This window comes from Carex rostrata, chromosome 15, assembly GCF_964058835.1.
Source record: "Carex rostrata chromosome 15, lpCarRost1.2, whole genome shotgun sequence".
In the NCBI taxonomy this organism is placed as follows: domain Eukaryota; kingdom Viridiplantae; phylum Streptophyta; class Magnoliopsida; order Poales; family Cyperaceae; genus Carex; species Carex rostrata.
Window position 1 is genome coordinate 5,148,725 of NC_135932.1, and position 60,948 is coordinate 5,209,672.

The following is a 60,948-nucleotide window of genomic DNA, read 5'->3' on the forward strand; positions in this document are numbered from 1 at the left end:
CCCCCTCTAAAGTTTGAAATTACGTATTTCCCTCTCTAAACTTCAAAAATTCACAAATTTATCCATTTTATTGTATTTTATATTAAAACTCATTCTAAAATCTTAAAATACCCATTTTACCCTTTATTAAAAGCATATAAAGCCCATCAAATTCAAATTTAAATCTAAAGGGTTCCTCTACCGTTTGATACGTATGCATCGCATTAAGATCTGTGCATAGTGCTTCAATTTCGTGTTGATCTAGCATGCACGGATCTTAAAGTAATATTGATTGGTGCGCATCGCATTAAGATTTGTGCACATCACATCAATATACGTGCGTGTTCACATCAAGATTCGTGCTGATCTTGCACACGCATATTTAAAAGCAGTTTGGACGGTAGAAAAAATTTTCAGATTCAATTTTGAGTTTGATGGACTTTATATGCTTTTAATAAAGGGTAAAATGGGTATTTTAAGATTTTAGAATGAGTTTTAATATAAAATACAATAAAATGGGTAAATTTGTGAGTTTTTAAAGTTTAGAGGGGGAAATACATAATTTCAAACTTTAGAGGGGGAAATACGTAATTTTGAAGTTTTTGAGGGGTATACGTGAAATTCCCCATATATTTATAGGCCTTGTTATTGAGCTACAAAGATGTGATAGCAAGGTTTATTCCTTTCAAATTCGAAATCAATCAACGCAAAAATTATAAGCATCCAACTAAAATCACCAAAAGAATTCCTCTTCTCCTAGCATTTCTTCATTAAAAATTGAAGAATTCGTGCATCAGCTTTTCTCGGGAAAATACCCTTGCCCGTCTGAACTGCTGGATCGAAGATAAAATATGAATCTTGAAAGTATTCGACGGTTTTGGAAACAATCTTGGTGAATTGTGATCAGACGGTGCATAAACTTTTAATTTCTTCAGTAATGGCTTCGTAATTACTATATATTTTTAATTTATAACTTGTGCCTCAAAATGCTTTGTGGAGATAATGAGATTGACCTTGTTATACCCTAAATCAGAAATTATGAATTAAGGTATGATCGTGCCTCGCTTCATGTTTATTAATCAATAAACACGGAAGGCTAATAAACACAAACAATAACAAATAAAGCGGAAGCGTAATAATCATACAAGCATTAGTCATACAACAATAAATAAACATACACATAGTATCAGTACAATCCAAGTCATATCAAATAGAACATAATATAAGGAAGAGGAATACATGATTTAGCGAGTTCCATGTATAATACAAGAACACAGAATCTCGTAAACCTAATCAAAAGGGTCCTAACCACATAGTCAAACGGGGGGCCATCGGGGACAGCTCCTGGTGACTTCTGCTGCGGACCGCCATTCTCTGTACCTAAAAACCCATGAAACAACTTGTGGGTAAGCGACTAATCGCCCAGTATGTGACCCAGAATTATCATTTCAAGGATTCTCTATGGTCAAAGCACTTTTAATCGTAACTTACGTACAGTTTATAATGGTAGTTATTATGCACATGTGTTAACCTATCTCAATATCTTATAAAAAGAAAATATTTTTAATCAGTGCCATGATGCGGTTCTTCTATTATGCCAACATGAGAAATGTTTCCAAAATAAAATACAAGAGTGTGTTATATTCATAGTCAAAATGAAATATAGTAGGAAAGTACTGTGTGTACAAATATAATAATAATACGGATATTAAATCACCCTGTGCCGTGCCGATAGGATCGATAGATCTAATACAATATAATTCAAGTGCTGCGATCATAGGCACAATGATACACGTTGCCTAGTGACATCGAGCATTGCCCACAAGTTATGAGCACACTAGCAGATGGTTATATCTAAATTCTGAGTATCATCTTACCTAAACGATTATTCAACCAAATATCTAAAATAAGAGAAATCATATGCAAGCATGACGTAAAATAAGTTAATCTCACCTCTCATGAGCAGGAGAGAACTCCACCATCTGGCTAGACCAATGGGACCAAGGGCTCGAGTCTGGCCCTGTGCACCTCATCAAATGTGTCACCACATATCGTGGAAGCCGATCTAGGCATGTAACTCGTAATGTAGGGGGGAATCACTCCCGAATAATTTCCGTGCCTCTGGGCTCGAGTCCGACCCGCACGTAATGGTAAAATGATTGAAAAGAATATATAATCAAAGTATACATATAATATAAATCCTAGAAGACCTCTTGAGGGATCAAGTGACCTCCCAGCTCAATGGCTATCGGGCCGGCTCGTATCCCATACTACGAGACGGAATGAATATGAATACTTTTTGAAGAGTTTTAATATAAAAGACAGTAAAATGGGTAAATATGTGAGTTTTTGAAGTTTAGAGAGGAAAATAGATAATTTCAAAATTTAGAGAGAAAATACGTAATTTTGAATTTTTTGAGGGGTATACGTGAAATTCCCCCCTAATTAATTTATCCGAGTGTTAGTCTGAGATTTCAGCGATTCCATTGTGCCAAAATCCAAAACCAGGGAGAGAAAATTGTCAAGAAAAACAACAGTTCAAGGGGCCCGGGTAAGCCCATGATGGGTTTGGACTTGGGATGAAAAATATCATTTGTTATCTGCCTCATTATATATTTATAGGCCTCGTTATTAATTGAGCTACAAAGATGTGATAGCAAGGTTTATTCAATTATTCCTCTCAAATTCGAAATCAATCAACACAAAAATTATAAGAATTTAACTAAAATCACCAAAAAAAGTTTCTCTTCTCCTAGCATTTTTTAATTAAAAGTTGAAGAATTCGTGCACCAGCTTTTGTCGGGAAAATACCCTTGCCCGTCCGAACTGCTGGATTGAAGATAAAATATGAATCTTGAAAGTATTCGACGGTTTTGGAAAAAAAATCTTTGGTGAATTGTGATCAGACGGTTCATAAATCTTTTAATTTCTTCAGTAATGGCTTCGTAATAACTATATATTTTTAATTTATAACTTGCGCCTCAGAATGCTTTGTGGAGATAATGAGATTGACCTGAACCGTTGGATCGAAGAGAAAATATAAATCTTGAAGGAATTCGACGGTTTTGGAAATATCTTCAACAATTAGCATATTTTTTTTTTCAAGGGAATGGGGGCGTTTTGATGAGCACCGGATCAAATTTAGTTTGATGGCTGGTTGGAACTGTTCGAACAGCGTTAAGATTCGTGTGTCTGTTTAGATTGATGAGGTGAATTTTAAATTAATTGTTGGCATGAATCGTAAAGTAAATCAAACGGCTTGATGAACTGCTGAAATGAAATTTACCCCACATGATGAGATCATCCAATGTTTCATGCGTGCAAGATATAGGTTAAAAATTCAGCTACGGGTGGAGTTTATAAAAAAAAAATTGCACCAAAATTAACACTAAACAATTAAAATAACAAGAAGAAGAGTAGAGTTAAAAGGCACCATAAGTTGTGTTCTAATCATACTCCACAGCCTGTTTTTCATACTAAAATATGCTTAGAGACCAAATTTTATATATTTTTAATTTTTTTTACTATCTTCTTAGATTGGTACGTAATCATTGTTTTCACGAGATTATGGACCAATCTAAAACAATGATTTTGTACCTATTTTAAAAAAATAGTAACAAAATTTCAAAAAATATAAACTTTGGTCTTCAAGCACATTTTAATATGAAGTTATGTTGAGCAATTTAAATTAATTGTTCGAATTTTGAAAACGAAGAAAAGAAGATGGAGTATGATTGGAGTGCAATATCAATAATCCCAAGAAGAAATACACTCACTAAGAATATTATTACAAAAATTAGTAGGAGATCAACTACATCCAGAAGAGTATATCACATCACTATCAATACAGTAAAAGTACAGTACACAAAAAAAAAGAATAAAATACATTTAATACAAATAGCAAAAATGCCATGTCAACCGGCCGGAACCTCTAATCTCAGTCATCTCTTGTCATCCAATACCGAATCTCGAGCAACGCAGCGATGAGAACCCAAACTCCAAGAAAAACACCATAACCAATGAACCATGACTTGCTCTCCTCCGCAATCGACAGGCCCAAGAAGATGTTGCCGATTGCAAATGAGAGCGCGAATCTGCCGATGTTGTGGTGGTACCAGTTCCAGTACTTCCTCACCTTGGATGTCTTGTTAGGTCGAGCGAGGAATGCCGTCAGCTGCAAGTAATGAATGCATTAATTGCTGGTGTTTCAATACCTATATTAACTGGTTTAATTGAATTAGTACTGGAGTTAGATATGTTTATTTGCTTGGATTGATTTTTTTTATTGAGTTTATTTGTTTTCAGTTATAGGTCAGAGGATTTTTCTGTAGATATCACTTGTTTTATTTTTAGTAAGAAACAGGAGTCGTGCTATTTTATTAACTGCAATTGGTTACATAGATTCGAAGGGCTGTAGATATCACTTGTTGCTTGTTGGCATCAAATTAATTATATTAATTACAATCTGATCGGCACTTTAGTAGTATTTGGCTATTTGCCTACCAATTGAAGCAACAAACGATATCTATACAATATCAGTGATATCATCAAATCTTCTTGGCTTAATTAAATCAAGATGCATTGTTAGATCTCTCCTAATTGTACTTGTGGGATATATATTTAATCTGCCGACGTTACATCTTATTACAGAAAACTATACCATCCTTATAAATTTTTCTTTAAAAAAGTTATCTTTTTTTAGAGAAATTAAGAGTAGTGAACACATTTGCTTCAAGCTCGCTGAGAGATAGAACCATGAAAACTAAAAAAAAAAGAGAGAAAAAAAAGAGAGAGAGATGAGGTCCATCGTTTATAATAGAGCACATTTGGGTCAGTCAGGTCCCTTGCAAGTTATCAAATATCACCAATTGACCTCAACTTGATTAATTAATCTATCCATTGCGTAAACCAATTGAATACATCATGGTCCAATTAATGCAATGCAATGCAATTAAGGCATGATTTTTGTAAAAGGTGGCCAGCACATGTCATGCTTCCACCCCCACATGCTCTCCAACGTTACTGTGGAGGTGCTTAAACAAGCTAAGATAAGACCTAATTAAACAAATTCAAATTTTCTGACCAAACATGGTTTATATAAATCCACACATTTCAATGTAGCCACTTGTTTTGTATACATATATAATCATGTAAACTAGGGTGAATTTTTTCAAGTGTAACAAGTGCAGCATTAATTGTATATGACTTGTTTTGTTTAGTTTTTTTTAACAAATGCATTAATTTCCAGCTTTTCTTCATAAGTTTCAGAATTTTCTTATCATGGGATAGGTATTTTCTGTATGACCTGAAAATTTATAGATACCAAAGCAGAGATTTTAAAGCTTCATAAAACAAAATAAGAAATGAATCACATATAGTATATAAACATTCTTGCAAAATATCTAATCTTAAGAGATGTAGAGAAAACAATTTGCTCACCTGGAGACAACCCAAGACCAAGACAACAATCCCGAGAGCCTTGTGCGTGTCGTAATTGTCGATTTCATCTTCGTCCAAGTCGAACCCCATGATGATCCCGGCTAGGCCGAGCCCAAATCCAATGGTCTGAATTGAAATGTGACCGTAAAACCAGTGCGGGTCATAGCTCTTGAAGTACCTAGCGGCCAATATGCCGATCGGTACCAGCACACCCCAACCGAGTATCACTAGCAAAGCGTGCTGCTTCTCCTTGCCAAATCCGCTGCTACCCTCAGCATCACTAAACACACCTGAAATTTAAGAAACAAATAAAATCATAAACTCGAAAATAACAAATAAAGAAAAGAAGTATTGAACAAGAAATAGTTTATTATTTAAAAAAGGACGAATGATGTTAATTTTTAACCCAATCTTTTAGAAAAATGAGGAATTTTAGTTACTTGAACAAAGGTAGTTCAGTAAGAAATGTACTTCTATTCTCTATTTAAAATTTTTAATCAATAGTGAACACTGAATTTAGGATGGACTAAGCAAAGGAAGTTCAAGTGTTTTCATAATGAAAAAAAGAAGCTAAAATACTAATAATAATTTTCATTTTAATTCCAATAAATTTATGCATATGAAGTACCTAATGCTTCTCAATAATAATGGCTTAAAGAGATTGTGCTAAAATGTTATAAGAAATAAAAGATTTCTTTGAAGTAGAATAAATAAAAGAGTAGGCCTAATTCCAATAATTTAATAGATAAGTTTTCCAACTTGGCCATCATGCTATAATAATATACATAATAATAAAGGCTGAGAGTGTGAACAGAGCTCGCCTAGTTGCCTGTTTTTATAATAGAAAGCTTTGAATATTGTACCTCCAAATGGTACAGACCTCTCTATTCACAGAGTCACAGACGGCTTTCAAATTAAAATTGTAATTCTTTTTCGGTTGAAATTTGATTTTCAGTGTCCCTAATAGAAGACTATACTACTACTACTTCAGGTTATAATCTCAGTGGGAAACGGTGACAATTTCTCTGAGCCAAGTTTGCATTTACTGCTTTAGAATCTGAATTGTTTGATAAATCCAATCTGTTTTTATTTTCATAAAGGGCTGATATTTAAATTTGATTTGATTTTGGAATTGTAACAATAGCAGCAATCCATTCAAACTCTGTCCATTTCTCTGAATATCTTCATTTTTAAATGTTATCAGTAACTCAGTAAGTAGGTTGTTAATTAGACGACTATATTTATCAATTATACATCATTCCAAATTTGCAAAAATTCACAATTAAAAAAGTGATTGTTGTGTTGTACGAACTTCATATGTTTGGTCATCATTAATCTTAACCAACTATGATAACAAAATAATTTATATCTGCTATATGTCATATTTATGAGGATTTTTTATTATTATTAAAATATAACTAAGTTTGATTAACAAACATAAATTACCTGTAAATATATAGCTATTTTCTATTAACAACATTTTTTTTTAACCCGTATAAGTTATAAAATTATAATTTTAAGTTGTTATGCAGTATAATTTTAAATATTTAACAACGGAGAAGAACCATACCGGTGTTGGCATCGAAGGATGCGTGCGACATATCCCGATGCTCTGACAAGTAACCACTCGACGAGGGCAGGCTCCCTCTAGGCCCAACGGCATAAACCAAGTAAGGCGTAGTCTGCTCGGCCGTTATCTGAAAAGCCAAGTACAACACAGACGACTGTGACACAATTACAGTGCTGTTCTTTACTACATTCAAGTTGCCTTTGCCGGGCGGGCAGGTGCTGGAGCTTTCCCCACCCAAGTAATACTGGTTGACCGTGCCCTTGCCCGAGCTGACCCAGCCTGCCATGGCGCTACTGCCAACCATTTTGCCATTGCTCGAGAAACCAATTGAGATGTATGCATTGGTGTCCGGGGCTGACAACACAAAGCTCCATGTGTTGTTGCTGGCCTTTGCATACTGAAGAAAATATTATATTACTAGTAAGTTTCTAGGATTTGGTTGAAATTGGTCTTCTTTAAGTGTTGATTAATCTATTACAAGTTAATTTCAAGCAATCTGTTTTTTTTTATCAGAATTTTGTATAAATGAATTAGGATTTACTAAAGATGCCTTTTTTGCTTGTTAGTTGGTTTCTACTTTCTATAAAAAAAAAAAGGATGGAAGGAAAAAGTAAATAGCAACCAAAAGCAACCTCACGTGCAACAAATAGATGGAAGGAAGCGTTAGATTCATTTTATGTTATTAGATAATTGATAATTATTTTCCTCTTTTTTTTTTCTAAAACAAATCCCAGGTGCAACAAATAGTTTACATCATGATTATTGACAATGGCCACTCAAATTGTGTTTAGTAACAAACTAATAATTAATGGTACAAGAAACCCAATGAGCAAACAAAGAACAAATATCTATGAAACAATCTTAGAGAGAGAGAGACAGACCCTTAAGGTGAAGCTTTGAGAGCTCCAAGCAGAGAGGCAATGGAAAGAGGAGCTATAGAAGGGGATGAGACTTGACACTGCCAGATTTGAGCTGCATGAATCTGATGAAGTTTGTGATCTCACTAGAGAAACAGAGAAGGCAAAGAAGGAAAGAAACAGGAGGGAGAAAACAGAGAGCTCCATTTTAGAAAACAGAGGAGGAATAAATTTGGGGTTGGGCCCTTGGGGTTTGTTTTTCTGTGGGCTGTGAAGTATACTATTTATAGGTTATAATTGGGTTTTTTTTTTTTTTTTTTTAACCTGACTTGTTTTAAGGAGGTTTCACATGGCGCATGTGGCTTGAAACTGGTATATAATCTGGATTTTTTTTAAATATATTTCCATATTTTGTTTTAGTTTAGTCAGTATTAATATCAAGGTTGCTCATCATGTGCTATATCATGCAACAAGATAAACAAACAGAAACAGTGAAATAAATATTTCTGTACAACGGTTTCCTGACCCAATACAAAAAAAATAATTTGGATATTAATTTTTTTTTTCATATTATATTGTAGTTCTTTATCTAGTGCATAAAGCGCATGATTTTAATTCATTTTTAGGTAAATATTTTAATTGTACCTTGTCTAAAATAACTAATAAACCGTGTAATTTCAATTTATGTTGAGATTAGTTAGCTGCAATACAATAACTTGAACAGAGCAGGTTTGATGGGTCTCAGAATCGTCCGATATGCTTTAAGATTTATGTTGTGTGAAAATTGACACGAACAAATAGCAATGTGCACAGATCTTAAACCAAATCGGACGGTCCTAGAGACGATCAGATCTACTCCGCATACATCAACACGTAACTTGGGGTAATAATATTGACACATTAGTTTCTTGCTTCGTGAAGCGCACACACAGTAAAGCCAAAAACAGTGCTGCCGCATTTTATTAGGGTCCTGTATAAAACAAAACTTGTTCCGTCAATATCGTACCGTAGAATCCGTACATTGTGTACTTTGCGGTAATTGTTTCATTTATTTTTCAAACACGCAAGACCGAAGTTTCCTGATTAAAAACTCAAGCTTCCAGAAAGCACAATTAAAAATTTGTTGGCCAATCAAATTGATGCATGATGGTTCAGTGGATTTGGACAAAGGTCTCTCGCTTTCTTGTATCTAGCCAGATAATTATATATTTATATCTATTTTGTGAATTTCCACCTGTCTAGCACTGCTTTTAAAAAAAATGTCAATTATGTTTAGGACCATAAACGAGCTGACTTTGAGCGAGATGATAATAACGAGCTATAGAGCTAACTCAAACTCAGTTCGTTATCAAATCGAGTTGACTCGCAACTCGTTTATAACTCATTTAACCAATCAAGTTCTTAGATATTGTTATACACTAAATATGTGTTTATCTATACAAAAACAATTGAAATGACCTAGTAATAGTTTATCTAAATACAAACAATCTAACACAAAGATAATATGTCAACTCAAAGCAAATAACAACGTAATATCCAATAATTTTTCATACAATTTAGTACACAAGTTGAGTTATAAATGAGTTATGTAACTCGAGTTATAAATGAGCGAGTTGGGCTTAGCTCAAACTTAACTCATTTATTAAATGAGTCAGCTAACTCGAGTTGTAAATGAGCGAGTTGCGAGTTCGAGTAATTTTGTACAACCCTAATTATGTCCGATCTAAAAAGTTTTACAAAATTATGCCTGATTTTTTTATCAGAAGCAAATTTGTGTGCCACCGTGTTAACCCATTTTTAAAAAAAAAATTAACTAGTTTTTTTTTATAAATCTCTCAAATATTCTTGACTTGCTAACTAGAATATTTTAGTTTTTGTACCTCTGAATATTTTTTATACTTGCTAACTAAACATCTTAATTTATATACCTCAAAATTACAGATGTAGACTAGAGGGAGCCAAATTTTCTATTTTTTCTGATACTCTTATGACTTGTTAAATATCTATACGATATTAATGTATGTAAGTTTCTAAACTGTTTAAAAAAGAGAGAGAGATGAAGATCAAGCTTTTAAATTATATATCATTATTATTACAACAAATGATTTATATTTTTTTAGGCATTGCGAGAACACTGTCAAATAACTATGTCATAAAAACTCATCCTCTAAATATCCTTAGGTGGTTTTGCTCGCAATTTATAATTCATACTAGGCTATGGTAGAATTTTTTTTTTTTTTAATAGAACTTCTTTTAATTTTTTCAATGGAATAAGCACGCTGTGCAGTTTTTTTTTATAAAAGTAGCCTCCACTGATCATAGGAATCGCTGGAGCAAGAAAATCATTTTCTCCACCGATTCTAGGGATCCGTGGAGCCATTTTCGAACTCAGTGAGTTGTCGGCCACAGAGGATCCCATATCATACCTCCACCGATCCTAGGTTTGATTTCCAATTTTTTTTTGTTTTTTCCAATATATTACGAAAAAAAATTATAAAATTTATTTGCTGTTGGGACTTGAAAAGGTTTAGATTATAAAAAATTATAAAAAATAATAAAACTAATAAAAAAGTTTAGATTATCTTTTGACGTTGAGACTTTAAAAAACAATAAAATTCGGGTGAAAATTAGGAAATCAAGCCTCCACCTATCCCTAGGATCGATGGAGGTATGGTATGGGATCTTCTATGGTCAGCAGCTCCCCGTGTTCGAAAATAGCTTTACTGATTCCTAGAATTGGTGGAGAAAATGGTGTTTTTGCTCCACCGATCTCTAGAATCAGTGGAGGCTATTTTTATAAAAAAAAACTCACAAAGCGTGCTTGTTCTGATGAAAGAATTAAAAGGTGTTATATTTTAAAAAATCAGTAGAATGCATAAGCATTTAGGCTAGAATGCACAAGCATTTGAATAAAAATGAATATCCGTAATAATTTTTTTTTTAAAAATAAAAGTTGCAAGGTCAAACTATTCACTTTCTTTAATATCTATAAAAAAAAAAATCATTCAGATTTCAATCCTATGACCTTTCACACAGAGTGCATTACATTTGTCACTATATCAAAAACTAATTTTCAGTAGTCACTTCTAAATTCATCATCAACATCTTTAAAATATACCCTTGTCCGATCAAAAATATATTCGTCCGAAACAAAATACACATTTATTATTTTGAACTTTAAAATTAGTTCTTCAAACTATTATAAAATGAACACTCTTTTGAAACAAAAATAATATTTGTCTAATCAGTGGCGGAAGGCAAGGTGGTCTAGAAGTGGCTAAGCCACCCGCAACATTTTCAGAATTTTTTATTAAGTATATAGAAATTAAATTGAAACTCGTATTTTATGTAAAATGTAAAATGACATGTAGGTCTAAATTTATAAAAAATAATATGAATATGTTATGTTTTTTTTATGTCATTTTATTAGTGTTAGTTTTTTATTGTGTTTTTTTTATGAAATCAAATACTGAATGTTTTGTGTTATACAGGTTTTGACTTTTCTATTAAAATACTTTTTTTAAATATGATATTTATTCGTTAGCCACCTCTATATTTAAAATTGAGTTCCGTCCCTGTGTCTAATTAAGCTGAAATAAACAAATACATTTATGCATGAAAATAAATATTTTTCCGTTCATTGTTCTTTTTAAAAGTTAATTAGTTAATAGCACGCGTAAAAATAATTATTTTATTTCTTTTGATCCCATAACAACGTGGCTAATTGCATAATATGTGATTCCATAAAGTGTAAAAATAAATTCGGTATAATTTTGCAAAATCTTTTAGAAATGGTCACACATCTGAGCAGCTTAAAAAAAAAAAAAAATACAAGCATAGACAGGTTAGAGTTGATCTATTCGATCTTCTCGTGAGGCGTGAGCAATGCGCAAGGTGGACACGCGCCTTGCAGCCCTTGCTTATCTGTTCTTTCGTTGGATGTGCTGATGTGACCTTTTCCCTTCTTTCTAAATATTGCTGTTTATTTTTTGCTTTCTATATATCTGTTTGTATACTAATTCAACCGAATCGAACTTATTTTAATTTGAGTTTAGTTTGAATTAATTTTAAATTGATTTTTTTACGAACTCAATTTCGAATTTTTTACGACAAGAAAGAGTGATCGTAGTCGCCGAAAGCGAGAGGTGAAAGTTGTCTAGGATTTTATAACTGAGAGCGAGTATTATGACTTACGAGTTATGACTTATGGCTGGACGCCCTTATGTTTTAACTTTTAAGTCATCAGTGGAAATCAACGATTCACGTTACTTTGAATTTCGAACTAGAATAGTTCGCGAACCTATTTCGAACGAACCAGATCCAGTTTGAATTTGGTTTGAATTAATTTCGAACTATTTCGAATCGAATTTTTTACGAACCTTTTCAAATCAAACTCGAATTGAATCACGAACTACGAATTTTTTGTGCAGCCCTAGTACTAACGGATATTTTGCTGATTATGTTTCATGAAAATATTGAGTTGGAATTTATTTATAACAAATTATATTAATAATTTTAGTAATAATAATAAATAACTTTAATTTAAATTTAAGGTTTGAAATATAATATGAGGATAGTTTAAATGCTTTATGTTTTTCATACCTCAACCTACTTTTTTTATATATATATATTTTTCGTATTCAAAATTCAAACAATCGATCATAATTGGTTAATGTGATATTCATACTAAATATGCTTATATACCAAATTTTATATATTTTCATTTTCTTTTTACTATTTCTTACTTTAAACAAGACCTTTATTTTTTTTACTGCTAATATGATGCACATTTTAAGTGTGAATATATACTTTTGGAACTTAATTTGTTTAAGAGTGCAAAATATAAAGTCCAATAATATTTTTTTCATGTTATATTGAATTAATATTTTTTAACTATCTAAATCAATCAACAAGATTCAAAAACATTTAAATTATTCTGCATAACAGCCTCCACAAAGTAATTAATGATCAACCTTCACCGCACACAACAACCTCCACAAAGTGATTGTAATATGTTAATTGGCCTTAACATTTTTTTCCAAGTGTAATGATTTTCCGATTTTTTTTATTTATATTCAAAAAAATAATTAAATTTCAAAAAATAACCAAAGCTGAATATGATTTCGAAATCTACCTAAACCGAAATTTTTTCCGGTAATTTGTATTGAAATATTAGAAATATTTAATATATTTCTTTAAAAAATAGATGGAATACTATATAATTTGATTTATTAGAAAGACTGCTACAAATAACCCGGATCAATATTTTTCATGCTGGATTTTTTGTGGTTGTAAGAAAAATTAATATATTTCTTTATGAGTTATTGGAAAAAAATAAAAATACTTAGATTCTGAGTTATTGATCCTGATTTAAAAGTCACTTCCAGGTAATATATAAAATATTGTTATCCTTCTAGTACATTTAATTTATAAAAAGTTGTATCTATTTTGAGAATTCTTTTTAATAACAATCATTAAATAACTTAAATTTTTTATTTTTTTTCAAAAATAGATATCACTTTTTAGAAATTAAATGTACTAGAAAGATGACAATATTTTATGTATTTATTTAGAAGTGACTTTTGAACCGGTATCAATAACTGAGAATCCAAACATTTTTATTTTATTTCCAATAACACATAAATAAATATATTAATTTTTCTTACAACCGCAAAAAATCCGGCATGAAAAATGTTAATCCGGATTATTTGTAGCAGTCTTTCTAGTAAATCAAATTATATAGTATTCCATCTATTTTCAAAAAGATATATTAAATATTTCTAATATTTCAATATAAAAAATAAATAAATTATAAATATTTATATTTAAATAAAAAAAAAATCTGAAAAAAGAAAAAAAAAGTTGAAACCGGAAAATTTTTTTATGGTCTCTCTCTTCTTTTTTTTTTAGCCGCTGTTTTGGAATTCTAAAACAGGAGAAATTTTTTTCGGTTTTGGACTGAATTACCGGAAAATAATTTCCGGTTTGGATAGATTTCAAAATTCTGTTTAGCTTTGATTATTTTTTGAAATTTAATTATTTTTTTGGATATAAATAAAAAAATCGGAATGATTTTGCTCGTCCGAAAAAAATTGCTCAGATTTTGTCCAATATATGATTCAAATTTGTTTTTACAATCCAGAAGAGAGAAAAACAATTATATATTTAAAGGGTGAACTATGCAAGGACTATATAAAAAAATTATGTGAATTCTAAATGGCAAAAAAATAAACGAAAGATTTGAATCGATAGTTAACTGATCAAATAGAACATTCTAGACATTCATTAGAAAAATATAGGAGATGATACTAACACAATCAATTCTTTTATTAAAACAACAAATTCAAAGTTTTTTACTTTTTACACGTATGGACAAATTTGCCCTGATTTAAATGCACTTTCTTTATAGTAACGATCATTAATTATTTATTTTATTTCCATAACTAAAACGTCTAATAATATTTTCAAAAACTTGTTGGAAATGCTTTATTTTTTTCAAGTTTGAAATGTACATGTATAAAAGTTTCAAGTAATAATATCTTGCAACAAAAAATGAATAGCGGAAAACAAGTTTACTTTTTGATGACTTTAATCAATTTAGTTGGATTTTTAATGTTAAACACATTATTTCTTGCATCATATGTCGTTTTATTTTTTTTATTTTTACTTTTACTGATTGTGCATTAGGTGGTTTGTACATTTTTTTATTGATGAATGTTAGAAAAAAAAAGTACAATTGCATTCAAAATTATATCAGAATTCAATAAAAACACACTAAAAACTCTATTAATTGAAAATAAACTTCTCGTACTGAATAAAATATTATCAGTTAAAAGAGTTGTTTGATAGAAAATTTTTTTATCTGTAAATAATGAGTTAGTTTTCTTATTTCGTGCTTTGAAAATGAAATGTTATAAGAGCTTCCATAATTGATTTTCCATCTATAAGCGCACTTTTATTTTGCTTTTGTTCTTTCAAATTGATAAAGATCTAACAATGAAAAATAATAAAATATATATTAACCTAATAAATGATTCTTATACTAGAAAACTGCAAAATCAACCGGAACAAAATTGACAATTGAAATAAATATGTAGAGGGGGCAAAATTGTCAATAAAATTTGAAAATTCAATATTATTGTGTTAATATCAGCAGTGTGAACCAAGATGGCAGCTTGAGAGGCCGAATCATTAACAAATCTGAAGGATTTCATTTCTGACAGCGGGCTCTGACCGCGAGCATATTGACTTAAATATGTAACGCAACTAAGCATGCATCATGATTCATGCATGACATAGAAGAACCTTTTCCAAGTTGCTAACTACCAATTCCTAATTTATGTTTCTCTTTGTTCTTGACTTGTCCTTGGAATTTTTTGTAGATTTTTTGAAAATATATACTGTCGGGGGCGGGGCCACTACAACAAAGTAGACACTTTTCGCGAGAGAAAAAACGCATTTATGACGGTCGTCCGTCGCAAAAATAAAAAACTGAAAAATGAGAGTAGTCCGTCGCAAAAAGTTATTTTTTTATCCTCGCGAAAGGTGTCTCATTCTTGTTGTGGGCGGAACTACAGTGTCACAGGGATAGACTGTCTACTTCTAGAATTTTTTTTTTGGGACTAAATTCTGTAATAAATCTTGTTTACTCCTGAATTTGATTATGTCTATTTTTGGATTCAATTCAGAGTAGTAATTGTTAGTACAAACTTCAAATATGAATGTGTGAGTCGTTTAATTTAATTAGAGGAAAAATGTATTTTTAAAACTTTGTTCAATTCAGAGTAGCGATTCCCCTCCGTCCAATTGATATCGATTGTTTTAGAAATTACAAGTGATTGTTTTAGTAATTTTGGTATCAATTAGTAATTTATAAATTACAACCGATTCGATAAGTAGAGATGCAATTTGGTAAGCAGGCGGATGCGAGAAGAGAATTATAGAGGCGATTCGAATTCGATCATGTTCAGATAAAAAAAAAATCCGAATCCAATTTCTGCCTACCTCTGACTCAAATTTAACTACACCAGTGTATACTGTTTTTTTTTTTTGAAAACTTGGTAGGTGCTACTAAGATTATATTAATAAACTTGATTACAACAACTATTCCTATTACAACACAACTACATCAATAATTTTTTGTTTACATCACTAAGTATACCCTTTCAGCTATTCTGATTCACAACACTACAACCCATCTTTCTGACCTTCCCACAGTAACGAACCCAAAGAGTTGCATCCTCATTTGCCCGAGTTGCCACCAGCCAAACCGGTTGTAGTAACTTAAAAATTAATTATTTACATAGTATGCTTATTTCCGTTTTAGTACTTTTAATAGAATGTATTAAGATATCTTTGCCTCATAGTATATTTTCCAACATTAGTAACTTAAACATTATTCCTCAATCTATTTAATATGATTGTAATTTCAGTTGTAGGTGTAATCTTGCAATTTAAGTTTCATATTCTTATAGTTGCTAGTTGCAAATCAATTATAGATATATACATATTATATTGTAATTTAGCAATATTGTAAAATTGATAATTGTCTGTAACCCTGCAACTGAAATTAATTGAAATTGCCATCATAAAATTTGCAATTGCTTAGCAATGAAATGGGAATATTACTCTAATAGAAAATTTATAGCATATAACTTGTATTTTTATTTGTTTTCTTGAATCCCTATTTTTTAATTTATTTTTATAGGATTAGTTAGGAGTTCTGACAGGTTATTTATTTTTTTATTTTTTTTAAGAAGCTTGGCAGGTGCTGCCAAGTTGGTATTAATTAAAAATAATTTCATCATGCCAGTATACATTCTGAGTTCCTGACTGTACCGAGAGACCAAAATTTACCACTGATTCACACAATCAACTGGTTTTTCTTTCCATCTAACTACCTACCTGTAATTCCTTGCCAAAAACATAAACAAAATCCAATAAAACAAAACCATCTCTCTCAGCAAATTTTTTTCCAGAGTTGAACCTCCTGTTCTATTCTGTCAGTTAACTGGTACGCCGGTACCAACTTCCTCCTGATTGATAGCAGGGTGTTGAAAAACATCTATTTTAATATCCGATCCATATTCACCTATAGTTGCAATTTAGAAAAAGTTAGATTCGACCCTTCTAAACTCGATTCTTTGTCAGTCCCAAGCTGTCTAAAATTTCGCAAGAATCGGATCAAACAAGGATAAACCCACGATCGAATGTGGATCTTCTGGAGCCAAATTTTGGATTTAAATTCGGGACTGTTCGATCAGAATCTGAATCAATTCGGATCTGTTTGAAAATTCACAAATATTTTTAGAATTTGTGTTAATTTATAATGAATGGTTCGGATTCACTCAAATTTTATCTGAACGGATTTGAAGGCACGCAATCTTGGGCAGATCTAAATCAATATTCATAGATTTTGAAATATGAAATTGTATGCATATATAGTTATATACTCATCAATTAGATTGACCGAGTATTAAATTAGTGCAATTATCTATACTGATAGAAATAAGCTACCAAATTTTTTCAAATAACTCAACATTTTGACAACCAATCGGTTTTAACAAATTATATCAAATATGAAACGCCGTGATATGTAGATTCTTAAATTTGTTTTATTTTGAATGAACAGGTAATTTACACCTCCCTACGTCAATGAAAATAAAGAATACCAAACACATAACACACAGAATGAATATTTCCTTTTGGAACCATTTCATTGCATACTTCATATAAACATATATAGTAATAATCATTATTATCAAATTAGTTTAATTGTTGTTGATATAACATTTTTTTTTTAAATGCCGATTTTTTTTCCTCAGAAATAAATATGCAGATTCAAGTTAATAATGTTGTAAGAAGCAGCTTTAGTTTAATGGTGAACAATAATGTTCTCTGTATCACAGAAGATGCGGACAGGCAAACCCAAGTGAGCATAAGAAGAGAAGGGCCAACTGTCTTCCTGAATTTTAAAATTTTATTGAAGGTATAAATGTCCGCAACCAACCCCCCCCCCCTCCCAAGGGGTGTTCATTGGGTCCGGTTTATTCAGTTTTGAACCGAACCGAATTAATTTGGACTAAACGGTTCGGTTTTCTTGGTTTAATGGTTCGGTTTGATTTTTAAAACCAAATTATAACTTCGGTTCGGTTTGGTTGGAAAATTTTCAAAACCGAAATAACCAAACCAACTGAACTTTTATATATTATGAATTTTGTCCGGAACATCCCAATTTATTTCTTAATACCCTAATTTATTTCTTAATTAATTGCTTTAAATACTTTGGTTTATTTCTTAATATACTATAGTTTATTATAAATCAATTGTTTTAAACAAAATAATTAATATATTTTGGTTTGAACCAAATAAACCGAACAAACCGAAATAAAACTTTGATTCGGTTCTATTTTTGAAACCGAATTATAACTTCGGTTTCAACCGAACCGAACCGATGAACACCCCTCTGTGAGTATTAGAATTTAAAAGGTCAGATTTCAATCTGTCTTATAGAAAATTAATAATGTTGTTCAATGTTTCAAGGATTCAAGCACACAGTTTTGGCTGACCCCCTTTGAACAATTTACCTAAAAGTTATAATTTATCCCTTCTACGTGACCTGTCAAGGTAGACTATTTAAATATATAGAGTACACAAGTACACAAGTACATAATTATGTTATAGTTGAATGATTTAGTCAACACATTAGGTGAAATAAATCCCCCAATCGTCGTACAATTTGCAATTTTGTACTAGATAACTTTTTCTGACCTCCGAATTTTCAACTTGGGTATTGTGATGTAGACATAATAGATGCCTCATAGATAGGGGTGAGTAAATTACTCATAGGCAGGGGTGACAACGAGCTCGTTTTTTAACAGCTCGTTGTCACCCCTAGCTATGATCAATTGAAGTGTAGAGATCAATTGAACCCGTTCGTATTGAAGTGTGTTATGAATTTCTCTGAAGTACTATACCTGATGTGAACCCGCTATGAGCAATAGTTTTAGGAAGCAGCTAACAGTCTTCCAACTCCAGTCTCTCAAAAATCTCCGGAGATTTTCAACTAATTCTGTAAACATCAATACTAAATCCTGTAAACTAATTCAACAAATCCTGTAAACATAAAAACGCGTGAAAGCTGTTAAAAACGCGTGAAAGTTGTTGAAAACGCGTGACAGCTGTTGAAAACGCGTGACAGCTGTTGGGGACCACCTTCTGTGAACATACACATAATATCCTGTAAACATACACATATTATTCTGTAAACATACACATGTTATCCTATAAACATACACATATAATTCTGTAAACATTACCTTTTATTTCTGTGAACATACACATAATATCCTGTAAACATACACATATTATCCTGTAAACATACACATATTATCCTATAAACATACACATATAATTCTGTAAACATACATAGTGTACTTGAAATTATAGCAGTTGAAATTATGGCAGTTGTGGCAGTTAAAAACGCATCAGAACTAAGCTAAAAAAGGAAGGCTTTTATACACGGGGATTTTTGGGGGACTGTAGCCCGGGGGACATTACCTTTTCTCATAGTTTTAGGTCAGGATCTAAAATTCAAACTCGTTCGCTCAACTTGATACACCAACAAGCCGAATACAAATGGGTGTTATGATCAATTGAAGTGTAGAGAAATTTAATAGCTCGCTCTTTAACATTATAGCTATACCTGATGTGAACCCGAATGGGTGTTATGATCAATTGAAGTGTAGAGAAATAATTGCTAAGTTGATCATAGCTCGCGAGTTACCTTTTACATTTGTTGAGTATCAATGGTTCAACATCTTAATGAAGTACATCAATCTGCTTTACATTTGTTGAGTATCATTATTGAAGTATTGATGATACTGTTGATTTTTGTAATATAATTCTATTTCTGTTGGATTTTTATTCTATTTTATTTAAATGAATTATGACAATTTATTAAATTTTAGTACTAATAATTCGTGAGCCGCTCATAACTCGCTCATTTATCAACTCGTTTAAACTTGCTCATTTACCAACTCGTTCATTTACTAAATGAGCGAGCATGAGCATACCCTAACTCGCTCATTAATCACCCCTACTCATAAATATGAGACCGAATCCTCTGCCCTCTGTGGGCAGAAAATTTTTGCCTCCAAAGTCACTGTCGGTAGACCTCCAGTTTAAAAATTAACAGTGACCGGCCCCACTCGACAGTGACTGAGGGGGAAAAATTTTCCTGCACCCCGGAGGACAGGTGATCTCCTTCCCATAAATATATATAGAATAGAGCAGCACTACAGCAGAATTTAGAAATGCTCTACATATCTATGGGATTAATGAGTGTAAGTTTCTCAACTAAAAAGTTGCATCATCTTGTTTTAATAAACTCGAAATGAGTAGAACTAGGGTGTTCTTAAGTTCATCAAGTTTTTTGGTGAACTCAAGTTTAAAATCCGTCAAATCGACTTCAAATGATGAATCCGAACCGTTGAAACATGTCTATCTTACGAGTTATGCGTCTACATGTAAAAAAAAAATTGAAATTAATTTTGCATAGAGTCAAGTGGTCAAAAAACGTTCAAAAAATGAATGCATTAAAATTAATTTATTAACCTTCTAATTTTGACCGCTTGACTTTATACTAAATTAATTCAAATATTTAAAATTTTCACATTTAGACGCATCACTCGTAAGGTAGGCGGGTTTCAACGGTTCATATTCGTCATTTGAAGCCGATTTGATGAGTTTTAGACTTGAGTTCACTAAAGAACTTGGTGAACTTAAGAACACCCTAGTTCTACTCAACTTGAAATATCAATAATCATTCATCTAATAGAAAAAAAAACTTTAGTAACAAAAATATATCATATATAAAGGCAGATGGCAGTGATAGGAAAATGGATTAAGTCCCTTATAAATAAATAAAAATATAATTTTGTTTATTAATTTTTGTAATTTTTGCAGTAATATTTTTCAACTTTACACTAGATTTCTTATTCTTCCCAACTTTAGTTTTCTAGTTCCGTGTAGGTGGTCCCTCGAGTGAGTAACTTTTTATGGATATTGAAATTTTAAATTTTAAACCTAGATCTTTCTTTTAAAAGAAAAAAAAAATCATTCATCCAACACTCCCGAAATTTTCTTAGTTAGCACCATAATAATTCGAAATTAAACAATCACTATTTAAAATTTAAAATTTCAAATCTTACCACCCACGCACTTTAAGGACACACCAAATTTTTCAATGCGTCGGCTAGAGATACACACCAAATTTTTTTAGTTTTTTTTAGTTTTTTATTTTTTTGTGTGCATTCTCAGGAAGCGCACCAAATATATATATTTTTTTAGTTCTGTTATGTTCTTTTGTGTTTGAAATTTTTGGACTAATTTTTTTTTTGTTCTATTCTATTTTGTTCTGTGGTGTTTAGAATTATTTGTACATATCAAATTTGACAGTGGAATTGTAGAAAATAAAACGCACTTGTTTAACAAAAATTTGTACTAAATTTAAACTAAAAATTACTACAACAAATTATACACATAATCTGAGCAGCGTTTTGTACTAAGTAAATTGGTGCGCAAGTTAATACAAATTATAGATGATAAGCTGAAATTGTATCTATTGAAACCTAGGGTTTGTTATGTAGATTAAACCAAGTTTTGATTAAATTAGGTTTAATTAGGTTAGAAATGTCCAAAAGTTCAAGTTACTGCCCTAGTTATGTTTGTTCTATAGGTAATCAAGTGTTTGGAGCATAACGAAGCAAAACGGGTGAATTAGCACGAAGATTGGAGCTTCTGCCAACATTCATTGCGGTCCGAAATGGATCCATTACGGCCCGCAACCAAGCAAGCCAGAGCATTTCAGGACTCTTATTGCGTCCCGCAAGGACCTTTATTGCGGCCCGCAAGGACTTTTATTGTGGCCCGCAATGACTCTTCAGTTTTTTTTCTGCGCAGTCTGTTAACTTCCACCATGCATTGCGGCCCGCAATTAGGTCGGTTCAGAGCCCGAATTTGCTATTTTTGGTTAGTTATTTCTAGGTTTTTGAGTTGAGTATAAATAGGGACCTGTAGAACAGATGGAGCACGTTTTTAGAGGCAGAATTTCTAGATTTAACAAGGAAAAGCAAAAGGAAAAGCAAAAGGAAAAGCAAGAAGAGAGAAGAAGGAACAAGAGATCATTGATCATTTGGTTTTATTATTTTCTTTCCTTTGGAACTCTTTTATTCTTTTGATTTGATTTGTATCTTAGCCATGGCTGGCTAAGGGCTTTTCTAGGGTTAATTAGGGTTGTACTTGAAACTTTTGTTATGATTTAGTTGGTTTTACTTGATATATGCTTGTTCTTTCATTATGATCTATTCTTTATTTTAATTGATTGTGAGGACTTAATTGAAATCACATGAAACCCTAGGATTTGATATTTGCAATTGAGAAATTGAATATTAGGTCCAGACCATAAGGAATAGGGTATTTGATAGGCTAAGTACCGAGAGGTGACACTTGTCTTATACGGGCTTTACCTAATAGTTTAGAAAATTGTGCCAAGTACCGAGAGGTGAAAGATAGTTTTCTAGATCAATTGGGACAGTAAGAACTTAATGACTTTATATTAGAGTAGCCAAGTACCGAGATGTGACGTTTATTCTAATTTAAAGATGGTATTAATATAGAGATATCACTTTGTACCTACAATACCCAACTGTGCCTTCATAAATATAAGAACAAAATTTACAAACCAATTAGTCGTAACACTAGTGGATAGGAACCCTAAGAAACCCTAATTTCTCATTCTTGATAAAAATCAAATTTTGCTTTAAAGACTTAGTTTAATTCAACTTAATCACAATCAAACCAATCTTTGAACAAACAAATTCCTTTTTACTTTCTTTTACTAAATTAAATTGTTAGGTTAGATTTTGATATTCCAACTTGTCCCTGTGGAGACGATCCCTAAGTACTACTTGACAAGGTTGTACACTTGCAACCGAATTGAGTGTAAATTAGGATTTATTACTTGTATTGTAATAATCTACATCAATAGACACAATCTGATCAACGTTTTATACTACAAATTATATGCATAATAGAACAAAACAAAAATAAAAAAATAAAAATTTGGTGTGCTTTCTGAGGGTGCACAAAAAAAATAAATAAATAAAAGAAATACAAATAAATTGATTTGGTGTGCATCCCCACCTGACACATCAAAAAATTTAGTACGCATTTTGGAGGTGAGTGGTAGGAATTAAAATTTGGAGATATTAGTGGTGATTAGGGGTGTCAACGGGTACAATACGACTCGGGTGGAGGCATTTTCATACCCATATCCGTTATGATAACCAAAAAAGATATGTACCCTTATCCGTCTTTTCAAATACGGTACGAATCGGATAAATAGATAAAAAAAGTGCCCTTGACATCCTGATTTTGGATTTAGAGTTTAGGGTTTAAGGTTTAGGGTTTAGGGTTTAGGGGCCTAACAATATTTTTTTGCGCATACAATTTTTTTTTAAGTTTCTACTATTTACTTTTTTTATGCGCGGGCGCTACTATTGATAACATTTTTTTATTATAAATTGTCTAGTTTAATCGGTAGAAATTAAAAAAAAAATCAGAAATAATTATTTTAAAATTATACATTTTGTTTCAAACTAAAAGTGAAATTATTTCTCAAAATATTATTTGAAGAAATAATTATTTTTAAATCAAAATGTTATTTGTGAATTATTAGTGAATGATAAAAATTTGCGTGGACATTCACTCGTAAATATAAACAAAGTCAATTTTAATTCAATATTTTTGTATTTCAAGTTCTGATTAAAGATAATAAAAATGAGATTTTGATAATTTTGTGACATAAAAACTTAATACCAAACCCACCTCTTTAATTCTATATTAATATTAATACATTTTTTTCTTAAAAATAATGTACATTGAGGTCAGGTTTTGCTAGACGTCTTTTTAAAATATTCACATTTAAAAATTTATTTGTTCGAAACACAATTTATGCATAGCCGATCAAATTATAAATCTGCAATTTTTCAAGTCAGACTGATTGAATTGGTCAGATCAATTGGGTTAACATGTGCTGATGTGCATCAGTATCTTTTATAATTTGTTATTTTGATAGATAGGAGCATAATATCCTAAATTGGAGGCGTTTAATCGAAAAAAACCGTGGAATATTCGGTTACATGTGAATCACATTTCTGACGTGCATGTTATCTTAATCTTAACTCTTCAGATACTTCAAGCTCCTAAGCTTATCACTGACATACGGGACCCACGCATTAGGGGACCCACATGTCTGTTACAATCTTGTCAAAGAACTGGCCTAGCCAATGATTCGCTTCCTAGTCAACATCCCTTTTGAGTTCCTGACTTCCTGTAAAGTCCCCATTTTTGAGAGAGATTGTGATTGCGAGCTAATTGAGCACCGAAGCAAGGGAAGAGATGAGTTACGAGCACCACCCGCCACACCACCATCACCAACAACAACACCACAACCCCCCACCACACCACCACCCGCCGCATCAATATCCCTCTCCGCCCCCACCTCAAGGGTATCAGAGTTATTTCAACCCGCCACCGCCACCGCCATCTCACCACCACCACCACCATGAAGATACTTCATGTTGCTCTTTCCTAAGAGGATGGTATTTATAAATTCATCTCTCTCTATCTATCTATCAAAGACGAATCTACTTTAACTAGCATGAAAATTTATATGTTTGTACATAATTTTCTAGAAGAGAGTTTAAATGCCTCCATTTTTTTTGTACCTTCATCATGTTTTTATTTTTAAAAATTTTAATAACTCAAAATTTAAATCTTAAAATTCAAAAGAAAACCATTGAATATGAACTACATTTTATCTATACACGTGTAAACAATTATGACATTTCAACTTTGTTTTGGTTGTCATCTTGAGCTTGTAAAAATATATACTAATGTGGATAATTTTTAGACATTGATTTTTTAACTTATTGATTCACATAAAAGCAAAATCAAATTGTGATAATTTTTTATGAGCACATAGAGAAAATAACATAGATCACATTTAACGGTTTTATTTTGACGTTTAAGTTTTAAACTTTAAGTTATTTAAGTTTTTAAAAATAGAGTTATGATGGAGGCACAAAAAATAGAGGCATTTGAACCCTCCTCAATTTTCTATATTTTTAAAAGTAAAAATATTATGAATACGTTAAAATTGATCTTATACTTGACATGAAAATTTTATATGATTGACTAATATCGTCGAATGATGTTCTATTCCTTGGTTCATAAATTTTTTATCTGTAGAAATTAAGAAAAAGAAAGAGAGAAACAAAAAATAGTACATTGTATATTTTAGATTGGTAGAAAGATATGTAAGAATTCTATTGATCTAAACTTTTTTTTTTAAAATTTGATACATAGATAGAGATAATTTTTATATTTGATTTCTGGTAAAATATAATTTTTTTTTTCAAAAAATAGATAAAATATTCTATTATATATAGATTTTAAGATACTCTATCTATTTTTGTAAAAACTTTTTATATTTTACTAAAATAATTTAAAGTAAAAAAATACAAGTTGATTTCAATCGGTATTATTCATACCGATTCAAACATTTTTATTTTTTAGATCAACATAAATTCTACCGATCTTTTTACCAATAAAAAATATGATGTACTCTTTCTGTTTATCTCTTTTTTTTTAATTTCTATAGATAAAAAATTTCCCCTTTGTCCTGTTCTAATAAGAATAAGAATAGGAATGCTATATTGTTGCCCGTATATTCTCAGTAATTAGGGGTGTTCAAATGGTTCGGTTTGTTCGGTTTTTTAACCGAATTGAAAATTTTCAGTTTAAATGGTTCAGTTTTTTGGTTCAAATGGATCGGTTCAGTTGAATTTTGAATTATTTTCATTTAAATGGATCGGTTCGGTTTAGACTTTTCAAGACCATCTAAACCGAACCGACCGAATTATATTGTTCAAGTATGGTTTATATTATGTTTGGTTAAATCATTGCTTCGTTTTTTTATTTTAGTTTAAATAGTTTAAAATATCTACATATTTTGTATAGAATCAAACAATTTTGTGTATGAGCATGTTTAATTTTCTTTAATAATTAATGACATTAATAGATTTATATCGGTTTGAACCGAATAAACAGAAATTTACTTCGGTTTATTTGGTTCGGTTCTTAATCGGTTTATAAATTTAATCGATTCAGTTCGGTTCTAATTTTGATAACCGAAGGAAGTTTGATTTGGTAAGTTTAGTTCGGTTTTAAACCGAACCGACCGTTTGAACACCCCTATGAGTAATTGCAAAGTGGTCTTCACGTGTTAGAGAAATTGATTGAAATGTACCTGATGTTAGTAATTAAACCAATTCGAATTAAATAGTATGATTAATGGGGCACTCGTAATGAACTTAAATCTATAAGAGTAACAGATTTCTACTTGACGATTACTTAATGTATAAATTTAAATTTACTATCTGATATATAGATGATAGATTCATCTGCTATTGCATTAGTTTCTGAAGTAAAACTAGGGTGTGATGTGTTCATCAAGAAGAGTTGGCGAGCACATCTCCAAAATGCTATCGGATTAATTTTGAACTACGAATTCAATCCGTTGAAATCCATGAAATTCGTGAGTGATGCATGTACGTGCAAAATTTTTAAAGTTTCAAATTTATTTAGCACATGGTCAAGCGATCAAAACAATGAACATTTTATAAATTGTTTTATGTATTTATTTTTCATTTTTTTTTACCACTTGATCATGTACTAAATGAATTCGAAACTTTAAAATTTTTGCATGTACATGCATCACTCACGAAGAATATATATTTCAACGGTTTGGATTTGTAGTTCGAAGTCAATCCAATAGCTTTTTGGAGGTGTGCTCACCAACCCCTCTTGGTGAACACATCACACTCTAGTTTTGCTCTTGTTTCTGATCCCTTTTCTTAATTGCTCCAAAAATGTAGGGGTGTTATGCAATTATTATGTACAATTTTGCAATATATTAATACTATTAAAATTGTTTTGTAAATTTTATAATGGGCTAATTCTTTTGTACAAATTCTTCAAGAGAGATTTTGTTGTATCTCAGAAAAATTCCAAGTTTGCATTTAAAATCTTATTGATTTATGCAAGAATTTTTATTTTGAATCCTTTTTTAAATGTAGTCTGGCTGCTCTCTGTTGCTGCTGGATACTGGAGAAGTGCTGCTGCTGTTGCCGCTTCTAAGTTATTTTGTTTTTTTTTTATATATATCATGCTCATGACGTCTTGATTAAACTTTCTAATCATGTCATTAATATTGAAGTTTGAAGTTTATACTTGTGTGTTATGATGTCATTTCTATCTTAAACAAATTCGGTTATTTGAATTATGTGAATTGTTTATATGAAATTAGTTATTATCTGTTACAGTTTGTACTTGTATGTTTTGGTCAGTGCAAATTTTGAGGCTAATACAAAAGTTGCATGCATTAGCAAGTATACATAAGAATTAATTACCTTTCATTTTTCATCAACAAAATGGAATTACCTTTCTTACTATCTCTCTATGTTTAAAGAATCATGACCTTTTAACTTTATTTTGATAGTAATCTATAACTTCAAAAACTTAAGGTTCGAGAATTATCCACGCAAGGGCTGAAGTAGAAAATTGCAAATATGTCGTGCCGTGTTTCTACGCGTTCGGAACACGTGCCATGCCAATATATTGAAAGAAAGAAAGAAAAAAAGTGTCATACAGTGCTAGCAATGGGCTGGCACAGTTATCAACACAATACGCTTAGGTGTGTTGTGTCGATTTTTTTTTTATGAAATCTTGTTTAAAATTGGTTAAAAAAAATATGTAATAATGTATACAAAGTATCTAGAAAATAAGTAAAAGAATCAAAATTATTTGTTTTGTATATTTCATTTTTTTTTACAATTTTGTATACCAGATTGGGTTTTTCTTTCATTTTATTTTGTTTTGATATTATTTGAGAAGATTTATGAGCGCAAATAATGTTTCCAGGTGTGATTGGGGTGCAATTCGGTCACACAATTTTGTCCGTATGAATTGTATACCAGTATACCAGAATGAACAAGCCGTGTGGATTTCTTTTTCATCACCGGAATAGACTGTTCTTGTTATTAGTATTTTCGTTTGGAAATTTTTACATTTTACTCTTAGAGTAAGGCTTGGGTGCTATGGATAGTGTAAGGCCATTCCGTGCTACAGCCTCAAAAACTTATCGTATAACTTCAAACTTCAAATTAAATAGCTCAATAAATTAGTTATATAATAAACTTATAGAATAATAATTTTTACTATTTATTATGATTTATGAAAGATGGCCAAAAATGAATAGAAAAATAAAAGAAAATTTAGGCTAGTAAGAAATGTAGAGTTTCAAATTGAACTTCTAGAAAGATCTAAACAAAATTTGGGATTTAGAAAGAGCAAATGTCATTTATTTATTTTTTCTAGAGGTTTAATTTAATACTAGTAAAAGAAGATGATATGTAAAAAGATGGCTTGCAACAAACTTATGGAAAACAGTATGCTCCACGTTTTTTAAAAGAACTAGAAAAATATAAAATATCGTTTGAAAAAAAAGGAAAATTAATTATATCTCATCCTTTTCTTCCTACATGTCTACAATCCTTAGATATATATTTTTTTCTCACTCAGTTTGAAAAAAATAATAAATGAAACAAAGAATATATTAATATATATAATTAGACATAAAAAGTTTGAAAACATTAATTGCAAAGTTGGTATTAAGTTAAATTAAATTTTATTAATATTACGTTAGAAGACAACTACAATATGGATTAATAAAATAATAAGGAATGCATAAGATTATTTTTTCTTAATTAATGACATCTTCATAATTAGAAATGAAAGGAATTACATCAACATGAAATAGCATGAGACGAACAAAAATGAGGATATTTACACACTAGTCTGAGCCTCCATATGGCTAATATGGCCCAATTCGCAAACTTTATCTAATGGGAGCCCTCTTTGGAAAAAAATGACTTTTAGGATGTGTTCGGAATTTACTGTTTATGTGAGTGAATTTTTTTTTTCCACATAAACAAAAAAAATTAGTTCAAAAATTTTGCAATCTCATTTCCATTCTTATTTCCACCCGTCCGCCAAACACACTCTTAGAGTTTGGTAATCAAACCAAAAAATTTTCCTTCAAAGACATACATATAAATCTAAATTTATAATCCTCTTAATGTATTAAAAAAAGATAAAGTTAGTCTTTAACTTTAAATATTTTAAGAAAAAAATTATGTCAGATTTCTATAAATGATATTATTTTAATCACTAAATTAAAAACTTTATCATCAAGCGTGCTCCTGAAGAGTAGTGCTGGCAAAAAAATTCGTAACTTATGAATTGACCAGGATCAGTCCGTGACCTGATCACTAACAGTCGTTCGCTACTCGTCCGAATTGTTAATGGACCAGCTCATTATTGGTTCGGTCCAGATTAAACGAATTTGAGTTAGACCTAGCTCGCTTGTTAGATAGATTTTACAATTTGATCTAATCTGTTTTGTTGTTTTTTTATAAATTATTTATGTGTTTTTGTCATTCAACTAATTGTTATGTTTGAAGCTTTGTTTGAGCACGAAGAGCTTGTTTCATTCTATTAACTGCACTTGAAAATACATATTTCATATTTTTGTTTGATGGACTGCATTATCCTTTCTTTTTTTAATTTGTATGATAATAAATCTTAACAAGTTAAGATTCTAACTTGACCTCTTAATCTAAACTCACTTGGCTCGCTTAATTGTTGTTGACCTCTTAATCTCAACTCACTTGGCTCGCTTAATTGTTGTGGAAAGCCGATCACGAGCTCGTTGCCACCTCTACTAAAGAGAAGAGAGAAAGACAACACAATTCATTTTTAATACACCTCAATTTAATACTTACAAAATTTGAATAATTGATACATAGAATAGACTTCGTTTCTCCTCTTTTTTTTCTCAAAATTTAATGTTATGGAAAAAAGAAAACATGGATCATCACCTCTCCCCTTCCCTCTCTTTGCGTACCCCTTTTCTGAAGCACCCTAAAACTAATTAGAAACCTTAACCCCTAGATTGATTCTCCTAGTCTGATCTGTTTTGTTCTCAAAGTTTTTCAATTTGAATTCTCAAATACTCATTTTCACTATATTTTTCTTCAAACACGAGAAGTTTTTACAACAGATATGTGCAGATCAACACAATTACACAACCCAGATTATCATATCACATATTCACATTCCACAGACGCAGAACAGAACATCTCCATTTCCATAAGCAGTTGAGAAGAACAACTCAACTTCAACGTGTCTCATCTCAACCCAAACCTAGGTACACTGTGGTAGCCACTACACCGAGCGCATACACTCCAACCACCCTCCCCACCAATCCCGCCGGAGCCCTAGAGGCCATCCCAACTCCGGCAATCGCCGCCGCCCCGAGGGGCAAGCGCCTGACCACCGCTGCTCCCATCCCATTCACAATCGCACCGCCAAACAGCTCCAGCGCGAATTTTCTGAATTCCTCTCTCGTCAACCCTCCGTCAGTGGGTCTAACCCTCCGATAGGTCGAATCGACTTGGTATTGGGAGGGACACGAGGGGGCGAAGCGGGGAATTAAAGGAATGGAGAGAAGAAGGGAGGAGTGGAGCAGAGAGGAGGCGTGGTAGAGCTGGTACAGGCGGAGTTGGTCGAAGGAGGGCGAGAGTAGGTCGGAGAAGGTGGAATCACAGGCGGTGGAGAACTCCGGCGATGCGGCGAGGGTTATGTGCACGCGCTTCGAAGGGCTTAGCCCCATTTCACAGAGCGCGCGTGAGAGAGAGAGAGAGAGAGAGACGGGTGAAAAGATCAATCGCCTGACGGCCTGAGTAAAGATTCTCGTCGGATCAAAATCATCAGATACAGAGATTTTGTCTGGGCCGTAAGCCCGTATGGCCTGATTAAAGCCCAAAATATATTATTTTTTACAATTTGGGCCCATATGTTTGCATCTTAAATATATCTTTTATTTTTTAAAATATGATTGTATATCACATGTTTCTCTTTCTTTGGGCCTGTTCGGCTGAAGCGGAATAGAGGAATTAGATGGAATTGAGTCGCTATTCCTGCCGAACAGATTTGGAATTAACCAGATTAGAAGCAATGGAATAGAGTACTTTTCTAACTTTTTCAATTTCAGGGGGGCATGGAATTAGATATTGGGGAGGAATAGAGAATAAGGACTCTTTTACCCTCATTTTTGTTGACGTGGATCTTCCTTTTCATTTTTTTTATTGCCTTTCACCCTTCTCCCTTGCACGCTTCCAGAGGAAAGAAAGAAGTTCTCCTCCGCCTCTCTCAAGCATATCTCCGGTAATTTTTCGTGAAAACAACAAATTAAAAGTTAGAAGAGTAACGTACTCGATTTTTTCTTTTAAATGAGATCCGTGACCATGAAAAAATTATGACGAATCTCTTTCCTTCTTGATCTTTGTCTTATCTTTTCGAAAATATTTTAATATTGTCAAGAAATTTATAGTTTTAGCTAGTAAAGAGTATATTTCTGAATTGTTGATACTTTTTTTCACTTCATTTGTTGATTCTTTTTACTGTCTTTTCAAGTTAGGTTGATTACCAGTAACCACGCGTACTAGTAACCAATTCAATACCGAACCATATCTGACTGTTCTGAAAAATTAAGAAGGTTTTAACTTATTTTATGATAATAATTTCGTTTGAGTAAGACAAATCGTTCAAATTTCATTTAGTGTAGAGTTTACCTTTTGTTTTGCTTGAAAAAGAATATATATAAAGGTAACTATGCATAATACACAGAAATTACCAAAACTCCAATACAATAATAATTAGAAATTACAGAATACTTGCAATGAGGCCAGCTCGTTCAAATATACTTGATTTAAATTGGATTGATTAAATTGGATTGGATTGATTATGTAGTATTGATTAAGTTGGATTCCATGGAAAAATAGGCGTTGGCACGAAGTCAAGATAAACCGGGTACGCTACTGGTACGCAAATGACCAACCAAATAGGAAGGAGAAGTGCATGAAGACAGTGGAAAGCAACTAATGTTATACTGGCACAAACAAACTTGGTACCAGATAGATATTCAGAATAATGCAAGTTGTGGTTGGGAAGAGGAAAAACCAAGGGCTTCTTTTGCAAAATTCCATAGCCCTTGATATGGAGCTCCAAAATTTAATTTTTCTAGGCTTTTAAGTTTTTTACCTTCTGTTTCTGTTTGTTTGATTTTTGTTCTCTGTTATTTAATTTTAGAATTTTCATGCCTTTTTGTCTTTAGGCTCAGCTGTTTGAGTTTTTTCATTTTTTTACCGTTACAAAACTCTTGTAATATTTTACCATTATCAATGGATTTAAATGTGGGCTTGACTCACATTTTTTTCTCAAAAAATATTGAATATTTTTACTTTATTATTATTTTATGTTTTATATTTTATATATTGAATTTGTATTCAACATTTTATTGAATTTGTGTTCATCAATTTATTCATGTACAAGATGAAGAGAATGATCCAACACGGGCATAATTGGTGTTTTAACAGAACTCAACCAAGGTCAAAAGGGTCATTTTCAATAATTCTTGTATTTTATGAATGTTTAGTTCCACTATTTCAATGATTGAATTCACCGAACACACTTGGAATATACTAGAAGAGTGGTCAATTTTCAATTCCACAATTCCTCTATTTCCTTGCTATTTCATACCTTGCCAGGCCCTTGAGGAAGCTGCACCTTTAAATAAAGATAATAATATATTTATAATTTGATACGCTAAATGCTAAAATACGGGTACAGTGAAGCGGAGAGTCTGCTGCGATGTTTGGTCGATCCAACAACGGTAAACTAACCTATCTTCTTAAAATAATTTTCTAGCTTCTTATCATATCCATAATAATTCAAGAAATTAGAAAAAAGGACGAAAAAATAATATTGGTCCAATAAACCTAAATTACGGACCAGCTCTCAAGCACTGTGTTACGCCATGAAAAGCGTCTGTTATGGCCTCTCGTGCTCTGCGCTTTGATTTTTAAGTTGCAATTTCTCTGTACCTTTTTTTTCTGTGGTGAACTGTGCGGTGCACAGTAACCTACAAACGGGTACAAATAAAATAGAAACAGAAAACTAACCAATTCTTGGGAAGTCACAACACTTGTCTTTTAGTTGATATAATTCTACCATACCGGCTTGACTATAAACAGCAACCTACATGTTCAATTTTTTGGAAAGTAGCGATTAATCTGCGGCGTAAATAGTTAATTGCCCACATGATTAAAGACAATATTTTACTCAAAATATTTATTAAGTGTTGGTGTAACTATTCAGAAAATTCAAATTGCATTGAATTAAATTAAAATGAGACAAATTGAAATAGAGTTATTCAAATTGGGATATCATTTTTTTAAGTTTGCAACGAGACGATCATAAAATTATCATTAAAATTATTCCCAAATTTTCATTAACCTCAAAAATAAATAAGTTAAAAAAACAACTTGGTTTTCAACAAAATTCCAGAACTTTACCACTGAAAAATTCAGCAGGTTTGGAAAACTCCTTTCCACTAGATATTTCAGAGGTCTTCTTATTTTCACTTGATTATCCAGCTAAAAGGTGTCTGCCTCGAGCTAAAAGGCAACCAATGTAACTGGCTTCGATACGATAGTCCGAGAATAATCATGGTGCGGAGACTGATTAAAAAAGAAAGGTGACAACACAAACGCATACCGATTGAAATGGACCTAATGCAAGATTGGAGACTCGGACATTAGGCTCATCGTCAGACCATTGATAAGAATGCAGCAGGAATAATGCATCCTTTAATTATTTACATGTACTGATTTTATTTATTTATATATGCTTTATTTGTAATGTAGAGGAAGTAACAAGAGAAGCCGAATCAGAAACATCTTCCTCAAAAGGAGTGGCAAGAAGATCATCATTAGCAAGATAATCTTCTTCAAATAGACACCAACTTTGATGTATTTTATTTTTTTATGTTGTTTCAATTTTAATTTTTAGTGACAATTAAAATTTATGCTTAGTTGTTTGGTATGTTTCAAATTCAATTCTCCTTATCTCTACTCAATCATCAGCAATTGAATCTTCAATCTTGTATGTACGTATTATTTCTATTAAACAATTAGCAAATAAAATTTCACATAACATATTCAAACAATTTAAACATCTAAATAATAAAAACAAAATAAAAGGAGTTGTAAACAAAAGAATCCAAAACCGGTGGATAATCCAACGATTTTGTTTTGAATTACCACTGGATTATCCAACGTTACTTCTGAAATTTTGTTGAAAACAACCATAAATTTTTTTTTGTTGAAAACTAGGTTATTTTTTTAATTTATTTATTTTTGAGGCTGTTAATAAAATTTCGGAAAATTATTCTTGATTGTTGCTCCTAAATTATTGCTGAGGTTATTAACAAAAACTGACAATAGTTTATAATATTTAGAAAAACACAAAAACAAATTAATTAATTGGAAATATTGGTCATAATAGAGAATCATAGTTTTGGTCTAATGATAAAAATAAAGTTTTTTCTATGAGAAGTCGTACTAAAATCTTCACATTATTCCTGGTTTTCACGATTATAAGAATTTTACCATATCATATGGTAAGAACAATTTAGTGATCAGATACTTATGTTTCAATATAATTACTAATTTCGTATATGATACATTCTCAAGAAATTAAAAAATAAATGACCAATGCAAAAAATAATGCCAGCAGCTTTGAATCATTTACAATACAAATAATACAACTCGCCCGTGAATACATTATAATGAAAAATGAAAAATTAAACTTTGCTGAATTTGGTAATTAATCTGTAAAAAAAGGTTTCCCAAATCATTTACACCACTCATTGCTATAGTATTCGAACTCAATATTTCTTGCATTGATTATTTATTCCTTAATTTCTTAAGATTATATCAAATACATAATTAGTATATTTTTTTATTGAATTATAAGTACCTCACTAAATTGTTCTTAACATATGATGTGATAAAATTCTTATAGTTGTGAAAACTAAGAATATGAAATTTAATTTATACCGAATAAATTATATAAATGTGTATGTTAAAACCATTTATATGTTAGATATTTATTTTTATGAAATAAGTTAATACCATGTCTTATAATATAATAAATTTTTAAAGACTTATATGTTGAAAATATTCTACATTTATGTTAATATTATAGTTTATGTTTTTGATTTTAACAAATAAAACTTCACACTTATTTTTATGGGACGTGATATGAGTACCCGCACTCTCATCCTCCCATTATCCCCCTAATTTTATTTGTTCAATCTCATCCACATTTCTCATGATCTATAAGGAATTTTGCGAATATAAAACCACGAACGTCTTCTACGCAATTTTATCTTTCAAATGAGATCCATGATGACATACTTTCGAACTCGTCATCACACAACTATTTATACCTCATCATTTAAGTATTTATACCTAGTATTTTTCACATATGACACTGCTGACATTCACTACTAGAATTCACTCTTTTTTCATGCTCCCGAAAATGGCTATTTTCAACGGATTATCCTTGAAAAAAGCCCAAAAATCGCTATTTTCAAGCGCTACCCTTGAAAATACTACCGTTGATAATACCCTCCTTGCAAAAAGTCAGTATTTCCAAGAGGACCGTTGGAAATACTCTTTTGTAACTTTTTTCAAGAGACTACCCTTGAAAAAAGGGCCGTTGGAAATACTTTCAAACTTGGCCACTGTCTACATTATTTTCAAGGGGAGCATCGTGGGGCCCACCAGATTATTTTCAAGGGGAGCATTGTGGAGCCCACCAGATTATTTTCAAGGGGAGCATTGTGGAGCCCACCAGATTATTTTCAAGGGGAGGGAACATGGGTCCCACTTGAACATTTCCAAGGGTGACACCCCTGGGACCCACTACAGTATTTTCAAGGGTAGTTTACGGGGGACCCACCCCAGCATATCCATGACCAGCAAATGTGGGCCCCACCTGGTCAGAAATTGGCGCTTTTATTTGAATGGGTCCGTGCATTTTTTCCAGGATATACCCTTGGAATTACTAGACTCCTATTTTTGGTACCAGAACGCTTTCATTAGACAATCCTCCCGGTACCAACCCAGTATTCCTTTACAATACCCAATTCCCATTCAAACTGAGAACACATCTTACAAATCGATAGAAAACACATTGAGAAAAGAGATTGCAAAGCATTTAATAAGCATAATCATTAACATAGCATAATCAACACATTGTATCAAAATAAGGTGGAAAACCCTTTACAACACAGTATTGTGTGCTTGAACATTGCTAATATAAACAAAATATACACACTATGACCAAAATATTCACAAAAATTCACATAATACGCTACCCAAAATATACCCACTATACCATGAGTTAACAAAAATTCACATAATAAGTTACGCAAGACCCATTCACTTGCTGATATGCTAACTTGTAAATTCACAAAAATCTAAACCTTCTGACACACTATAAGGCATGGTTCAGTTTGAAGGTAAATTGGCCCACCATTCGTCACCCCTTGCAATTTCTCCATTTCCAAGTGGAGCTTGATTCAATAGTGCTTGAAACGAGTCTCTCTGATTTGGTTGCATTGGAAAAGAAAGACCCTATGTATTACCAATTACCACATATATAGAGACAGCATGTTATATTTATGAGGGATTTTGCATGTACACCCTCAAAATAATTAATTTTGCAATTTAAGCATTGGGATCATTAATTGTACCTGAAAAGTAGGCAAACTCCTAGTTACACCTTGCTCAGTTCCAGAAATGTTCGGTTGAGCCTAAGTTTAACAATGCACAATGCATAATGTTATTGTACCTTTATTACCAATGCTTTACTAGAAAACCACAACAGTGTCAGAATACGCCATATGATAATTGCAGAAATACCAAATGAGTTCATAGGTTAATGGTGGTACCCGAGTAGTAGGCAAATTCCCAATGACACCTTGCTCAATTCCAGAACTGTTAACTTGAGCCTATGTTTCACAATTCGAAAGGTTTAATGTTAGTATACATCCACAACAGTAGCAAATAAACCTTACACAGCTTGCAACACTAATACATGAGTTGTAAATAATGCATATGATAGTTGCATAAATACAAAAATGAGTCCATAGGTTAATAGTGGTACCTGAATAGGAGGCAAATTGCCAAGTACACCTAGCTCATTTCCAGAACTGTTAGCTTGAGCCTAAGTTTCACAATTCGAAAGGTTTAATGTTAGTATACATCCACAACAAGGTTTATGTGTATTTGATTTTATTTTGAAGTAGAATTATGGAACTATAAGTTGTGTATCTGATTCAAATCTTATATAGACTTAGAGGTTTATGTAGTGTATTATGAAATATTCAATTTTAGCCCTAATTTATGACCCATAATGCACTAATCAAATGTAGTTTACATACCTGCAAAGTAGGTTTTGGTACACCACACATTGAGAATAATTGGCTGAAGTACCAGTCATAAGTTGCCATTTTTCTTTCCTTCTCAGCCTCCGCCTCATTTTGACGACGTTCACTCTGAGCTAAGAGCAATCCTACTTCTGCGCGAGAGAACATTGACTGCTCCCCATTTAGCACACCAGAAATAGAAGATGTGTGGTGCTGTTTGGCTCGGGTGGTTGCTGGTTGCACCTTGTTTTGAAGCATGCTTCCAAATCCTTGGACCCTACCATGTTTTGATCCACCAACAGCTGAGAGAAACATGGTGTTCTCGTCCATGTCAGAATTGGCCTGATCAGCCATCATGTCCCTCACCTTTTGCTATGAGTTGTTCCAAATTTGAAATAAGAGGGGGAAAAAAAATTAAATCATTACTCAATCAGCCCTGTGCTATAAATACTGTACATGTTGTACTTATACTGAAAATGACAGAGGCTAAAGTTTGCAAGGCTTAAAAAACAACATAAAGTGTTGAAGCTTGTCAGTACCAGTGGAGGTGCTGTGGCACTTAGTGGTTTGAATTTTTCAATAAATTGTATGTATGTAATAGGTAGAGTTGTAAGTAGATATATCTTTTTTACAGTTGGTAGCTACTACCCAGTCTTTCAAATAAAAAAATTGAATGCATTGCAATGTATGTAATGCAACTTACATAAACTGCCTGTGAATCTGTGTTGGTAAAATGTAAGGAATTGACATCCAAAGCAGGAATCTCCGTGCAACTCTCATCGGTAATTGACTCCATTGGCCCGTTACCATCAGTAAATTCGGTGTTGGCCTCCGCAGCCTTCATGGCAGCTTCGATTTGGGCCACAATCGGTGATTTGCCATTCACTTTAGAACAATGAAGATGGGCATAAAGTTGTACTTTTGACGGTTCTTTTCCTTTGTGCAATTTTGTCTCCACATGAAAAAATAATAAACAAGCAATAGTAAAGGTCACAACAGTTATCCAAAATCGAACTCACAAAAAAACAAAATAACTTAAAAGGCACAGAAAAGCAAAATAACTTATTATGTGAATTTTTGTTAACTCGTAGCACAGTGGGTATATTTTGGGTAACTCACCCATGTTCAAGTACCAGCCCAGTGTGATACTAGTTAAAAAAAACTCACATAATAAGTTGGTTTCCCATAATATATTAGAATGTTAGCAAGTCTTTCAAGTTCACACAACAACAGTCACAGACTCATAATATATGTTGAAATATCTAATGGCATTTTTTTTTCATGGTTCTATAGTCAAACATGAACAAATCCAATATATACAGTACATGCAAGATTTAACAAATCTTATTACAAGACCAATAGAAGGAATCACATATATTAGATATAATAAGAGTTAACTAAATCTATTTTCAGCACTACACATATTAAAACATATCAAAAAGAAACCCAAACCTTTAATTTCTACATAATCCAATCCATTTTAAAAAATCAGCAGCTGAACAGTACCAAAATTATCCAACTCAGGTTGGTATGCAATCAGATCTAAATATAAACAACCCAATTTGATCTTATGAACATCAGAGTAATCTGATTTCCTGTGCAATTTATTAAATGACCTTATTTCTGATTATACTAGAAAATATTCGCTAATTGCATAAGAGTTAACTAAATATTTTTTCAGCACTACACATATTAAAACATATCAAAAAGAAACCCAAACCTTTAATTTCTACATAATCCAATCCATTTTAAAAAATCAGCAGCTGAACAGTACCAAAATTACATAATAGTTTGTAGAGTTTACCAGCATTTGATGGTGCTGGTGTGCGCTTGCTGACCCACCGTGGTGTGCCGTGATATTACGTTGCTTGCGGTTTTCCTGGTTTTGTGTACTAATTTGTTTCCAATCTTCTGTGAAAAACAAATCACACAAACCATGCCAGTTGGGGTGGTCAAGGCACCAATGCGGAACCGTGGCCTTCCATAATTGTATGTTTGTACCATATCTTAATGTCCATGTAACCCTCGCCGTGTGAAGCTCCTCGGTAACCCTTTTGGTTGCTATGGCCTCCAAAACATCTCTACAATGATCGGGGTCTTCCCCTTCCTTGTACCTGAATTTTTTCTGCAAAAACACATATGCACTGCCTTAATAGTGATCATTGACCCTAAAATCGTGAAAAGTAGCCACAAGCTCGGTAGATCTCCCAAAAATTCGTCAAGAGGGCTTTGCAACTTGGTTACGTAAAAAGGTAATAAATTCTCGTGAGGAAGGCGATTACTACATACGAATGGCGGGAATGAAGCCGAGCAAAGAAGCTTACTTCTATGAAGGTTGTGAAGTCAACGGGTATCGATTTCACACACAAAAGTATGGGCAAACCATGTCAACTAAAAGTAGCGGGGTTTGCATTAAAGGAGAGTGGGATGCAAACAACACACAAATCGATTACTATGGAATTCTCCAAGATGTCATTGAGCTACAATATGATGCCCACACGGTAATTCTCTTTAGGTGTGATTGGTTTGACATAATAAACGGTGTCAAGGTGGACCGCAAACATGGTATTGTTGAGGTTAAGCATACTTCTCGTCTTACAAATTACGAGCCGTTTGTGTTAGCGGCTCAAGCAACACAAGTATACTACCTACCTTATCCATCGCAAAAGGCCGAAAGACGCCAATGGTGGGTGGCAATGAAAACAAGCCCCAAGTCAAGGTTTCGTTCCGAAGGAGATGATACAAACATTGAATTTTACCAGGAGGAAAGACCGGATAATCCAATTGAACCAACAATTGGGGAAGACATTGATTGGGATGGTATGATCATTCGAGAAAACGAGTTGGAGCTAGTGATAGATACGACGACCCTTCCGTCGGCAACATCAAATGAACCGCCGAGTTTGGCGAGGGACGAAAACAACATAGATGAGGATGAGAATGATGATGACATGGAGCAAAATGACGACATAGAGCACGATGATGGCATGGAGCAAGATGATGAAGTTGACCTAAACTCCGATGATCCCGATGAAGACTACTAATTGGTAAATCAACACACATATGTTTTATATTTTTCATTTCACATTACTTTACACTTTATTAATCCGGTGTGCTTCATTTTCATCGAAGCCTTTTCTAACCTTGTTCTCTTATTTTTTGTTTGTAACAGGTACATGTTGTCATTTGTCAAAGGGAGATATCATGTTTGTCAAAAAAAATTGTATCTAAATTATATATGTTTGCACTAACAAAGACCTAATTAACATTTATGTTTTCAATCAAATGTTTCCTTCTATACAACTCAATTAAATAATGCTTGCTATTGTAATTTAATTTGGATAAACAATCAAAGGGGCATCTCAAATAAACAGAAACTTTTCTGTCTCCAGGAACTAAATTTTTCCAACGATGCTCTCATGGAAAACAAAATATGATATTATTATTCTGTTATTTAGTAATATTTTTATATAATTTAGCATTATTAATTGAAATTGTGGGTATTTATTGTACTAGTCTTATTGTTGTCATTTTTTTGTTTTCATTATTCAAAGGGGCATCTCAAATAAACAAAAACGTTTCTGTCTTCAGGAGCTAAATTTTTTCAACGGTAGCCTCATGGAAATATTATGTCTAACTATAAAATAATATAAACTGAATCAATAAAACATTTCCAAGGGTGTGCTCCAGCATTTTCATGGGCCTCAGCATAAAATAATATAAACTGAATCAACAAAGTATTTTCAAGGGTATTGTGCTCTAGCATTTCCATGAGCCTCACTATAAAATAATATAAACAAACTTACCAAAACATTTTCAAGGGTAGTCCCTTGAAAATAATATGGGCTCTCAATAAAATATAATATTCGTTCTGTTTAGTGGGTCATGGGTCATGCAAAAGTATTTCCAAGGGTGGATAGCAAACATTTTCAAGGGTTGGCATCAGGGATTTCCATGCGCTACTATTTTCAAGGGACTACCCTTGAAAATGGTTAGATGTGTCAGCAAACCCGATTTTATTTCCAAGGGCCCTTCCTACCCTTGAAAATACAGATGCTACCCTTGAAAAAAGCGAAAATTCTAGTAGTGATTTAAAAGTATTAATATCAAGTATGTTAGTTTGTAATAATCTAGAAGTCAATAATACGATAATTTATCATAAAGCTTTGTTCATGAATTGGATGATTAATATCATTTTGTTGCCTTGAGTATTATTGAATTTATGGATCATTTCGAGTTCATGACTGAAATTGTGAAACTCCATAATATAGATGATATATACTCTTAATCTTAAAAGGTCACTAACCAAGGTAATTAGCAGGAACACTAATTACCGCTATAAGGTTAGTATGTGGATTAAAAGATGGTTAAGTTTTACAAACCATTTGACACGAGATGTCATTTTAATCACATAGATACATGTTCTAGGAACATGGTATTTGACAGACCCCGAATGAGACATTAAATAGAATTGTGTTCGTGTCATTAATGTTTTTCATTCAGTGTCACGTTCTAAAGTATGAGGTATTTATCGTTCCCACTAAGAAATATATATGTGTGAGTGTTATCTAACACTGTCCGTAAAAAGCAGTCATAACGGTAGCATTTCGATATATATAGCTTAGCTGAGGAAGTGATAGTCTGCCAAGAATACTACTTGTCCCTCGTATCTCTATACGAGTTATAGCATCACTGGGCCCCTTGATAGAGTAAGATTATCAGCGCGCGGTATAATTACAAGAGTAATTATATTTGATAATCTGCTCAAGATCAAGAAAAGATTCAGTTAGCAAGGATGACACACATCTACCTTGAAACTGATCTGATAGCTATGAGACAGAAGAACAGACACAAGTAAATTGTTTACTGGATCATGATATTGTACAGTACAGCATCATCTGTGTAATTGGATGGTCATGATGTGTTGCCAGACGCCACCCATGATTATAGAAGTTAAAACAGTTTTAACTCTATTTACCAACATAACACAGATCCTATTGGGTCACACCATATAGGAGTTAATCGGATAATCTTATTTTGATTGATTATAAATTGGTTATGATCAATGATAAGATGGTTATAATTAATTATACGTGTTATAATTAAATTATAAATGTTATGTAAAAATAACAAGCAAAAACATTGGTTAATTTATAAACGTGTATGACACGTTGTATAAAAGTTAACCGGTTAATTTATAAATGTGTAGGACACATTGTATAAATTATCGAAACAACAACCGCAAGAAAAATATATATAATTATTCAGAATAATTATACGAATATTATTTGTGTTCGGGCCGAGGGCATTCGGATCTTTTCAGATTCGACCTTATCCGCATGACACGTCATCGATCCTATCCAGATGACATGTCATCGATACCGAAACAAATAACCGAAAGAAAAATATATATATAATTGTTCAGAATAATTATACGAATATTATTTGTGTTCGGGCCGAGGGCATTCGGGTCTTTTCAGATTCGAGCTTATCCGCATGACACGTCATTGATCCTATCCAGATGACATGTCATCAATCCTATCCACAAGGGCAAAATGGTCATTTCACACCTATGCCACCTTGCATGTGTAGAAGCATGGAGAAGGATGTGGAAGGGTGTGGAAGGGGTATTTTGGTCATTTCACATATAAAAGGATGAGGTGTCAATGGCATGTCTTGTAAATAGGCCGAACTTGGAGGGCATTTTGGTCTTTTGCAACCAACTCTAAACACTATAAATAGGGGTGGAGGGGTAGAGAGAGAAAGATATATTCACATATATACATATGCACATTCACATGTATCTTTTCGTGCAGAAACGAATCGGTATTTTCTCTCTTTCCCGGTTTCTCTCCCAAATAGTGTTTCGGTTGAGAAAAGAAAGTTATACGTAGTTGACGTATAATCTTGCGGGTTGTTGTGGAGAATATTTACGGGATTGATGAATAGTGTTTTACCGAATTTCGCGGTATGTTAGTTTTGCATATTGATGAAACTGAGCAACCGAAAATTCGTGATTACGGGTTTTCGTCTTATTCCCGTGAATAGTGTTTTTGCATAATTTCGCGGTTTACGGTATTTCTGGCAGAAGAAATAAACCGCTCTCCGGTTAGTCCTGGTGGATTACCGATAGAGGTATCACACGTGTGATACTCCGAGTCGACTCCTTCCCTGGTGAGGCTCTACTCGCTCGGTCTGCATTCCAACTGTGATTTGGAAACAAGGTATAAATATGTTATATTAATCTATTTAATTTGTAAGTAGATTAAAGTTTTAGAAATCAATCATGGAGTAGATCTGTAAAAAGAATTAAAAGGGTCCTTGCAATGAAAGACTTCAGAAGGAACTCTGCTTTGGTCTTTCCGGCATATCCCTTTTAATTCACGGCTTGAGTTAGAAGTAAAAATTTTTGTTTTACGTTCTTTCCGCAGCTTAAGCCTAAAAGGGTTTTGGTTACCGCAAAACCCCAAAAGTGGTATCCGAAAACCCTACAGTGGTATCAGAGCACAAGGCTCTCCCGCTGATTGATTTTCTAAAAGTTATAACTTATGCAAATTAGGTGCATATACCGCATATCATTTTAATTCTTACATTTGCAGCTTAAGTCCAAAACCGATTAGAAATGAGATTTTCTTGGATCGGTTCTACCGACTAAGAAAGTTAAATTAGATTTAAGCTTTCTTTATGCTTTCTTATGAAATGTAAACTTTTACATTTCTTGGATCGGTTTTCCGACCGAGAAAGATAAAATAGGATTTTATGCTTTCTTTATGTTTTCGTTTGCAAAACTTTCAACTGCGTTTGAGTATATCTAAGAATGTGATGAAGCAATAAAGTACCCAAGTAAGAACTGCTAATCTCCACCCGTAAACGACAAGGTTAATGACAAGAAAAGTCTCGACTTTTCGTCTAACCCTCGTTTACGCGTCCTGATAGCTGGCCCAAAGGGGACTTTGTCACGTTACCAAATTACTCTATGCTTTTGAAATGGCAAAATTTAGTGTAAGTTTTTTGCCTTTTCGAAAACCTTCGGATAAGTAAAGTTCATCGAAGAATGTGATGAAGCAATAAAGTAGCTGAGTAAGAGCTGTCATTTCCACACAAGAAAGAGATGGTTCTGTCTAGGAAAGATTGAGTCTTAGCGGTCCTTGTGACCCCGATCTTTCCTGGGAGCCCCTTTCACGTGTCCTAATGGCTGGCCCAAAAGGAACTTTGTCACGTTACCAAATTGCTTTATGGACCGAAAAGAATATCTGATTTTAAAACATATAAATTGTTTATGTGCTTTAAATGGTATAAATAAGAACTGAGCATAGCTGCAAAATAAAGAATTGGTAACTGATAGATTATATACCCGACTTGGTCCCGTATATAAGTAAATTAGATTTACAGCTTAGAGTAAATTAGATTTACTGCTTTAAAACTGAAAGAAATATACCTGACTTGCTCCCGTATATAAGTAAATTAGATTTACTGCTTTGATATGAATTGAATAAATTAGATTTATTCCTTTCAAAGGAACAGTGAAAGAATGTGATGTCAAAGAAAGATTTGTGAAGGAACTCACCGTTGTCTTTCTGGCAGACGACTTTCACGTGTCCAAAGTCAGTTACAAGAACTGACTGCTTAACAAAGCTAAGCGTATCAAAGAGGTACTAATAAGAACATAAACTAATGGAGATCACATTTCGTATTCAAGACTTCCTTTCCACGACTGCTTAATGAAGCATATGAAAGAGGTCGTTATAAAGATACGAATAGAATCACATTTAGTCATTCTTACATATGCTGAGAGAAGAAAGTAATGGGGATCATATTCGATATTTTAGACTTCCTTTCCACGACTGCTTAGTGAAGCATATGAAAGAGGTCGCTATAAAGATACGAATAGAACCACATTAATCGTTCTTTCTAACATAAGATAAGAAAGGAAATGGAGATCACATTTCGTATTCAAGACTTCCTTTCCACGACTGCTTAATGAAGCATATGAAAGAGGTCGCTATAAAGATACGAATATAATCACATTAGTTGTTCTTTCTGACATACCCCTTTGAAGATTGCTGGCACTGTTAAGCATAAACACCAACCCATTAAATATTAAGTAGTATGCCCTTCCCACTCTATCCTCCTCACATCGTTGTTCATTGGTTGTATGATTGAAACCTACTCAGTAGGCATCGCCTTTTACCTTTGGTGGTCGAGGGTTATGTGAGACATAACAAAACAAAATAGAGTGAGGTTACTTACCGATGATTTCTAAAAGAGTTTTAGGCTCGGGGCAAAGTCTTCGTTAAATACACGTGATGTTTTAACGAAACTAAGAATCACAAAGAGTTGTGATTAGCATGTTTGCTTACCTAAGATAACTGATAGCCATGATATGCATACACTGCCTTGGTTATTGGTGAAAACATGGATCTTGGTCCTACTGCAAACGGGAATAGAACAAATTTGCAGTGGGAGTTTTATTCATTGAATAAAACATTACATGAACAAAGCTAAAATCTTTACTTTAAACGTTGTAGAAATATGGCTAAAGAAACGTCTTTCTCTTTACGCTCCTTACTCGAAAAAGGTAGACATGCGTAAGAAAAAGGAAAATATCCTAAATACACCGGTCCCTGCTGAGATAGTAGAGAGCAGCTCTGTCAGTACTCACACGCTTCGTATGACAAGCGATGATGAGAAACTGGAGAAGCTTAACTGTCCGTGGAGCCACGAGTTGGCCACAGAAGTTATCCTGAACTCATTTCCTCCCAGCTATTCGGAGTTCATTGTGAACTCCCATAAGCAAGAGTTGGATAAGAGCTTGCAGGAGCTCCAAGGGATGCTGGGGATCACTGATAAAGACATTGAGAATAGTTCTCATGTCCTCATGATCCAAGAAGGTGGGAGGAAGATCAAGAAAGCAAAAGGGAAAAATGGCGATTAAGTACAAAGGCAAAGGGAAGTTGGTTCCAGGAACGAACTCTCCCAAGATAAATGTTTCTGCTAACTCTGACTGCTATTTTAGCAATAGCAAAGGTCACTGAAAGAGAAACTGCCGGAGTATCTTGGAGATATGAATTTTGAGAATGTCTCAAAAGTCTCAGTCTCAAGTATTTATGTTATTGAAATTAATGTTGCGACCTCTGTTAATGATTGGGTACTGGCTACTGGATCATGTGCTCATATTTGCACGAATATGCACGCACTAAGAGGAAGTTACGCAATAAGGAAGTACAACTCCGAGTTGGTAACGGAGCACAAGTTGCGGCCGCTACAGTCGGTAGGATAAAATTGTACTTGCCTAGCGGGTTTATTCTGGAACTAGAAAATGTTTATTTTGTTCCTACCATTTCTAGAAATATCATATCAATCTCGTGTTTAGAGATGAATGGTTTCTCATTTGTTATAAAGGACAATAGATGTTCTATTTATAAAAATGAGACATATTATGGATCATCTTACTTGTTAAATGATCTTTATAAGCTAGAAATGGAAAACCACGTGTTTAACATCAATAACAAAAGACTCAAAACGTTTCATGAAAGTATTGACTTACATGAGACATAAGTCTAAATCCTTTGACGAGTTCAAGGAATTTAAGACTAAAGTAGAAAATCAACTGAACAAAAGTATTAAGGCATTGCGGTAGGACCGTGGAGGCGAATACTTAAGTTATGGTTTTCAAAACGTACTTAAAGGAATGTGAGATAGTCTCATAACTCACACCTCTAGGAACACTGCAATGTTACAGTGTTGCCAAGAAAATGAAACAAACCATGTTGGACATGATTCGTTCCATGATGAGTAACGCCACCCTTCCAAAATCATTTTGGGGACACGCACTAAATACTGCCGCACTAATGATAAATATGGTTCCATCCAAGTCAGTTGAAAAGACTCCATATGAGTTATGGTTTGGGAAATCCCAAATATGTCTTATCTTAAAAATGGGGTTGCGAAGTATTTGTCAAATGCCTGACGTCTGACAAACTTGGTCCCAAATCTGACAAGTGCTTTTTCGTAGAATATCCTGAGGAAACGAAAGGATATTACTTCTATTACCAGTCCGAGAACAAATTAGTTGTTGCTCGTCATGGTATACTTTTGGAGAACGAGTTTCTTGCAAAAGGAAGTAGTGGGAGTAATGTAATACTTGAAGAAATTCAAGATACATCACATAATAATATATCTGAACTAGATCAGATATACCCACCACTTGATACTTCAGCTGATGAGCATCTGGAAGAACCAAATCCACAAGTAGCTGTGGATAAGGTTCTAGTCTCGAGCTCAAGTGCTTCAACGCAAGTTGAAGTAGAACTGGATCCGCAGACAGTTGTGGATCAAGTTCGACAACCTGAAGAACAAGTGCTACGTAGGTCAATGAGAACAGTCCATGCACCCGAGAGGTACTTGGGACTGCACGAGGTCTCAGTTTTTGACACTGAAGATCCTCTGACCTATGCGGAAGCAATGGATAGGCCTAACTCTGATAAATGGCTGGAGGCCATGAGATCCGAAATACAATCCATGTATGACAACACGGTTTGGAACCTAGTTGTACCACTTGATGGGGTGAAGCCCTTAGCTAACAAGTGGGTTTTCAAAGGAAAACAGACATGGATGACAATATGACTATTTACAAAGCACGGCTAGTAGCGAAAAGGTTTCAAACAAATTCTGGGAATTGATGAAACTTTTTCTCCCGTGGCTATGTTTAAGTCAATTCGGATACTCCTAGCAATTGCCGCATTTCATGATGATGAAATATGGCAAATGGATATCAAAACCGCATTCTTAAATGGAAATTTAAGAAGAGGATGTGTACATGACACAGCCTACGGGTTTTGAAGATCCAGAGAATGTTGGGAAGGTATGCAAGCTTCTTGAATCCATTTATGGATTGAAGCATGCATCACGGAGTTGGAATCTTCGATTTGGCGAAGAAGTCAAAAGCTTGACTTCGTCAGATGCGAAGAAGAATCTTATGTGTACAGAAAAACTAGTGGGAGTGTCATCGCCTTTCTTAATTTATATGTAGATAACATACTCTTAATATAGGAAACGATATTCCTCTATTGCAATTAGCCAAGTCTTCATTAAAGAAAAGTTTTCTCGATGAAGGACTTGGGCGAGGATGTCTATATACTAGGCATAAAGATCTACTGAGGTAGATCAAAGAGACTTATAGGATTAAGTCAAAGCACGTACATTGACCAAGTGCTGAATCGGTTCAGCATGCAGGATTCTAAAAGAGAATTCTTGCCAATGAATCATGGTGCACTGCTTAGCAAGACTCAGTGTCCTTCGACAACTGATGAGCAAAGCACTATGAGTAGAGTACCATACGCTTCGGCTATTGGCTCTATCATATGCGCCATGTTGTGCACTCGCCATGATGTCTCGTACGCTTTGAGTGTGACGAGTAGATATCAGGCTAATCCAGGCATAAAGCACTGGAATGCAGTAAAAAAATGTCCTTCAGTTCTTGAGAAGAACTAAGGATATGTTTCTCGTCTACAACGTTATCACCTAATACGAAAGATCGTAAACATCATAAGATGTCTATAATTAATTATAAAAGATATAATTAATATAAAGGTGATGTAAAGATAAGTAGAGTTGACACAGTCAGCAACACAGCTGATCCACTAACAAAATCTCTTCCTCAAGCCAAGCACTAGATGCTTAATGCTTATATGAGTTTGGAACACATAGAAGATTGGCTGTGAAATTTTCTCAGGATCTATGAGATCTTAGAGAATATAGAGTTTTGTATATAAGTAGGGTCTATGATGATTGACTCCTAGCTTAAGTGGGAGATTGTTAGTTTGTAATAATCTAGAAGTCAATAATACGATAATTTATCATAAAGCTTTGTTCATGAATTGGATGATTAATATCATTTTGTTGCCTTGAGTATTATTGAATTTATGGATCATTTCGAGTTCATGACTGAAATTGTGAAACTCCATAATATAGATGATATATACTCTTAATCTTAAAAGGTCACTAACCAAGGTAATTAGCAGGAACACTAATTACCGCTATAAGGTTAGTATGTGGATTAAAAGATGGTTAAGTTTTACAAACCATTTGACACGAGATGTCATTTTAATCACATAGATACATGTTCTAGGAACATGGTATTTGACAGACCCCGAATGAGACATTAAATAGAATTGTGTTCGTGTCATTAATGTTTTTCATTCAGTGTCACGTTCTAAAGTATGAGGTATTTATCGTTCCCACTAAGAAATATATATGTGTGAGTGTTATCTAACACTGTCCGTAAAAAGCAGTCATAACGGTAGCATTTCGATATATATAGCTTAGCTGAGGAAGTGATAGTCTGCCAAGAATACTACTTGTCCCTCGTATCTCTATACGAGTTATAGCATCACTGGGCCCCTTGATAGAGTAAGATTATCAGCGCGCGGTATAATTACAAGAGTAATTATATTTGATAATCTGCTCAAGATCAAGAAAAGATTCAGTTAGCAAGGATGACACACATCTACCTTGAAACTGATCTGATAGCTATGAGACAGAAGAACAGACACAAGTAAATTGTTTACTGGATCATGATATTGTACAGTACAGCATCATCTGTGTAATTGGATGGTCATGATGTGTTGCCAGACGCCACCCATGATTATAGAAGTTAAAACAGTTTTAACTCTATTTACCAACATAACACAGATCCTATTGGGTCACACCATATAGGAGTTAATCGGATAATCTTATTTTGATTGATTATAAATTGGTTATGATCAATGATAAGATGGTTATAATTAATTATACGTGTTATAATTAAATTATAAATGTTATGTAAAAATAACAAGCAAAAACATTGGTTAATTTATAAACGTGTATGACACGTTGTATAAAAGTTAACCGGTTAATTTATAAATGTGTAGGACACATTGTATAAATTATCGAAACAACAACCGCAAGAAAAATATATATAATTATTCAGAATAATTATACGAATATTATTTGTGTTCGGGCCGAGGGCATTCGGATCTTTTCAGATTCGACCTTATCCGCATGACACGTCATCGATCCTATCCAGATGACATGTCATCGATACCGAAACAAATAACCGAAAGAAAAATATATATATAATTGTTCAGAATAATTATACGAATATTATTTGTGTTCGGGCCGAGGGCATTCGGGTCTTTTCAGATTCGAGCTTATCCGCATGACACGTCATTGATCCTATCCAGATGACATGTCATCAATCCTATCCACAAGGGCAAAATGGTCATTTCACACCTATGCCACCTTGCATGTGTAGAAGCATGGAGAAGGATGTGGAAGGGTGTGGAAGGGGTATTTTGGTCATTTCACATATAAAAGGATGAGGTGTCAATGGCATGTCTTGTAAATAGGCCGAACTTGGAGGGCATTTTGGTCTTTTGCAACCAACTCTAAACACTATAAATAGGGGTGGAGGGGTAGAGAGAGAAAGATATATTCACATATATACATATGCACATTCACATGTATCTTTTCGTGCAGAAACGAATCGGTATTTTCTCTCTTTCCCGGTTTCTCTCCCAAATAGTGTTTCGGTTGAGAAAAGAAAGTTATACGTAGTTGACGTATAATCTTGCGGGTTGTTGTGGAGAATATTTACGGGATTGATGAATAGTGTTTTACCGAATTTCGCGGTATGTTAGTTTTGCATATTGATGAAACTGAGCAACCGAAAATTCGTGATTACGGGTTTTCGTCTTATTCCCGTGAATAGTGTTTTTGCATAATTTCGCGGTTTACGGTATTTCTGGCAGAAGAAATAAACCGCTCTCCGGTTAGTCCTGGTGGATTACCGATAGAGGTATCACACGTGTGATACTCCGAGTCGACTCCTTCCCTGGTGAGGCTCTACTCGCTCGGTCTGCATTCCAACTGTGATTTGGAAACAAGGTATAAATATGTTATATTAATCTATTTAATTTGTAAGTAGATTAAAGTTTTAGAAATCAATCATGGAGTAGATCTGTAAAAAGAATTAAAAGGGTCCTTGCAATGAAAGACTTCAGAAGGAACTCTGCTTTGGTCTTTCCGGCATATCCCTTTTAATTCACGGCTTGAGTTAGAAGTAAAAATTTTTGTTTTACGTTCTTTCCGCAGCTTAAGCCTAAAAGGGTTTTGGTTACCGCAAAACCCCAAAAGTGGTATCCGAAAACCCTACAAAGTATTACAAGTATTTATACCTATGCACCGAAGTATTTATACCTATGTGGTCAACAATTTTTGTTAGAGAAAGGTTGACGCATGGACGATTAGGGAAATGTGATGCGGAGATGCGGGGTCCACGATTAGGGATAAAATACTTACAAGTATAGGTATAAATACTTGCACGATGAGGTATAAATACTTGCACAATGAGGTATAAATACTTGTGTGACGATGAATCCGAAAGTACGTCATTATGGATCTCATTTGAAAGATAAAATTGCGTAGAATACGTTCATGGTTTTAGATTCGCAAAATTCCTCATAGAACGTGAGAAATGTGGAAGCTATTGAAAAAAAAACACCTCTAAAAATGTGTATGATTCTTCTCCCATGTAGTTTGAGTGGTCCCTCTATATAGTTATATCAAGTTAGATATGTAAGTATTAATATCTTAATTTGCAAGTATTAATTTATTATCTTTTAAGTATTTATACTCATGAATTTAATTAAACTTGAAAGATCACACTGTTGTGAATAAATTTAATTAAATTAGTTAGTTAAGTTAGTTTATGAGAAGTTAAAATATGTTTAAGAGATGGGAGTACAATGCGGGTACTGGAGTGTGGGGATTGAAATAATTATTCTATTTTTATTATACATCATTTATACACAAAAAGTAAAAAACTACTCAAAACGGGAATGAAATTACAATTGTATATTTTACTTAAGTAAATAATAAATGAGAGTAAGTAGGAATTAAAGAGTGAGAGAAAGGAGAAGAGAATGAACAAGTGAGGTTCACATAGACATTTTGTTAAGAATTTTAAAAGGAGGATATTTTATTCTATATTTTGAGAAAGAAAGATACTTCTTAAAATTTTCCATATATTTCATCGGTATTCATATTTCAAATGGTAGTACCTAGGATATCACAACTCCTGGTCCTATAAAATAAAAATAGGGTTACTTAACTTTCAATTCAGTTCCCAATCCCTAGCTAGTACTTACTTTATGAGAAATGTATTGAAGTTCACGTTCAGTAAATATGTTTTGTTTATTTTAACAGATACATTTTATATGTAAACATTTTCTCTTTAATAATACCTTAGATATTTTTAATACATAACCATAAAATATTGAATGAATGTTTTAACATTAAATTAGTTTCGTCTAACAAATATGTAACTTTTGTAAATATTTAGCTACTTTTATTTTTGTGAAATGAATTTTGAATAAAGTTTGAAAGTCGAGCCATCCAACCATTTAATTAATATTCACTAAAGATTTCTCCTTTCGGGTTTTAAACCTACGATCTTCCACACATATAACATTATCTTTATCATTAGATCAAATACTGATTTTCTATTGAACTATATACTTTCAATTAACACTTATATATTGTTCTGTTTAACACTTATATATTTATAATTTTCAAGACGTGGTATATATGTTGACATAGATGTACAATGACAACCACCCATATGACTTTTATATCACCAAACTTGAATTGCAAATATATGTTTTGATAAGAATTACAAAATGTTGAAAGGAACGATCTAAATAGTTATAAAAATAATATGTTTGTTAAAAGTAACTCGTTTATATTTTCAAAATATACGGTCATATTTTTTTAATTATATATATAATTAAATAATTAGTATTGTTTTAGAATTATTTACCTAAGTATTTCAAGTATAACATATATGATCTGTTAAAAAAAAATTGAATACATTTAAATAAACATAAGATGAATGCTTATGAGGTGCACTTTTACATTAATCTTATTTTATGACAAGTTGCTCTCTATATATTAACTACAACTTCCGAATTTCCATGCAACAAAAGCCAAGGTGTCTCTGCTAGAGTCAACAAAATAGCTAGCGGCTACACATAGTTCCACATATTACTTCTGTATAGATTAATAAATTGCTCCTCCCCTACATTGTAATATATAATACCAAGTTCAAGACTTAAATTATCTCTTTCCTGACCTACATGCATTTTGCATTTCCATACTTCCCTCAGGATGAACTCTGAGACGAAGAACCCGAAAATTCTCTTGCTATTGGTTCTTCTCTTCTGCACCACCTACACAGCCCGAGTTGATGCCGCTAGAAATACGCCATATGAGCGAGATTTGAGAACCGAGCAATCAAATACATTTTTGGAGTATAGTACAGTTTATGATAGAGCCAGATCAACTATGATGTGTTGGGCAGCACGACTCGCGTCGGGGCCAAGCGGGAAGGGTCCTGGACACTGACAAAGGAGGAGAAAGGAGGCTCAATTTTGGTTTGGTTTCCATAGCCAGGGTATATTATATATACAAGTCCTTGCTTTTGGGGGGCTTAGTATAGAGGACCTAGGCTTTGATTGAGTTGCATCTTCATGCCCTTATTGTATGAATAATGAATAATAGTTAGGGTATTAATTTCTACCAAAACAAGAAAAAAAGTTGGCTAGCTATGGTTCAAATTTTTGCGGAGTTTTGATTGTTTTTCTTTTTTGTCCCTTTTTTTTTATTGTTTAGTTTACTACGGCATCTCTTGTAGTGTTGTGAAAATTATTGTCTAATAAATGAGAGCTCTTTTAATTCTACGTGGATAAAGTTTTTGGTTTGTTATACTTTTTATTCTTGTTTCTGAATTGATTGGTTACACTGGTATATATAGGAGGTTTTACTTACAGTCTCTGCTGTATGATTGTACTGATCGATTAAGAATGACCAATAGTTATTGATACTACAATTCACTTGATAAGAATTTAATATTTGCATTTATTTCTTTATTAATTATGGTGGCCATGCGTCAAAGATTTAATGAACTGAGGCAATGATTTAGTTAGAGACCCAAATGATAAGTCAGAAAATAATAAGGTAACAATGAAAAGAAAAGAAGCACCCATAAAGTGGTCCTATGCCAGAATCTTATGTGCCAATGTACCAGTCCTGTACTAGAATTAATGTTTTGTTTCGTTGTTTAAGGTTAGTCATTCCAACTTGGATTATCTATATCAAATATTAAATATTAGGCCATCTGATCATACAGTATTTGCTCTATAGAAAACAAAACAATTAGGTCAAGCAAATCAAATTGATGTTTGTTAGGACCTTTTTCTTTTGGGCCAATAGCCCGTAGGCAAATTACATTTCACAAGAACAAAGTTTACATAAATGAGTTGCACATGTGAAGGTGAATTTGTAGCGCTTGGCTCTCCCCTTATTAACCGCTATATAATAAATACATTGGAGCGGAGCAAATATAGTCTCATAATCATAAAACAAACAATTCAAAGCACTGAAACTCCTATAAAAGAAGAGGATGCTAGATCAATTACCTGGACATCCGGACTCAAATAATAGATTTCAAATTTTTGGATCTGAACTCAGATAAAGGGTTTGGATTAACAGAACCGCATAATGAATTTTTATGCAGAATTCAACTGAAAATGTATACGCGGTCGCATATGGACCGCATAGAATCGCATGTTACTACACTGATTCCAAGTACTTGTCACTTGGTTATGATCACATTGACAAAACTTATAATTTATAAATTTAGGGCAATTAATGCTTTATTGGAACTTTTCTTTAATAAATGAAGGGAATAGCTAAATTTTAGCTTTGGCGTCAAGTCCCATAACTTGAGTTGTTAGGCTATATATAACTTTAGCTATTTATATGTGCTTAACTAATTATGTTTATATGGTACTATGTGATTATTTTTAATTTGTCTCCTGGCTGACTTCTTCAATTTATGATACACATCATGCATGTGCATCATTTTACAATTAAGTTTCACCCAAAAGTTTAGGTTAATTTAATAGCCTCATTGAGATGTTTTATTTAGATGGATTAGCAAGAGACACCATCAAAGCTCTTAACCAGATTATCTTTTATAGATACACAGAGAGCCTTTCATTATTTCAAATATCATAGTTAGATCACCCCTTTATCTATGCTACAGGGGTCAGCTAAAAAGCATTGCATCCTTTTCTTCAACCAAATAATCTAGTTACATGTATAAGGATTAATTAATTTATTAATTGATACACTTACAAATTGCAACCTGGAGCCCAGACTGAACCAGAAAATTGAACTAAAATAATTTGTGGTCTGATATTTAGTTCAAGGGCTTGATCCAACTCATTTGTGATCAAATACAACCCGGTGGGTCCAATTTTTTAGCCCAAAATGTGTTGTCGGATCGGGTCTGGGTGAAGTCCAGGTACATTGATAACCCATAATCCTCATTCCGGCGTTTCTGTTTAATTAACAATTTGATAGAATGCAAGTAGGGTGTCAATGATACCTTTTTAGCCATTTACCCGACCCGTACCGCATTTGATAAGACAGGTATGGATAAATTTTTTTTTTCGTTAGCTTATTGGGTATGGGTAAAGATTTTTTTTCGTTAGATAAATGAATAAGGATACGGATAAAGGCTATTTCGTATCCGTTACCCTATAGGGAAATTATATAAAATATAATAATATGATAATATTTGAGCAATAATTAGTGAGTACTTTTATTATTTAGTGTATTATTTTTGTTGTAAGAAAAATATTAAACATATTATTTTTATGTTTTGTTCTTTAATTAAATAATTAAATTTTTTGAATGATATATTTTTGTTCTTGAAATTTCTTGTTTTATAAAAAATATAATTTAGTTGAAATTGATTGCACAATTATTTTTATTTTTATTTTTTATTAGTAATATCATTGTATATGTGCGAAATAAATGAGTTTTGATGCTCTATTTGTAAAGTATAATAAAAGTAATTATTATAATCGTATTATTCGCTATTCACCCACTACCGTTTCGTTACCCAATAATTTTAATGGGTAAAGATATGGTAGAATAAGATCAAATCTTAATGGATAAGGGTAGGGTATGAGTAAGATAATTCTTAGTGAGTATGAATATATATGAAAATGCTTCTACTCTACCTGTATCGTACCACAATTTATACAAGCTCTGGGGACTTCCATAAGATAGCACAGCAATGTGGGACTAAAATATAATTATAATTATTAATTCTAAAAAAATTGTGAGAACTATATGTCATAATTTAATAGTATGGAGATTTCGTAGTGTTACTTCTTTCGTAAATATGTTAACAATTGTTTAAGTTATATAAACTAGATTGCAATAAAGAACCACAAAAATCAACATCTTCTGATGTGGCTGCATTGCTCTTGATGGTCTTTGGACAAATTAAAAAAATTTCACGTTGTAACCAAAACGGACGGCAAAAGAATGTTTAAATATTTTCCATTTATTTCATAAAACCCTTTCGCAATACTTAATTTTGTGATATTCATATATAATACATCTAGAATTCTTTTTTTTAATGGTCAGCAAGCAAAGTGCTCGCCAACAAATTTTCATTAAAAAGAGAAAATTTGTACAAGCTACACTTTACCAGGCACAGAATAACAGTAACCAGCGCACTAATCGCCTCTGACATTCTGACAATGCTCCTCACAGAACAGAAGTCCAAAGCCATACTGTAACATACGTTTTATGCACCAATTGCCCCTGCTTGGCCTCCTCCCCCACAAATCTCCTTTTGTTCCTCTCTCACCACAACGTCCATATAGTATCCCAAGATGTTCGCTGCTGTACCACAATTGGGTTATGGTCTCTGTGTTAGCTGCTATGGGGTTGACAACTCCACACGCTGTTTCTAGTTCCTTCCAAAAATACTCTGCACAAGGGATGACCAAAAAATGTGATCCCTTGTCTCAGTTGCAGCTTCTTCGCATAGAACACACCCTTGTGTAATATTGCAGCCACTTGTTATTAATACCTGCTGATTCAGGATTTTGTTCTGAATGGTGACCCAAAGAAAGGCTCTGACTTTAATCGGCGCCTTAATCTTCCAAAGTTTTTTATGGTTCCTACACCTGACTCCCCTGTCATGCATGACTGTGTAAGCCGATGAGGTGGTGAACAGTCCCTGTGTTGTCCAGTGCCACTTTTGAGCCCATCTATATCATCAGTTTGCATTGAAGCCCTGTAGAATGGAAGCAGGTCATGTAATACCTGCAGGAATGGCGAGCTCCATTGCAGCGCCCCTATTTGCTCCGGGTCAGTTATATGCCATAGAGTAGCCTTAAGGTCTGAGGCCAAAGACCACCTGGATTTGCTCCTTTCTAGAATTTTATAAAGAAGGAATTAAGACCCGAAACTCTAGCAGTTACATTCATGTAACCATAGGATCGAATCTCATATCGTTTCTATTAACTAATATGACATTACTGTGGTAGTTTGGTGGCCAATTAGTCAGCTGAATTGTTGAATTTAAATGTTTGTCTTTGGGATGGGCTTGTTGCATACTTGCGTTGTTGTATTTGAAAAAAAAATTTCGTAGCCACTCAATTGATCCCAGAAAACCTATGCAATAATTGCAGAGCTCCACTGAATAGATCCCTTCAAAGTATTGGTGTTGTACTGTTGTGCACTTTAAAAAAAAAAAAAAAGATTTTCGTTCATACATGTTGTCATAGAATCCAAAAATATATATACACTAGACCCTCAATCATACCAGTTCACCAAAAATTCGGAATTACAAAAAAAATCTGAAAAAAGTTATTCAAATAGAAGATCATTATGAAGAAAATTCCATTTTTCTTCTCTTGTAATTCTGAAGAAAAGAAAGCCACCATAAAGCCATAAACCTATGGAAACATTACCGCTACGACAATTATTGCCTGAATTAAATCTATATACCATATGAATCTCGTGTCACATTCAAAGCAAACATCCTGAGCTTAAAGCTTAAGACTTACCTCACTGTTGTCTTCATTTTGTATTTTTTTTTTTACATTTCTTAAAGCTCTTTTATGGGTATAGGCGGCATCTCCCTGTGCCAGCACAGACATCACATTCATCAGCAACACCAGCAACATGGCTCACACAATGCTTAATGCGATCACTCATCACATCCTACATGCACAAAATGCAAAATAAAAACTTGAACTGACAGCTTAAGAACTTTGGGTCCTTTGGTTTACAATTGTAGAAGTTAAAATATCTTAAAATAAATTCCTAAAAACGGAGTTCCTTTTGTTACATTTGTTTTCATGTGGTAGAAATCAGGATTAGTTGTCATCATTTGTCGGTTTGAAGAAATAGAAAAAAGAAACTGAATTCAACATCACACTTTACACCTTAAAAAAAAAATAAGGTGTAATGCTGTCATAAATCACTTAAATATTACAAAAACTTAACTAAATTTAAAAATGAGAAAAAAAAACCACCTCCAATGCCCCATTAAAGTTAGAAAATGCAACCAGTCACAAATCAGATAACGAAAACAGATTAGATTCAGAACCATACCACCAAAAGTTCATGTAAGCCAAGAGGAGCAGTTATCACATAAGATACTCCTCTATGCTCCTTGCACGCTTCAGCCACTAAAGTAGGTATATCCTATAAATAACCACTGTGAACTCCATTAAAAGTTATAAATATACCAACTTTCCGCAACTACCAACTCCAAAAGAAAGGAAGAGAAAATTGTCAGACTAAATTGGCTTTCAGATTCGAATTTTGAAAATGATCAGGTTAACTACCTGACTGGTATAAGACAAAGTGTTTTATTTTTTTTTACCCACAGGCAGGTCAAGTCAGGTCATAGCTTGAATTGATTAGATATCAGAATCTATTCAAACATTCTATGTTTTGAGGGATTTCAATTTCCAAATCAAGCATTTTATGTAACCCATGTGTGACCAACTGGACCAGGTTTAAGCCAACTTGATCTGTTAACCCTACTCAGTGCTTATTGATCCTTCGGAATTCAGCTACAGTACAAACCAACTGTTTTTCTTTTTTTAAACTAAAATTATACTAACCCAACCCAATCAAACATGAACCAACTTGGGTCAAACCCATTGCCACCTCTTGTACCTGGTGGTTGGTCTAACCTTGCAAGTGAGCAACCACTGAAATTACTGTACATTCCATACCTTATGCCAGTGACGTCCTGGGAAGAGAAAGAATGGACTCACAATAACTCTGGTCGCACCATGTTGCACACATTTTGCAAAAGCATCCTTAATTGTTGGCTCAGCCAATTCCTATTTTGAACAGAAATCAAGCATGAAAATTATTAAGTCAATAATTAAAATTAGAGTATTTGTCAAGTTGATAAATTACCATGTGAGCGGGCTCCACTATCTGGTAACTCATTCTTGCCCTGAACATCTTAACAAACTCATCTGACATAAATAAAAGAAAAGTAAGACCAGTAATATCACTCTAGCCACAGCATTGATGAGGTCAAACTACAATAACCAACGAAATGATAATAAACTGTTCTTGTCTTGGAGAAAATTGGATGCCATTAGGTCCACAATTGTAGCTGAACTACAACATTTTTTCTCTCTCTGCCAAACCACAAACCAGAATGAAGAAATTTGAAACTTAATTAGAAAATTAAATATATGAATAAATAAATAAAACTTACTGAGCATAAGATTAGACTCTTCACGACGGGAACCATGATCAACAATCATCACAGCATCTTTATCCCCCTCAATTTGTTGTTGTAACATTTCACTAGAATATTCTATTCCGTGGTTTGAAGAAGAAGAAGAAGAAGAGGTACAGTTCATTGGCAAAACAAGACGTTCCTTCCCAGCAAATCTTCCTAACTTCACAAATTTGGGGGAAACCAAATAAAGACGACCCTTCGAATAATCCCTAGTTAATTTCAGAAGAAAAAAGGAAACCAAAAGGCTAAAGATAAATAAAATAGCACTACAAATATTCTTACAATTGTTCCCCAACATTGTCGGCATTCAAAATTTTTTGCAGCATAGCCTAATTGTTAATACCTTGATGTGAAGATAGGAGAGGAAGAAGCCGAGGAGCAGTGCATGTTACCACTTACCTCTTGGCAATGGCGAAAGAGGGGATTTCTAACTAAGAGACCCAACGGGTCAGGCTGGTATTTTGCCTCAACTAAACCCGATCCGGATTTATTATGCGCGTCGGGTCGGGTCGGGTCGGCTACAGTTACGCCTGTTTGCTGCATCAGTCTCGGCTGAGAGACCAGTGACTCTTTTTTCCTTTTGAAAATTCGAATTTTTATCAAGTAAAAAATACTAATAATAATAATAATAAAAATTCTTAAAAAAAGTTGTTAGTCTCTGATATAATTACACAAGTAAATTCAGCATTTCGGAGTACACAAACTAGAAAATCACCTGATCTAAAAATTATGAATTACAAGAAGAAGAAAAAAAAAGTTTTCCTTCTAAGTTGTCCTATTATATTTCTCGATTTTTCTTTATTTTTTTCAGATTTCTTATTTTCTCGGAAATTAATTAGATCTGTGTTGTTTTTCTTTATTTTATTTTTAATATTTATTATATTCTCAAATTTTA

General features: G+C 33.1%; 3 protein-coding genes and 2 long non-coding RNA genes across 6 annotated transcripts; 2 read left to right on the forward strand and 3 right to left on the reverse strand.

Annotated features, from left to right (window-relative positions):
* Positions 1-3,748: 3,748 nt before the first annotated feature.
* On the reverse strand, positions 3,749-8,157 carry LOC144566317 (cytochrome b561 and DOMON domain-containing protein At3g07570-like). The gene is made up of 4 exons (XM_078316317.1): positions 7,870-8,157; positions 6,989-7,385; positions 5,419-5,708; positions 3,749-4,153 (listed from the first exon to the last, which is right to left on the reverse strand). The coding sequence occupies exons 1-4, from the start codon at positions 8,050-8,052 to the stop codon at positions 3,917-3,919; spliced, it is 1,107 nt and encodes a 368-aa protein (XP_078172443.1). The 5' UTR covers positions 8,053-8,157; the 3' UTR covers positions 3,749-3,916.
* Positions 8,158-24,209: 16,052 nt separating this feature from the next.
* Positions 24,210-27,305, forward strand: LOC144566678 (uncharacterized). The gene is made up of 2 exons (XR_013515257.1): positions 24,210-24,509; positions 27,048-27,305. It is a non-coding gene; the product is annotated as an uncharacterized LOC144566678 (long non-coding RNA).
* Positions 27,306-30,005: 2,700 nt separating this feature from the next.
* On the reverse strand, positions 30,006-30,779 carry LOC144566780 (uncharacterized). Its single transcript, XM_078316807.1, has one exon. It carries the CDS (start codon positions 30,701-30,703, stop codon positions 30,224-30,226), a length of 480 nt encoding a protein of 159 aa, XP_078172933.1. The 5' UTR covers positions 30,704-30,779; the 3' UTR covers positions 30,006-30,223.
* A 182-nt stretch (positions 30,780-30,961) lies between these two features.
* LOC144566781 (uncharacterized) lies at positions 30,962-32,299 on the forward strand. Its single transcript, XR_013515280.1, has 2 exons — positions 30,962-31,257; positions 31,875-32,299. It is a non-coding gene; the product is annotated as an uncharacterized LOC144566781 (long non-coding RNA).
* Positions 32,300-58,121: 25,822 nt separating this feature from the next.
* On the reverse strand, positions 58,122-60,601 carry LOC144566749 (sirohydrochlorin ferrochelatase, chloroplastic-like). 2 transcript variants are annotated; one of them, XM_078316768.1, is made up of 6 exons: positions 60,397-60,601; positions 60,027-60,262; positions 59,717-59,778; positions 59,527-59,637; positions 58,895-58,987; positions 58,122-58,501 (listed from the first exon to the last, which is right to left on the reverse strand). In XM_078316768.1, the coding sequence occupies exons 1-6, from the start codon at positions 60,594-60,596 to the stop codon at positions 58,397-58,399; spliced, it is 807 nt and encodes a 268-aa protein (XP_078172894.1). In that variant the 5' UTR covers positions 60,597-60,601; the 3' UTR covers positions 58,122-58,396. The 2 variants fall into 2 exon arrangements, with proteins under 2 accessions (XP_078172894.1, XP_078172895.1); XM_078316769.1 differs by lacking the exon at positions 58,122-58,501 and having other exon boundaries at positions 58,912-59,051.
* Positions 60,602-60,948: the final 347 nt, after the last annotated feature.

Coding starts and splice junctions, on each gene's coding strand:
- LOC144566780 (XM_078316807.1), bottom strand. CDS start 30,703: ATGGGGCTAAGCCCTTCGAAGCGCGTGCACATAACCCTCGCCGCATCG.
- LOC144566317 (XM_078316317.1), bottom strand. CDS start 8,052: ATGGAGCTCTCTGTTTTCTCCCTCCTGTTTCTTTCCTTCTTTGCCTTC. Junction 7,386..7,869: donor CTCAAAGCTTCACCTTAAGG/GTCTGTCTCTCT, acceptor TATTTTCTTCAG/TATGCAAAGGCCAGCAACAA. Junction 4,154..5,418: donor TGGTCTTGGGTTGTCTCCAG/GTGAGCAAATTG, acceptor CATTACTTGCAG/CTGACGGCATTCCTCGCTCG.
- LOC144566749 (XM_078316768.1), bottom strand. CDS start 60,596: ATGCAGCAAACAGGCGTAACTGTAGCCGACCCGACCCGACCCGACGCG. Junction 60,263..60,396: donor TCTCCTATCTTCACATCAAG/GTATTAACAATT, acceptor GAAATTAACTAG/GGATTATTCGAAGGGTCGTC. Junction 58,502..58,894: donor GCTTACATGAACTTTTGGTG/GTATGGTTCTGA, acceptor TTGTGCATGTAG/GATGTGATGAGTGATCGCAT.